Genomic DNA, 72,089 nt, shown 5'->3' with positions numbered 1-72,089 from the left:
AGAGGAATGTTTGAAATGTTAATCATTTCTCTTCTGAGATTATCTATCTTGAGAGTTTCTAAACAATGTTCCCATGACACTTGGTAAGATTTTATTTCAATACTTAAACTGTCTCTATTACAGTTTCTAGAACTATAGTATTTTTTTCCAATGGTATTTTGAAATTTTGATTTTATTACAGGAAAACTTAATATTTTATATTAATATTGTAGTCTAGTTAAGTTTTATATTTTCTCTAATCCCAGTAAGTGCTTCAATTAAGCTCTACAGTTCAATGAATAGAGGTATAACGAGCAGGTGTGAACTTCAAAGATCCAGACAAAAGCAAACCTTAGATATTGCCTGCATTCCTTTCTCCCACATATTACCTGGGGCAGTTGGGGTGAGAGGAGTTGCCTAAACATTGCTGTTGTGTTACCTCATTCTTTCCTCATTATTTTCTATTATTTCATAATCATCTTTATTGTTTAATACATTACATGTTATTTTCCACCTGGTTTGTCCTCATATAAAAAGTCAACGCATAAACAACAGACACTTTTCATTGATGAGCATGTATAGCTCTTCAGCAACATGCAAGGACTAGTATATTCTGCAATGGATGAAAGAATAACTGGGTACATGTCTATGTATGTATGTGAATGTGAGATTATATCAACATCTTTCTGTAAACTGAAACTTTCCAGATCGTGTATGCTTAACGAATAAGAATTGCTTAAAGACTGCCTTACATGTAAGAAAGGCTAAGAACTCAAAGATATTTCTGAGGTTTAGGAAGGCTACATAGTGCCCCTTCCACGAGTCCAACTGTCCACAATCTTCTTTTTTCCACTGACTGATGCTTGCAATTCTGCTGTCAGAATTTAATTTCTATTTACAGCTTTTTGGCCTGTTAAGAATAATTATTACTGGGAGATTAATATCTTAAGTGGTTAGTCATTCATGTAAATTTAAAAAATGGAGGACATTTTTTAGTGGGAACTTGTGGAATGATTATGAGAGTCCCAGGAGTCATAGAGGAAAAAGAAAAGATGTTAAACATTTCAATATATGCTTGCATGAACATAAGGAAACAATTGAAAGATACACACTAGACTGTTAATATTGGTTATCATAAAGTTGGGGTTTGACTGAATAACAGGGATGGATAAATGATTTTAAAGATTTATATATTTTTGCACTTTTTTTGTGTTATAATAAATATGTATTATTTGGTAATAATAAAAATGAAGATAAAAAATAGAGTGAGGAGAAAAGAGGGCCACTAAGTAGGAAGGGATCATTTATAGGATACATCGATCCTTACAGTTTTTATAATTTTACTCAGAACTACTCTGTGAATGTCACAGGGTGGCTGTGAAATAAATTTAATGTGGCCCATTAATGAAGGTTTTGTGAATGTAGTATGTAGGTTGGAAGGTTCAGCTGTGATGATTCCCCAAACAGATGGTATTAAAAATTATGCTGGAGTACTGCTAGTTTAATTAACCTACTATTGTGGTTGCATATTATCATCTGGCACTAGATGAGTAACACTGTAGGAGGGCCTAACTTCACTCCTGTGTAAACAACAACAACACAACAAAGAATAGAGATTTGACCTTTAAACACTGTTATAACATTAAACTTGCAAAAAAAAAAAAATGATCGCCATAATAAAATGACACACTTGTGAAGTGTGAAAAAAAATTTTACATAAGCACCAACATAAATTAGTATCATCCTTGGGGTGCCTGGGTTGTTGAGTCAGTTAAGTGACCACTTGGGTCACTTTCCACTCAGGTCATGATCTCGTGGTTCGTGAGATCAAGCCCTGCATTGGGCTCTGCAGTGTCAGTGCTTGGGATTCTCTCTTTCCCTTTCCCTTTGCTGCTCCCTCCCCCTAAAAATAAACGAACATTAAAACAAAATTAGTGCTACCTTTTCTGAAAAGCAGAGTGGAATACCATACAAATGCTAAAGCCCCAAATTCCCACTTCTGGAAGATAGTCTTAAAAAGACAATAGCAGAAAGAAAATTTGTGTGTACTGAGATTCTAGTTTTAGCATTATCTTTATCATTGAAGTATTGTTACCTTAATTAGCACTGGATAATTTATTTAATTTTATTACATTATAATCATGTAATAATAAAAACATAAAAAATTTCTGTGTATCATAACATCCCTTATATGGAAAAGGTCAAGGATTGAAAGGAATGTTAAAATGAAAATAATTGTGTTATAATGGTGGAATGGTGAGTAATTGAACATTTTTGAGCATTTATAGCCTTTTCTCCCTTAAAATGAAAACAACAATCTTTTTTACGGCTGAGTAATATTCCATTATATATGTAATATATGAAGTATATTTATAATATATAAATTATATATGTGAAATATATATATGAAATATATATATATAGATATAGATACAGATATATATATATCACATCACATCTCACTAAATCTTCTTTATCCATTACTCAGTGGATGGACACTTGGGCTGAAATGTTGCCATTTGCAATGACATGGATGGAGCTAGAGAGTATTATTCTAAGCGAAATAAGTCAGTCAGAGAAATACAAATACCATATGATTTCACTCAGTGTAGAATTTAACAAACAAAACAAACAAGCAAAGGAAAAATAAGAAAGAAAGAGGCAAACCAAGAAACAGGTTTTTAATAATAGAGAACAAACTGATGGTTACCATAGGGGAAGTGGGGTGGGGGGAGTAGGTGAAATAGGTGATGGGGTAAGGCATGCACTTGCTGTGACGAGCACATGGTGTTGCATGGAAGTGTTGGATCCCTATGTCGAACACCTGAAGGTAATATTACACTGTATGCTAACTAACTGGAATTTAAATAAACACTTAAAAAATAATCTTCATATAGAAAAGAAATGTCTCAAAGTAATTATGGAGCTAGGAGTCCTATACATTTGGCTATGAGGAAGTGAACTACTTGTAACCTTTTGTTTTTATATAAGAGCTGCCAAAATAATTAACAATCAGCTTACCTTTAGAACTTCTGATTTCATGAGTCTGGAGTAGTGCCCAATGCTGGCATTTTTTAAGAGTTTATTTATTGTTAAAATTATTAATTTTAAAGTGTACAATTCACTTGCATTATTTTAAAATGTACATGTGTTGAATATTAATGAAGTGGTACAACTATCATCTAATTCCAGAGCATTTTCATCACCCCCAAAAGAAACCCATCACACATTAGCAGTCATTCCCCATTCCTCCCTTCTTATGGCTCCTAAAAGATGCTAATCTAAGTTTCTGTCTTTATGGATTTGCCTGTTCTGGACATTTCATATAAGTAGAATCATGTAATACATAGTACTTTTGTCTGGTTTCTTTAATTTATCACAATGTGTTCAAGGTTCATCCATGTTGTAGCAAATATGAGAATTGCATTCCTTCTTAAGGCCAAATAATATTCCATTGTATGAATACATCCTATTTCACTTATCTATTCATAGATTGACAGGAATTTGTGTTGTTTTCGCACTTTTGGCTATTATGAATAATGCTGCTTATTAACATTTATGTTCAAATTTCTGTATTGGCATATGTTTTCAATTCTGTTGAGTGTGTACTTTGGAGTAAAATTGCTAGGTCATATGGCAACTCTATGTTTAACTTTTTGAGAAACTGGAAAACTGTTTTCCAAAACATCAACAGCTTTATATATTTCCATCAGCAATGTCTGAGGATTCCAAATTTCTCGACATCCTTGCAAATGCTTGTTCTTATCTGTCTTTTCATCCTAGTAGATGTGAAGTAGCATGTCATTGTTGTTTTGATATAATCTCCCTGGTGACTATAATGTTAAACATCTTTTAAATGCCAGTTAGTCATTGGTATATCTTCTTTGGGGAAATGTCAATTCAATGTCAATTTTTAAATTTGTTATTTGTCTTTTTATTGTTGAGTTGCAGTGTTTCTTTATATACAGTAGATGCAATTCCTTTATCAGATACATGATTAAAAAGACCCAACCACCAGGCCGTTATTTCTGTTTCTTTGTTCACTTCATTACAGTTGTTATGATGATAAAAATACATACTATAAATGCAAACATAAAAGAAAAATATCGAGTTGCATGTACCATAATTTCCCTTATATAGATAAACCTAAAATTAGAGGTTATGATGAAAATAATTATGTTGTGATGGTGGGATGAGTAATTAAATATTTTTGTGCATAATAACTTTTTGGCTATGATCAAAAATAATCTGAGAGATGTATACATGTGAAAAGATTAAATATAAAAAAAGTACAAAAGTTTTAAATTTTTATGTAGTTTTATTTATCTAATTTATCTTTTCTTATTAGTGTTTTTGTTGTCATATCTGAGAAACCATTACCTAATCCGTGAGGTTTGCTCTTACGTTTTCATCTAATAGTTTTATAGTTTTAGCTTTTGTTTTTGATTCCATGATCCATTTTGAGTTATTTTTGTATAAGGTTTAAGGAAGGGATATAACTTCATTCTTCTGCAAACGGATATCCGGTTTTCAGAGCACCATTTGTTGAAAAGACTGGTCTTTCCCCTTTGAATTATCTTGTCACCTTTGTCACAATTAGCTGGCCAAAATTTAAGGATTTATTTCTGAATTCTCAATCTATTCCATTGGTCTATGTATTCATTCTTATGTCAGTATCGCATTGTTATTAGTATGCCTTAGTAGTATGTTTTGAGACCAGAAACAAATTTGTTCCTCTTAAGATTGTTTTGGATATACTGTACCCCTTGAATTGCTGTATAAACTTTTTGGATCTGTTTGTCAATTTCTGAAAAAGAAAAAAAAAAAACAGCTGGGGTATTTATTGGAATTGTACTGAATCAGGAGATCAATTTTGGGAATATTTCCAACTGTATTATTTTTGTGGGACTGCTGAACAAAGTACTGCAACCTGACTGGCCTAAACAACAGAAATTTCTTTTCTCACAGTGCTGGAGGCTGGAAGTCTGAGATCAAGGTGTTGGCAGAATTGGTCCCTTTTGAAGGCTATGATCCTTGAACAATGCAGGTCAAAATCTGCATATAAAATTTTACTCCCCCCAAACTTAACTACTGACAGCCCACTGTTGACTGGAAGCCTTACCAATAACACAAGCAGTTATTAACATATATTTTGTATATTATATGTATTACATAATTTATTTTTGCCATAAAGTAAACTAGAGAAAAGGAAATGCTATTAAGATAATTATGAGGAGAAAGTACGTGTATAGTACTGAACAATGTGTTCGATGAGAAAATGAAACCTGAATTGTATTTAACTTTATTTTATTTTTTTAACATTAAAAAAATTATTATTTATATTTGAAAGACAGAGAGACAGAGCATGAGTGGGGGAGGGGCAGAGAGAGAGGGAGACATAGAATCTGAAGCAGGTTCCAGGCTCTGAGCTGTCAGCACAGAGCTCCATGCGGGGCTCAGACTCATGAACTGCGAGATCGCGACCTGAGCCCAAGTTGGACGCTTAACGGACTGAGCCACCCAGGAACCCCAAATTGTATTGAAATTATAATTTAGGAGTTATAAAGTGTCAACTCTTTCATAATCTCCACTTTGCATAAAGATATTCTCTAATTGTTCTGAATCATGTTAAAATACTAGAAGTCCCTCTGATTAAGGAATATCGTCTTTGCTTAGTAAAGCATACTGGTTCAAGTATGTTATGATTCTCACTCTTTTATACTCTTCTTATTTGCTTAGGTACTGAGCCCTTAAATGAGACAGGAATGTTTGAGCTAGAATTGTGAAAGCAACATACATCCTGGAAACGGGAAGAAGGGAAAAGAGATAGATATGCTAGGGTTTGGGGGGGCTCAGGGGTAGAGAGTGGAATAGAGGGAGGTTTTGGCATAGATTTATGTGTTCCAAGTATCATATATATACTGGGAATACATTCCCATTGCGATTGTGAAAAATGGCTCTGCCTGTCTCATTGCAGCTCTGCTCTGGGGGCTAAATGTTTCCCCCAAATGTTTCTTCCCAACGTTCTGTGAAAATATTTCCCATGGATAAACGAATAAATAAATGCCATGGATAAATATCTCAATGGAAATATGATATATTACATCAAAATAAAACAATGGTTATGTCTTCCTGATGCCACCATTTCAAGGTGGCAAAACAAGGAAACTTATCAGTGGAAAATAGAAGGTGAAAGAATTGCCAATAATATTAGTAGTGAATTTGCAGCAGAAAAATGGAAGGCATTAAGTCCATATTATATACATATTATATATATTCCATACAATATATTATACATACTAAGTCCATATTATATATGTGTAGTGGGCTTTGCCAGTCAAATCTCTTTCATTTAAAGTATCTTCAAGGGGTGCCTGGGTAGCTCAGTTGGTTAAGCATCTGACTTTGGCTCAGGTCATGATTTTATGGTCCGTGAGTTTGAGCCCCGCATTGGGCTCTGCGCTGGCTGCTTCGAGCCTGGGGTCTGTTTAGGATTCTGTGTCTCCCTTGCTCTCTGCCTCTCTCCTGCTCTCTCTCTCTCTTTAAAATAAATAAACATTAAAAAAAAAGAATTAGTTTACACGTACAAATTAGATATTACTTTATATTCAGTTTGGTATTATCCGGGGTTAGCAAAAATCCAACAATCATCAAAATTGTACTTAATGAGGTAGGTTATAGGAATGAATAAATATTACATTTCCTTCTGCCCCAAATCATTTTATCTTGAATTTCAGTCTGCGATAACCACAATTTATCTGATATTTCATACACATTTATGTGTATTTTTTACTGTGTCAGTTGTTTTGTTTTCCAGCTGATTCATTTATGTTTCACTGTTTTGATTCTTCAGCCAGATTTTAAACTGAGAATAGGACATTTCTTCTATTTTGTGTTTTCCATAACATTGTGCACGGAAAAAACCTCAGTAGTCACTACTGACTTTGTTCAACAAGTGAATGAATAAAATAAATATTTTACTTGCGTTGAAAGTTTACTTAAATTGTTACTCTCTCTCTTTTTATTTTTTAATGGTTATTTATTTTTGAGAGACAGAGAGAGATGAGCATGAGCAGGGGAGGGGCAGAGAGAGAGGGAGACATAGAATCTGAAGCAGGCTCCAGTCTCTGAGCTGTCAGCACAGAGCCTGACTTGGGACTTGAACCATGACCCATGAGATCATGACCTGAGCCAGAGGCGGACCCTTAACCAATTGAGCCACCCAGGCAGCACCCCCACCAATGTCATTTATTTTTTCTATTAAGTTAAAAAAATTTTTTTTTAATGTTTATTCATCTTTGAGAGACAGAGCATGAGTGGGGAAGGGGCAGAGAGAGGGAGACACAGAATCCAAAGCAGGCTCCAGGCTCCGAGCTTTCAGCACAAAGCCCCAGGCAGGGCTCGAACTCACGAACAGCGAGATCATGACCTCATGACCTGAGCCAAAGTCAGAAGCTCAACTGACTGAGCCACCCAGGTGCCACCCCCACCTCTTTTTTTAATATCAAGAGTTTGATGCTTAGTTAAGGAAGAATTGTTTTCCCCCAGTCATTCTGTTTCATTCTGTTTGGGAATTGGTGAAATTAGCTCTGAAACACCAAAAGCAGTTTTTTCTGCATTCTATGGGTATTTTAGATATCAAGAACTTTTTAACACTACATTAAGAGAACTGTGGCAGTGTTTTCATAACCCTATGGTGAATCAGAATTTTTACGAAACTACAGAAAAATTGATGAGAATTGCCATTAATAGGGGCACCTGGGCGGCTCAGCTGGTTAAGTGTCGCATTTTGATTTCCACACTGGCTGTGTGGAGCCTGCCTGGGATATTTTTTCCCTTCTCTCTCTGCCCCTACCCCACTTGTGTGCACGTTCTCTCTCTTTCAAACTAAATAAATAAACCTAAAAAAATTAAAAAAAAGAATTACTATTATAGAATTGTGGGACTGAGCTGCTCAGAGATTTAGTGTATAGTGTGTGTATATACATGAATGATAATCTCTCAATATTTTGAATATAATGAAGAGAGTATCATATTTCCTTTCTGAATCAATTGATACAGAATTTTCATTCTTTATTTAGTATGTGGAAGAATATGTAAAAGTATCTCTAGGAAAACTATCATATATTGGATATGTGATAGAGAAGCAGGGCCAATATAACGAAAGGGATAGTTCTATTTACATAGTGAGGTCACTTTTTCTTTCTTTTTTTCTTTTTTACTGCTTGTAATTCAAATGCTTTCATTTAGAAAGATAGTTTTTAAGTTAGAGGAAATATGATACTTAAAGTAAAATGCATGATCCCTCAAGTTAATTAATGAAGCTATTGTGTTTTTAAAAGCTCATTTGAAAAACAAGGAGAATAACTTCATTTTTAAAATTTCTTTAAAGTTTGTTTATTATGAGAGAGCGTATGTGCATGTGCACACCAAGGAGTGAGCAGGGGAGGGATAGAGAGAGAGGGAGAGAGAAAATCCCAAGCAGGTTCCACAGTGAGCATGGAGCCCCAATCTGGGACTTGATCTCACTAATTGTGAGATCATAACCTGAGATGAAGTCAAGAGTCGGTTGCTTAACTGAGTGATCCACCCAGGTGCCTCGTGTCTGATTTATTTCACTTAATATATGCCCTCTAGGTCCCTCAATGTTATCACAAATGGCAAGATTTTATTCATTTTTATGGCTGAGTAATATAGACTCGCACATATACCACATCTTCTTTATCCATTCATGTATCAGTAGACACTTGGGTTACTGCTGTATCTTGGCTGTTGTAGATAATGCTGCAATAAAACAGGAACACATGTATCTCTTCAAATTGGTGTTTTCATTTTCTTTGGATAAATACTCAGAAGTGAAATTGCTGGATCATATGGTAGTTCTAGTTTTAATTTTGTTGAGGGAACTTTCATACTGTTTTCTATAGGGGCTGCACCAATCTACATTCCCACCAGTAATGCACAAGATTTCCAAATATAGGACAATTAGAAATTTGTCCCGTCTTTCCTGTTTCTGTGCCATCTATACTATACCAAATATATAAGAAACTTTCACTTTGTCCTTCTCTCTTTTCTTGTTTTCCCACTGACTTCACCGAGATTAAGATTAATTTAGGGCATCTTGGGGAAAATGGGGAATAAAAAGCTATCAGAAGAAACATCGTTCTATTTTACATCCTGAATTGCTTCCGATGTGTCATGCTTTATTTTATTTCTTTACTCATTATTTCTATTACTATCTAGTTGTTATTAATTCATTATTGATTTTGAAGGTTGCTTCTCTGCAAGAGGTATATATTCTCTTTATTTTCTTTAGAAGTCTGTGCTTGGAGGAAAATGTGACCTAGGACTGTTTTCTAAAAGTCTGTATCGATATTTTAATCAGGGAAAAGTTAGTACTGACTTGGACTGAAATAAGGCTAATACAAAGTATTTTACCGTAAATCGTTTCTGGTTAGTGTTGGAAGAGTATGCAAACTTATTTCCACCTCCATAGCTACTAAACATTAGGAGAGACAAAAGACTTGTATGCGTAATAGCTCATTGATGAAGAGGTCCATATTAGAATTTTATAATATTTATTATTATGCTGTGACATCCATATAAAAATAATTAAATAATAATGATCTCACATGAATAGTTTAATAAAAATAAAAGCAGATATAGGCATTAAGATGTGGGTTAATCTTATCTAACTACTGACATGTGCTGAAAGAAAATCATTAGAAATGTGTAATTGAGAAGTCATTGAATTTACTTCAACTAGATTGGTTTCAAATTGGTAAGTAATTTACTTTTGAGGTCAGGTGTGAATTTTAAAGTAAAAAAGGTGAATTACATTACTATTATTAAAAAACAAAATCAACTGACCTTATAGCAGGGAGATTAACCTGAATTATCTGGGTGGGCCTAATGTAATCACATGAATAGTTGAAAGCAGAAGGGAAAGGTAAAAAAGTCAGTCAGATATGTGTCAGAAAGGGAAATTAGAGAGCTCTGAAGCATGAGAGGAATTCAATCAACTGCTGGAGAGGGACTGCATGGAAAGCATTAGAAGGAATGTAAGTAGCCTCCGGGAACAGACATGGACTCCCAGCTGACAGCCAGTGAAGAAACAGTCATGAGCAAAGGGATACTACCAGCAGCCTGAGTTAGCTTGGAAGCAGATTCTTCCCAGAGTCTTCCAAGGAGCCCAGTTGGCCCACACTTTGATTTCAGTCTTATGAAACCTGGAGCAGAGAAAGCAGCCAAGCCAAAACCAGATTTCTGACTTCAAGAAAGGTGAGATAAGAAATTTGCATTGTTTCAAGCTGCTAAAAAAACCAGAAAACAAAAAACAAAAACACATGTGAGAACTCTATTGTCTGTTGCTTGGTGTCAGGAAATATACACTGGCACTTACACAGTGAATCCTTTTCATCTGAGAGCTTTTGTTACGAGTAATTCCAAATAAAGAGTAATAGATAAAGGCAGAATTGAACAATTAGATCTAAATATAAACAAATAGAAGGGCCCATATTTTACACTTAAAGTCCAAAATAGTGTGACATTAACTGCTATCGATTGGATCATAACTTCCAACCAAGATGTGCCGGAAAGAATGAAAATCTTTCTAATTATGATGCATTAGTATATGGAGTACAGTTGTGTTTACAGAAAACTTTTTCCTGCGAATCATGGGTGTCTCTGCATTTATCGTTTAATCTTTATATGATCATGAATGAACATTAATAAGCCACATAGATTCTTTCTTAGTCACAATCATATATGTGGCTTCAGAGCCACACAAGGGTGTTATTCGACTCTAACTTTGTCTAAGTAGAGAAAATGTGATGGTAGCTGTAGACCAGAAGTCAATCTGATTCTCTTTTTATCTACACTATATTCCCTCACTAATCTTTATCATATTATTTCCAGTTTTCCATTAAAAAAAACTTTCCAATGAGTGACCTCGTGAAGACATTTATTAGCATCCCTGATTACCATTATTTGCTAAGGACCCCCAGATACATACTTATAATCTACTCCCTACATTGATAGATTCTTTTTTCCAGCCATTATGCTGGCATCTGCTCCCAAACAAAATCTACAATAAGCATTTAAAAGTTTTTCACCCTAAGTTTTTGTTTTGCCTTAGTATCTCATCTTAGTTAAAACAAACAAGACAAAACAAAAAACTAGGTATTTTTCCTTTTTACTTATTCATTATCCAATCCTTTACCTCAAATTTATTTTTTCTATTTATCCACTTATTACATCTCCATAACTACTACTTAGCTAGAACCACTCTCATCTCCCACCCAGATAACTTTATCTTATTTTTTTTTGTTTATTTTTAATAATCTCTACACCCTATGTGGGGCCCAACTCATGACCCCAAGACCAACAGTCACATGCTCTCCTGACTGAACTAGCCGGAAGACCTGTACCTGGATAATTTTAATACTGTTCTCACCAGTCATCCTAATTCTGTACCTACCACCCCTTTCTCCCCCGCCTCCCCCCACCAAGAACTGAGAGTGACATTTTAAAACCAAAGTTAGATTGTGTCACTTTGCTCTTAAAACTCTCCAAATTATTTCTCATTGGAATTAAAGTTCAAACTCCTTATTGTGGCCTTTGAGGCTTTACTTGAACGGGTTCCTGAGTAACTCTGACTTTCTTTCCCACCTCTTTTGCCCTTTGTTGAGCTTGGCTACACTGAACTTCTTCCTACACTTCAACTATAACAGACTTGTTTGGATTTGACTCTAAATACCAGCTCCTCAGAAACCATCCTTGACTATTATCTAAAGTAATTTCATTCTATACCCATTATTTGAACTAATTTTCATTAAAGTACTATATTATCTGATTATGTATATGTTTATGCATTTTTTATGCCTCTGCCTTCTTGAATACAAACCCCATATTAGTAGTGACATTGCTGTCTCCTGCCATGTTCCTATATCTTATAACAGCACTGAGAACATAGTAGTCTTTCGGTAATATTTTGTAAATAAATAAATGGACATTTTTAGAATGCATTCTTAGAAGTAGAATTCCTGGACCAAATGTAATGAAGGTTTGTCTCCTGAAGCAAACAACTAAATATCTTTCACAAATATTATTTTAACTTTTAATTCAATGGATGAGAATATCTGTTTTCAAACATTCATCAAATAAAATAAGATTATATCAAAAAGAAATACAGCCAATTTGTTGGATAAAAAAAATAATACCGTATACACTTTGAATTCTTTATTGTGGAGGTTGAATTATTTATTATTTATTTTTGAGGTCTTATTTCTGTTGCTAATCTATATTTCTTCTTTTGATCTACTATTACCAATAATTTCTAACTTTGGTTGAACATGAAAATAGCCTTCTAAGTAAAAAAAAAAAAAACAAAGGAACTAATATCTAGGTCCCGCTTTTGAAAATTCTGATTTAATTTGTCCAGAGTGGGCCCTGGCATTTTTTAGAAAAACTGCTTCATGGGTTAATAATGTTTTACCAGGTTTGAGAACCACTTGAAATTCATTAATAAGTATTTTGTGTTCTTAAACATGCACCTTCAGATTTAAGCCCCCTTCTGTGAAATTGGGAGAATAAACACGGGCAAAATAAACTATCAGAAGATCTATATTACTTCTTTATGCCCTCTATATGTGTGATAATTACTAAACTGTTTTCTCTCAGCTTCCAAACCACCCTTTCATACTCTGCTTTGTAAAGCTGGTGCTAAAACCCTGGAAACTAGGTGTTCTCCTTTGCCAGCTGGTTCCTGTTAAGTTCTGCCAATAGGGGTGACACAGGGAGACTAGAGGGTTGGAGGTGGAAGAAGAGACTTAGGATATTACTATGCAACATCTCTTCACCTAAAGGCAGCAGTTTGCTACAGTTGAAGAAGCCAATTCTGAGTTACAGATTTTCCAGCAATAGCAGAACCAGTCTCATTAAAGACATCCTTCTCAGAGTTCTGAATCCCAACTCCTTAGGGTCCCTCCTCTGAGGCTCCAATAATATTGGAACCCTGATCCTTTTGCAGAGATCTGATTCACAGTCCCGCTGGGCCCCTTCGCCAAGATTCTAAACTTTAGTAATATCAACCTTGTCCTTTTCTTCTCCGGGCCCTGGGTTAGCACTAGCTTCCTGCAGTTACTACTTCCTGAAACCTCCATGTTTCTTTTTTCCTTTTCAGTTTCTGATACCTGGTGAGCACTTATTTATGTGAAATTCTCTCTGTTCACATAGCTTATGCGACTGATACATCCGGACTGGATTGTGACTAACAAAGAAGGACTGAATCACTGGCTAATTAAAATGTCTAAGGCATATTTCAGGCTATATTTCAGTTTCTAAAAGAGCCCTTAGAGTTAGAGGAAGAAGGAGTTAAGTGGCCTTCTGATGTGGATCCCAAAGGCACAAATTTCAGCTCTTTGGTTAAAAATGAAACAAAACAAATCCTCTTTTTTTAATAGTGATCTCATTCTAGCCACACATTCGCATATTCTTGAATTGCCTGGTGAGCTTCTTGGTTGCAGACCAGGGAGGGTAATGAGTGACATGATAATAAGGGTTCAGGGCAGAAGAAAACATGATGAAAAGATTATAGTATTAGAAAAGGAATCGGTACTGAGGGATATTTCTGAATGTATTTCTGAACATGTTTCTTCTTCTAAAACAGTAAAATAGTTATTCTCGTCCTACTTACATGATACGTTTTTTGGCAAAAATAGGAAATCATCTAACTAAAAATATTTTGAGGGATAAGGATTGCTACATTGGTAAATATTTAAGTGTGTATAATTAAGAAGATTAAATCGTATAAAAAAGGGTCTAGGCACATCATTAAATTTTTGTTGACTGTGTTCATTCCTTCTCATCTCAAGTGTAGGAATTAAAAATTCAGCCTTATTTAACATCTCTCTGTATTCAGGTGCATATAGACATATATATTTTGAACCATTAGTCTAGCATAAATTCCCACTTGGATTGCTAGTCCCTGGAGGTTAGGTACTTTGCCTCATCTTACACAGTTATCCTTGAATAATACTGGTAGCCTCGATATTGTAAGGAAAAAAAGTGTTGTGTCATGGGCATAATTACTGACACCAAGATTTGAGTGGAGGCTGACAAATTTGTATAGCACTTTCAAGAAAATGACTAAAGTAATATGCAAATATTTAGGTCCGAAATTAAATACAAAAATAATAAACTTGAAGCACTTTGTAATTGACACGTAATAAACATTTTAAAGAGATTAAAAATGATCATTTCTAATATTTGAAGCAATATTAACATGACAGTGTGCTAGTTTTAACTCTCTCAGCAAGGTTGGACAGGTGGGACAATATAGAGACATCTAAGGAACAGAAACGAAAGTGCCAATCTTCCAATCAAGAGACTATTAGCTTGGTTCTCTGATTTTGAGTAAAAGCCTCCCCTTGTTGTCTTACCAAATAAATCAAGGACCATATATTGTCAATGATTCTGTGACCTCTTTGTGTGTTTGAGGGACTAGACGTTTAGAAACTGCTTTTGGACCTAATTGTCCCTCCTTTTTGCTTCTGAGAATTGGCTCTTATTACCTGCAGTGAATATCAGCTGTGGCTGCACCAGCTGGCACCAAAGAAAGTTCATGTGGAAGGAAACTTTCCATTTGGGGCACAAATTCTACCTCTCTGTCAGGTTTTGTGCCAAGAAAAAAAAAAAAAAAGATGAAAGTCATCTATCTGTAACACACCAGATATAGAAAACAGTTCTTCCTAAGCATAGCAGAAAACATTATTTATTGAATCTGTGATAATCCTGGGCTTTCCCATAAACCAACCTTTATAGCCTGAGGGGTACACTTGAGTGAGCATCAACTCTTCCTAAACAGGAAGCGCTGACAGCAAAAACGTCACCTGACATTCTATGTCCCTTCTTCATGTCAGGCGAATCTGAGACCCCTGCTGCTGGCCTCCTCTCTCCTCTTGTCCGCATTCCCTTCTGCCTCCATTCTGCGGGGGCTCTGATAGCAGCAAGCCTCAGTTACTGCAGTTGTCTTGGCACGGACACTCAGATGTGCTGTTCTCTGGCTGCTCACTCTGACTATTGGCAGACAGGATGAACAGGCTGCAGAATCAAGCCCATTAGTGTCAACCTAATCCCCTGTAATGGGATCCACACTGGCCAAGATTAGGCACCATTCCCCATCCCCACCCTCATGGACTATGTCAGCCCAGCACAGTATTGAGCAGTTAATAGAAGGGATGATAGCATTGTGTTTGCCGCCACCTTTTGAGGAAAACCAGAACAATGCCACTGGGAATTGGGTGTTGTAAGTGCAAAAACCGAGCAAAATCTTAATTTTTATAGTGAAAGGACATGATTGAGATGTGTTCACATGTATATTCCTAGATGTACCTTTTTTTAGGACCATGTTGCTGGTGCCACTGCTACGGTAGTACAAATATTCAAGAAAAAATATTAGCTTTTTGAACAGGATTGCGCAGGTGTGTAAGAGATACAGAAAGCGAGAAAGAAAGGAAGAGAAACAGAAAGAATGAGAATGATGATCATTTTGTGTCACACTTTCATTAAGGGAGGGACGGGTAGAAATTTAATTAAGGTTTGCTGGGGGGTAGAGGCTTTGAGACTGGTAAGAGACGGCACTAGGTTTCTAATTATTAAAACTGTAGAATGTTGTATTAGGTGAGGAATAAAGTTTTTAGATTGAGTTATAAAAAAAGAGGATGATGTTGATGAACTTTTGCAGCCCCTTGTCATAAAGTTAAAAGTGTCTTTTATAGCCTGATGGACTTCTTTGGCCACTTTTTCTACCTCTCCAGTTCAGGTCATTTTGAACATGAGAATACACTGGGACACATAGAAGAAACCTGTGTTTTGGCAATAATACAGGGAAGCCAAAGTCTAAATACCAGCGAAAAACAGTAAGTCAGTTTGAATGTCGTTCACCATGACAATGGCCTTGCACTCCCAAGACATAGTGGACATGGAACAACAGAGAGAAGCATCAGAAGACTGATGAGATTGTCTCTGCAATCTTGGGCAATGTCAACATGGCTACTGACAGTCATAAGCCCTTGAAATTTCCAAGCTCTGTTGATGGAAATATACTCTTACCGATATACTCTAGTAAACCATGGACGCCTCTGGGTTCAGCTGCTCCTTGAAGCAGCACCTGTGCAAGTACCTGTGGGGCTAAAAATAGCAACAGCTAAAACTACATGGAAATGAAAAGCAAACCCCATTGTGTTCACAGTTTGTGTTTCCATCTAACTCCTTGTAAGGACACCCACTTAACATACTTTCCCAGATTTTATAGGTAGCTGCAGCATTGGTTCTTATTTCTTTCCAGGGTAGTTTTTTTTTTTTTCCCCCATCAAGAATTTCGTTTTAGAGAGCTGAGTCATATTTGCCTACATTTCCGGATTATGTGGGCCTCCTCTGAAAGCTTTACATAATAAAGCTTTTCAATTGGGAAATACAGTGAATGGTGGACAGACTAAGTTTTCTGTAATTAAGAGTAATTAAGATTCTCAGTGGGAGACGAACTCAGAAGGAAGAGCCACAGAATATACCTGAAACAGTCTCCATTGATCTTCCAATCCCTATTCAGAGTTATTACAACCAGGCAGAATACGAGGAAAAGTTTCAATCTTAGTGAGGAATATGTTCTGTGTGGACCCTCTGGGAGGATCCAAAGATCCTGTTTGTTAGCTTTTGTCCCTGGAGTTTAGAATCATTTACATCAACTCTAGCTCCACCCAGTTCAGGTCATATTGAACACATTGGAAACAACAGATATGAAGGATGTTTTCATTCCTAACAGAGCTGCCCCTTTTAAGCCCAAATCTGAACACACTAAATAAGACTTTACTAGAGACTTCTATTTCCAACTTCAGCAGCCATTTCTTTTTATAAAAATGTCACACTGTCCATCTGGAATTTAGGTTTGTGATAAGAACTATGCCAGAGAATCACAGGCTCATGAGCCAAAGTAGATCACACCTTCCTCTGCCTTCAACAAAAACTCCACCCCAATCATGAATTGTGGTGAAATGAGTTAATAGTCATATATATCTCAGCAAGAAAGGCAAAAACTTCCAAACTCAACACAGGGTTCTTTGGACTGCTCTGGCTTTCCCCAACTTTCTCTCTAATACCATCAGGTTTGCACTCAGAACTGCAGAACAGCACAGATGTCCCTTGAGTCATCCCCTAAATGACATTCAGGAGGCAGAATTAGTTTTAGACACTGCAGAAGTCTGGCAAGTATTGCCATGCTGAGAGAAAGCAATAACAACAACAAAATGTATAACTCTACTCTTCTTTTCAGCAGTTTTAATACTTTCTATGACGTCATAATTGCAGAGTTGAGAAACAATGTACTTGAATAATCTGATCTGAAAGAACATTCTCAATTACTTCAGAGTCATCTTCTCCTTCTCTTGTGTAGACCTGTAATTAAGGAGAATTTACATCACAGACATTTCCGACTTCTTATTGCATATATAATTCAAGCACAATGATGATTCATTACTTTTTTGTGTTTGGCATAATTATTTTAAAGATTTTTCCATGGTATTGGCTGGATTAATAGCTCATGTTGTAAATTGCTCAGTAGTATTACAATGTCTATATATGCCACCATATATCGTTTATCCACTTGTTGGGCATTTGGGTAGTTGCCAGTTTGTGACTGTTATGAATAAAGCAGCTACAAACATTTTTGTGCAACTCTTTTTTTGTGTGCAGGTGTCTTAATTCCTCTGAAGTAAATACTCAAGTGAAATTATTAAGGTGCAGTGTCGGTGACAAATTTTTTTAGTTTTCCAAAGTAGTATCATTTTATACTTCAAGAGAGATTTGTGTGTTTAATTTTGATCAAGCCTAATTTATAACTTTTATAGCTATGATTTGCAGTGTCCTTTCAAGGAAATATTGGTCTACTTCATAACCATTAAGATATTCTCATGAATGTATCAAGGAGTTTATATTTTAGCTTTCAGGGTTAGGTCTGTGATCAATTTCAAAATAATTTTTGTGTATAGTGTGAGGTCGCTCCTGCTATGTATCTTATTTTATATGTTTATCCGGTTGTTTCAGTACCATTTGTTGATTTCCATTTCCCCAATGAATTGCATTGCATTTCTGAACTTTCTGCAAATTCCATTTCTGAACTTTATTTGGCCTATTGAATTATTTTTCTCTCCTTATACCAGTATTTCACAGTGTGATTATAATACCTTTTTAGAAATTCTTGAAATCAGGCAGTGAAAGTCTTTCAAATGTTTTTTGTTGTTGTTGTTTTGTTTTGTTTTTAAATAAGGGTTTTTCCAGGAGCACCTGGGTAGCTCAGTTGGTTAAGTCTCTGACTCTTGATTTTGGTTTAGGTCATGATCTCACAGTTCATGGGTTTGAGCCCTGAGTTGGTCTCTGCTCTGACAGCATGAGTCTTGCTTGGGACTCTCTCTCTCATCCTCTCTCTCTGGCCCTCCTCCACTTATGTGTACCACACATGCACACATGCTCACTCTTTCTCTCTCATTCTCTCAAAAAAATACATAAATTAAAAAAAAAGGGTTTTTCAGTTATAAGATAAATAAGTTCTGGGGATGTAATATACAGCATGGTGATTTTAGTTATTATCAATTCTGTATTGTATATTAGAGTCGCTAAGAGAGTAGATCCTAAAAGTTTTCAACACACAATACAAATTGTAACTACATGAGATGATGGATGTGTTAATTAACCTTATTGCGGTGATCATTTTGCAACATATTCATTTATTAAATCATCAAGTTGTACACCTGAAACTCATTCAAAGTTTTGTGTCAATTATATCTCAATAAAGCTGGGGAAATTTTATAAGAAATAATTTTGTTTATGCAAGATCTTTGCATTTCTATATACACTTTGAACTAGCTTCTAAGTGGCTACCAAAATTTTTATTATGCTTTTGATTGGGACTATGTTGAAACATATGGGTCAATTTGGGGAAATTGATATCACAACACTATTGTGTCTTAAAATCCATGAACATGGTATATTTACCCATTTATTGAGGCCTCTTCTAATTTCTTTAACCATTGTTTTGTAGTTTTTAGTGTAGAGGCTGTGCTTGACATTCATTAAATCTATTTCTAAGTGTTTTTATGTGAGCTTGTAAATTTCCTTTGTTCTCAAGGATCACAGTTTTGGGCTGTCTGTTCTCCAATTATGAAAACAGTTACCTTGTCTATTTTGTCTACTGTCTTATTTGTTTATTCTGGCAGGGTAAGTTTGACACCAGTTACTTTCTCATGACCAGAAATAAAAATGCTGAAACAATCATTTTGAAAGAGAAAACATTTTATGTCTTCCTCTTTTCAAAACCTTGCTCTGGATCCCATTTCAATTACAGTGAAAGGCCTTACAAGTCTCTAGGATCCTGCCTAATTCACATACTATCGTTCCCAAGCCAACTCATTACCTCTCTTTCTGTTGTGGCTATGATACCAGTTACATTAGGTTCACTGTTGTTTCTCAAACTTTCCAGGCAAAAATCCAATGGGATTGGATGTCTTTTCTGCTTGTAATAATCTCACACAGATATTTGGTTGATTTTCGCCCTCCTCCTTCAAATCTGTATATATATCTCATCCTCCCAAAGGGGTTTACCCTGTTCAACTACTTAATAGTGGAAACTGGTCTTTCCTTTGCCTGGATATACCAATCCCTCTTATCTCATTCCATGTCTTTTCTTTTTGCCAACAACATTTGTTACCTTCTAATGTTCTTGTAGCTAACTTTTTAAAAAATGTTTGTTCTTTATTGTCTTAGTATAGCATACCTGCAAGTGCCTTACATATACCTAGCAGATATTTTACTATATTTCTGCTCAAACCTAAGTGCCAGTTTCTGCATCTTTGAGCTTGACAGTTTCCCTCTGGATCTGTAGAAAACTGTTCTGTGTGTGGGAGACTGAATATGTGGAGACAGTAACAATCTAAAAGAAGCTCTCAAACAACTTCCATGAGTTAGTCCGCAATTATGCCAGCTCTCTCAAGCCTTTTGTGCCTAATTCTCAAGACTGTTTAATTTTTATTGCCCAGAGTTTCTCCCAATACTGACACTCTCTACTATGATAATTGACATAACAATTTGTCATTGATTGGTTGCCTTCATATCCCTAATTCAATTGCTTACTATTATACCTTCCAAAACACCTACTTCTAAATAAATTATTTGCACTCAAACTCAGGATCTGCTTTTGAAAAAAACAGAACAAAACAAACTAGGACATCAACTAGAGTGTAAGTTTCATGAAAGCAAGGATTTTTTCTTTTACTACTATTACTATTATTTTAATTGATGTATCTCAAATCCCTATGATAGTGTCAAGTACAGAGTAGGTATACAAATATTTGTGGAATGAGTTCATGAACTTAGTTAATACTTTCCAGAAATATTCCCTACTAATGATACTCACAAAAAGTATGAGTTTTCATAACTTATGTTTAGAATTTTGAGTGCCAATTTTAGAAATGTAAAAGTAAACCTCATTGCTATTGCATTTTAAGAGTTATTTAATAATTTAAAATGATTTCTTTAATAATTAGTGATTTTTTATTTCTAAAGTTTTCTTATGGTTATTTATATTTTATGAATTGGCTTGTTCTTTGTAGTTTTGGGGCAGAGATGCAAAATATTTTAATATTTACTTTTTTTACAAGTATTTTTCCTTATTTTAAAAATCTTCCAATATATTTTATGTCTAGAAATTTTATGTTTATGTAGTTGAATCAATTGATCTTTTTTGAGATTCTTCCTATACCGTCACTCAAAATATTATGTTTTCTTCTAGCATTTTGTGTCTTTTAAAATTATATTCACTCTTTATTTTACCCAGAATCTGTTTGTATTTCAGATGATTGCTTTCTCTTTAGAATAGATAGCTAATTACCACAGCACTGTTTCTTGAATGTATTGAATTGTATTTGGAAGAATGAGTATGGTTTAACTAGGAGGATAAGGAAGGGAAGGAATTTTCAGCAAATGTAATCGCATGGTAGAAGACAAAAGTACAATTAAAAAAATAGTGGAATCTATGGCCTATAAATAATTTAGCACATGACTGGAAAAATAGTTTGGAACTCTACACTTAGTTCTGGATCCCAGTTCTATTATACTACTATATCTTTTAAATGAGCAGATGGTACCTGTGGCAGAGATAGTAATGCTTACCAAGTAATCCACATGCTCCCCTACATATCCCAGCCTCCCTTGAAGTTATGTTTAAGCCATGCGATTCGTTCTGTACAAAAAGCTGTGAGTGGAAGTTACGGCAGTCCTGTCTGGGTTGATGCAGTAAACAGTATGAGGTTACTCTAGTCTCCTTTTCTCCTTCTGTGGAGCTGTCAGAGGAGCTATGTTGAAAATGCCGGCTGAGATGGCAGAAACTTCATCAGCCTAGGTCTGTATGAGCAGAGTCCATAGACAATCCATGTGGGACATTTAATGAGTGTGAAAAATAAGCCTTTATTGTATTTGATTTCTAAAATACAGGAGATAACTTTCTGCAGCATCACTTACTTTGTCTTGACTAAAATTGTATCTAAAACCACAACATTAAATGAAACTCATTATCCCTCACTCCAAAACTATTGCCCCATCAAATTTTCTAATTTCTGTTAATGGCAGTCCTTAGTTTCATAGGAAGGAAACTGGTTCCTTAGTTTCATAGGAATGGTCTGAGGATTAAATAAATGAATACATTTGGGGAACTTAAAATTTAGCAGCTTCACAGTAAGTGTTTGATATCATCATTTTAATTTTTGTTAGTTACTTGGGTGCAGAATCCTGGATTTGCTTTAGCTTAAGCCTTATTCTAATTTCATTCATTACCAGTATATTTATTCTAACTCCTAAAGTTAGCATTAAATCAAGCTGACTTCTATATCCTCTCCTGCCACCTTAGTTCAAGCTTGACTTAGTCCCTTGTAATAGTCTTATAACTGGAGTGCCTTCCATTATAAGATTAGTTTTGCTATTATAGAGGAAATACAGTCAATCAGATTTCTCTCAAACTTAAATTGTTGAGTGCTTTCCTATTGCATATTAGGGATAAGTTTTCACTTCAGGTTCTCTATGATGGAAGCCCAACTTACAATTAGGCTTAGTTGTACATTAAACCCTACTATGTTTTCTCTAACCCTACTATATTACTATCCTCAAACCACATCCTATATTTTTCTGCTTATATGCTTTATTGGGGTGCAAATGTTAGTTATTATGCAAATACTCTAAATCTCAATTAAGATCCAAACTCAAATATCACCCTTCCTAAAAGTCTTCCATGGTTTTCCTAAGTAGAAGAAACGTCTGCTGACTTCTTAAGGCATATTGCATCCTCCTGAAATTGCTCTATATCTTTATCACATCTATAAGATATTATATATTTAATATAGAAACTCATCTTTAATTTTAATTACCCCTTAAAATAGCATCCTATATCTCAGGGGTGAATGATGTGTTTCTTGAATATAGAAGTGGGTAAAAGCTAATAAATGAGAAGTTAGAAAATTTTCATGCTGAGTTCTGCAAAGCCTACATTTCTTTTGCAGAATTTAGTTTTTATTTATGTATTTATTTAGGGTCTATTTTTAATTCAAATCATTTGATTGAATCCAGTGCATTTATTAATTATTAAATAAAACATTTAAGTTATCTTCTTTTACTTTTCTACAAGGTAATGTTTATGTCATTTTTTTCTTAACAGAAAATCAATGACAGGTTTAAATTTCCCTTGTATAAAAGCCTAGATTAAAATATACCTACAGAGGCAACATGAAATAGCAAAATTAGAAAAAAAAATGGTTTAGGGGGACACTAAAGCTAAATGGTGCTACACTTTGAAAGAAAGAAGATATGAAAGGTCCTGTAAAGCAGCTGCAATTATAAATGTTAATAAGAAACCATGAAAGAACAAGAACTATAAATGAGTCTTTTAAAAAGTAGAGAAACATGATAAATTGTGGTACTATGGATAGTCACAATTAGCAAAATGGAAAATAATTAAATAAATGGAATGAGAGGAGATATAGTGATAAATGAGGTTAGACTTGTTCAAGAACTCTGTCATTAGCAGTATCTTTCTGTTGGTGAAGAAAAAAATGAGAGAAAGAATTTTTCTGTGAAAATAAAAGATAGGTGTCTATGCCCTATTATACTTATTGAAATGGTGGTCTGGCAGTGAGCTATCCACAGGGATGATAATCTACAAATAGGCAAATGTCCCTGAATCCTCAGGGATGCAACCTCTGTCGCATGACTGCCACTCAAGCAAGTACTTGGAAGATTTAGGTCACTAAAGACTAACCTTTTCCTGCCTGTGTTTTCCTTTGCCTAGTGTGGCTATGAATTACACAGCAGGGAAGGGGTTTGTCTGTGCTCATTAAAGACACAGGATTGAACACATATGGTTTCTAATACCTAAGTTTAACTGTGGTAACCCTTTAGAATATTCCTAAGGAAACAGTGACCTACCATACCAGTAATTCTTAAAAATACAACTGCAGAGGTATAAATTATAGATCCAATTCTAGATTAAAAAAAGAAACAAAAGAAAAAAATTGACTGTTGGCCTAGGAAACATGGCCTAATCTCAAATTCCAGGATTGGTGTTGTGTCCACATATATCTCTGAAATAATGGAACTGTCAGGCCTGTGTCTAGAGCTCTCCAAAATTGAACCCATTAGCGTAATCTGTGCAGAAATGGGTATACTGACTGGTCTTATTTAGTTCTTCCCATTCAAATTAAGTTAGAGCCGCAGACTTAACTTAGAAGTCACAGTTATATGCTGACATTAACAGGCCAACAGTTACTGGCCTTCAGACACTGCTTTTACCCTAATACCTATCGCTTTCAGTCACTGCCTACATGTTAGAGTTATTTTGGTGTGGGAAAGATGTACTAGTCAGGAAATATATATAAATTCTAAAGATACAAGCTTGATAACTGCTATGCTGTCCATAGGTAGGAAAATTACTGATTTCTGGTTATTACTAAATTACATAAAGCTTCTCAGCCTAAGCCAAGCTGCCGTTTTATTAATTTCTTGAAGAGATGATCTAAGCTCTACTTAAATATCTGATGCCGGGGTGCCTGGGTGTCTTGGTCGGTTAAGCGTCCGACTTCGGCTCAGGTCATGATCTCACGCCCGTGAGTTCAAGCCCCGCGTCGGGCTCTGTGCTGACCGCTCAGAGCCCGGAGCCTGTTTCAGATTCTGTGTCTCCCTCTCTCTCTGCCCCTCCCCTGTTCATGCTCTGTCTCTCTCTGTCTCAAAAATAAATAAACGTTAAAAAAAATTATTTTAAATATCTGATGCCATTTCATCCCTATTGTGAGTCGCTACAACTACATATATTTAACTTTGCTCCTTCAACATGTGTTGAAAGTCTCCTAATGGGAAACACTGTTTTAAGCATTATGTATAAAAAATTGAGTTATACAGAAGAAGCTCTGTGTAAAGATTATATTTGGTGGGCAAGGCAGACAACAAACAGATAAATACAAAATAATTAGTATAGTATCTTGAGTGTAAAACAGGATGATGTGCTAGAGATGAAGTGGGCAAGAAAGGCCTTTCCGAGAAGACAACATTAAAGTTAATTCCTGAATTTTGAAGGGTGAGCCATTCAAATATCCTAGAATAAAGGTTTAAGATTTGAATGAAACTGCTATATTTGAGGGACAGAAAGATAGTCAGTATAGTGTACTGAGTTGGGGGCAGAGTGGTGGTGTGTGTGGTCAGAAGTTGGTAGGGGTAGATACTGAGGTCTATTGTATGTACCTATGTTGTATTCTAAGTAAAAAGGGAAGCTTTTGGTTGTTCTTAAGCAGAGGAACAAAGCACTGTGATTTATATTTTAAAAAATCCTTCTGTTTGCTCTGTTGAGAATGGATTGGAAAGGGGCAAGGGTGGAAGCAGAGACATCCATTAGAAGTTCGTTGCAATAATCTAGATGAAAGACGATGACTTGGGTGACAACAGAAAAGATGATGAACGGTTAAGTTCATCAGAACTGCTTGAGAGTAGGGTCAGTGGGTGGTGAACACAGTTTTTCTCTAGATATGTTAGTTTTGAGATGCCTATTAGAACCCCAGGTAGAAATATCAGGTAGATAGTTCCGTGTATGAATCTGCAGTTTGAGTAAGACCTCAAGTCTGAATGCATGCATTTAGAGGGCAAAGGTTCATAATTGTATTTAAAGCCATGAGCTGAATGAAATTGTCGATGAATATGTGGACAAAATCATGGATTCTAGATCCAGTGAAAAGTCTAGTGGAAGTGGAGAAGCCAGAATAGGAGATTCGGAAATGGCGGGCAGTAAAGAAGGAAGAGAACTAGGAAAGAGGTATCTTGAATATATGGAGGGAAAACAAAACAAAACAAAACAAACAAAGCTACAAGAAAGAAAGGATAACCAGCAGTGTCTAATATTGCTGATTGGCCAAATAATATAAACACAGGGAAGCGACTCTGGGATCAATGGAAAGAGAAATGGGGTAGTGATTATAGGAGGACATGGGGTCCAGAGACGGTTTATTTTATTCAAGGTTGTTTGCATGCTACTGGCCATGCTACCACAGAGAAAAATTGCTGCTGAGGAAAAGAGAATTCTTGCAGAGTTTAAATTGTAGAGAGTGCATCTAATCCCAGGAATTTGGGATTTCTTTTGGCTGAATTGATAATTTTGAGCTTGTGCACTGCAAAATTAAGAACGAAACTCAAAATTGCCCAGCACAGTAGTAAGCCTGTAACGACTAACCTGAAAAAGCCAGTCAACGTGATTCATTATATTTCTACAAAAATAAGGACTGTGAATGTGGTTGGCATAGATTAATTTATCATCCTACAGTGTTAATGTTGTGGAATGAAATTAATACTCAAAACTGTGCTAATTTTATATTATTTAATTAGAGTAATATAGTCAGGATAGAATTTTTGGGTTTGAATATAAACTTACAGAACATCTAGCTCTATTATCTCATATTATAATAGGTGGAAACTTGGCTGTAAATTGCCCAAAGCCACACAAAGTAGCTTTGGATGGTGGAGAGGTTGTGAAAACGTGATCTTGATATATCCTCTTTTTAACCTTACTTAATAAATATGTAGGTTTAATGGAGTGTGGTGATTCACATCTGAAGAGTCTTCTAAATGTCCAAATATTTCTTTGGAAAATATCTTTGTTTTACTATAAAGAATAAGGGTGTGTGTGTGTGTGGGTGTGTGTGTGTGGGGGGGGGTGTGTATGCGTGTTACATGCAGCTTAGGTTTTCACCCTCTTCAATGTTCTTATAATGTATTTTCAGAATATGTCTTCAGAAATGTAAATTATGAAGTAGTAGCAATATTTAATGACTGCCCTTTAAAGTAGTAGTATCTTTACTCATCAATCCCGTTTTTTTACAACAGCCATTTACTGAACACTGCTTTCATGCTACACGTTCTGTTTACATTACCTGGAAACTTGACAGTTGTCAGTGGGGTAAGTTTTATTTTGCAATATTATAGATTTAGGCAATAGAAATCTAGAGGTTTGAAATAACTTTCCTAAGGTCACTCATATATTCATTGTTGGTGGCCAAATCTAGATTTGAACTTGCATATGTCTGATTTGAAAATCTCAATTTTTTCATATTGTAACACACTACCTATGTCAATGACTGAATTTCTAACTGCAAAACATTATGCAGTAGTATATAAGTGCCCTTAGATGTGGGTCACTTTAAAATAATTTTTATTCTGGGAGAAAATGATATGAAGGAGGAAATAAATTTTAAAATTCTAGCATCTTAGAGGTGCCCGAACTTTAATTTGTTGGTAAGAGGTATAATATGACAAAATGTCATAGCTGGGCTTGTGTCCTTGCATAGCAACTTAACATGTGTGTAATTTTAGGCAAATTGCTTTAACTCTGAATCTGAGCTCTTCATCAGAAAAAAGTTTGTTATAATAACTACTTCAGAGTTTGTGAAGTTTAAATTACACATATTTTGACAGTACATAAGGGCATAATGTGCTATTCCTCAAAACTTGAGGGTAAGGATATATTTGAGAATAAAATTGTGGACAATCCACATGTAAGTAAGATTTATCAAAGGAAATGAAAATGCCTATATAACAATAATTCAATGGTTAGCCACACTGGAAGATTTCAATTCTAAACAAGTTGTACTCTCCAGTTTTAAGCCCTTGTTTATTTTTTATTTTTTTTTTTACTTATTTTTAATTTAAATTTTTAAAATTTACATCCAAATTAGTTAGCATATAGTGCAACAATGATTTAAGACGTAGATTCCTTAGTGCCCCTTATCCATTTAGCCCGTCCCCCCTCCCACAACCCCTCCAATAACCCTCTGTTTGTTATCCATATTTATGAGTCTCTTATGTTTTGTTCCCCTCCCTGTTTTTATATTAGTTTTGTTTCCCTTCCCTTATGTTCATTTGTTTTGTCTCTTAAAGTCCTCATATGAGTGAAGTCATATGATATTTGTCTTTCTCTGACTAATTTCACTTAGCATAATACCCTCCAGTTCCATCCACGTAGTTGCAAATAGCAAGAATTCATTCTTTTTGATTGCCGAGTAATATTCCATTGTATATATATGCCACATCTTCTTTATCCATTCATCCATTGATGGACATTTGGGCTCTTTCCATACTTTGGCTATTGTTGATAGTGCTGCTATAAACATGGGGGTGCATGTGTCCCTTCGAAACAGCACACCTGTATCCCTTGGATAAAGGCCTAGTAGTGCAATTGCTGGGTCATTAGGTAGTTCTATTTTTAGTTTTTTGAAGAACCTCCATACTGTTTTCCAGAGTGGCTGCACCAGACTGCATTGCCACCTCAATGCAAAAGAGATCCTCTTTCTCCGCATCCTCGCTGATATCTGTTGTTGCCTGAGTTGTTAATGTTAGCCATTCTGACAGGTGTAAGGTGATATCTCATAGTGGTTTTGATTTGTATTTCCCTGATGACGAGTGATGTTGAGCGTTTTTTCATGTGTTGGTTGGCCATCTGGATGTCTTCTTTGAGAAGTGTCTATTCATGTCTTTTGCCCTTTTCTTCACTGGATTATTTGTTCTTTGGGTGTTGAGTTTGAGAAGTTCTTTATAGATTTTGGATACTAACCCTTGATCTGATATGTTGTTTGCAAATATCTTCTATTCTGTCAGTTGCCTTTTAGTTTTGCTGATTGTTTCTTTCACTGTGCAGAAGCTTTTTATTTTGATGAGGTCCCAGTAGTTCATTTTTGCTTTTGTTTCCCTTGCCTCCAGACACGTGTTGAGTAAGAAATTGCTGCGGGCAAGATCAAAGAGATTTTTGCCTGCTTTCTCCTCAAGGATTTTGATGGCTTCCTGTCTTACACTGAGGTCTTTCATCCATTTTGAGTTTATTTTTGTGTATGGTGTGAAAAAGTGGTCCAGGTTCATTCTTCTGCATGTCGCTGTCCAGTTTTCCCAGCACCACTTGCTGAAGAGACTGTCTTTATTCTATTGGATATTCTTTCCTGCTTTGTCAAAGATTAGTTGCCCATACATTTGTGGGTCCATTTCTGGGTTCTCTATTCTGTTCCATTGCTCTGAGTGTCTGTTCTTGTTCCAGTACCATACTGTCTTGATGATTACAGCTTTGTAGTATAGCTTAAAGCTTTCTATAGTTTTCAGTGTATAGATTTTTCACCTCTTTGGTTAGATTTATTCCTAGGTATTTTATGGTTTTTGGTGCAATTGTAAATGGGATCGATTCCTTAATTTCTCTTTCTGTTGCTTCATTGTTGGTGTATAGGAATGCAACCGATTTCTGTGCGTTGATTTTATATCCTGCAACTTTGCTGAATTCATGAATCAGTTCTAGCAGTTTTTCTGGTGGCATCTTTAGGGTTTTCCATGTACAGTATCATGTCATCTGTGAAGAGTGAAAGTTTGACCTCCTCCTGACTGATTTGGGTGCCTTTTATTTCTTTGTGTTTTCTGATTGCAGAGGCTAAGACTTCCAATACTATGTTGAATAACAGTGGCAAGGGACATCCCTGTTTTTAAGCCTTTGTTTAACAGAAAAAAAGTGACATGAGAAAAATCATCCACAGAATTATTTGAACCATTAAAATAAGAAAAATTTAGTTCCATTTTTTTTTCTGGATGGCCCATAAAAATGGACTTGAATATTATGGGCATTGAAGATGTGTAGATTGTTAAGAAGTAGGTATAGATTGCCAGGCTTCATTGTAATTGAGTAAAATAGCTAAGTATTTGAAGTTTATTTTATTTTATTTTATTTTATTTTATTTTATTGCATTAAGAAATGCATGTGGTGTAAGATCATACTAGAAAAATAAGTAACATATCGTGCAGTTATTTCTTTTTCCTAAAAGGTATATAGAAGTGTAATTGACATACTAAAAACTGCACATATTTAGAAAGTACTATTTGGTAAGTTTTGGTATAAGTATACACCCATGAAACCACCCCCATGATGAATATAGTGACCATAATCATCACCCCCAAAGTTTCTCCATGCTGTGTTATAATCCCTCTCTTCCGTCTTTGTCTCCTACCCACAATCACCAAGCACTCTTCTGCTTTCTGTAACTATAAATTAGTCTGAATTTACCATATTTTTTCATAAATGGAGTCATGCAGAATTTACTCATTTTGCCTGGCTTTTTTTTAAACTTACCATAATTATTTTCAGATTATCCACGTTGCATATATAGGCACTTCATTTTTTTAAATAATAGAGGAATACTCCATTGTACACATTTACTACTATCTTTTTATCCATTTATCTGTTGGTGGATACTTGTGTTGTTTTCAGTTTTTGACTATCAGAAACAGACCTGTTATGAAGATTTTTGTACAAGTCTTTATACGCTCTTATGCTTTCTCCTTTCTTATGAAATGCCTAAGAGTGAAAATACTGAGTTAAAAGTTGGGCATATATTTGACATTTTAACATATTTCCAAAGTGTTTTCCAAATGGGGTAGGAACATTTTACATTCTACCCAACAACACACATGAAATTTAATTGTCCACATCCTTACCAACATTTGGTATGATCCATATTTTAAATTTAAGCTGTTTAAATAAATGTACAGTGGTATCTTTTTGTGATTTTAATTTATGTTTCTTTAATGTTTAATAGTGTTGAGCATCCTTTCATAAGCTTATTTGACATCCTTATGTTACCTTTGCTGAATTATCTGTTCAAATATTATTCTCATTTCTCAATTGAATTGTCTATAGTCTCATTTTGAGAACTATTGAATTTTGAGAACTATTTATCTAGAATTGTCTATAGTCTCATTTTGAGAACTATTTGAATTTTGAGAACTATTTATCCATTCTGGATAAATCCCTTATCAAATATATGATTAGAAAATATTTTTTGCTAGTGTTATCTTTTCATTATCTTAACAGAATCTTTTAAAGAGAAGTTTCTAATTCTATGATGTCTATCCATCATTTTTTAAATAAGTGGTGCTTTTGATAGTGTATATAAACTTAGATAAATGCTTAACAGAAGTTCAAAAGATTACTATAGTTTTCTAGAAATTCAATTGTATTTTTAATATGAAAATTTCAAACATATGCAATCTAAGGGAACTGCTTACATTCGTCACCTCTTTTCAACAGTTATCAATTCAAGGCCAGTCTTGTTTTATGTGGATTTCTTCCCTCTTCCACATGCTTCCAAGATATTAAAATTTTTAAAGCATATTATTGATGTATATAGAGAAATCTGCAAATCATTGAGTGTTTAACTCAATAAATGTTCACAGATGAAAACATTTTACTGTATTTTCATTGTATGTATGTGTATATATTCAGAATCTCAATCAAAAATTTAAATATTACTAGCTCACAAGAAGACCACTCATGTTCTCAAAGGAAACTCTATCCTTTCACTATCATGCAAGAATTTTCTCTGTCGCTAAATTTATATAATATAATCATACAGTATGTCCTCTTCTATGTCTCAATTATTTTGTTCACTATACGTTTATTAGTTTATCTGTGGTGTTCCATGTAGTAAATTATTTGTTCATCTGATTGCCGTATAATATTCCATTGTATGAATATAACAATTTACTTATTATTAATTCTGTTATTAATGGATATTTGGATTGTTTTCGGTTTTTGGCTGATCTGAATATATATTTTTTAAGTTTATTTATTTATTTATTTATTTAGAGAGAGAGCAAGTGAGCATGAGTGGGGGAGGGGCAGACAGCTAGCTATATATATAGAGAGATTGAGAGAATCCCAACCAGGCTCCACACTCAGAATGGAGACTGACATGGGGCTCATTCTCACAACCAGGAGATCATAACCTGAGCTGATATTAAGAGTCAGATGTTTAACTGACTGAGCCACCTGGGTGTCCTGCTCCTCTGAATATTCTTATACATTTTGTTGTTATTGTTGATTATATACATAAATTTTTTGTTGGGTACATAGCTAAAGAAGAAATTGCTGGCTGATTTGAGTACACATATGATTAGTTTTAGTAGATACTGATGGTTTTTATAAGTACATGCACCAGTAAGATATGAAACAATATTGCATCCATGCATACCATACGATATTCTGAAAAATAATTTTTAATCATCTAATTGCTTTGTTATAGTATGCTTGCACCTATAGTTAATGAAAACAATATTGTTTTAGCATATTATTACACTTATATGCCATTTGCACTTTTTTTTCATAACTAATTTCTGTGAACTTGTTCAATTCTTTGGTTCAATCGCTGCATTTCTAGAAGTGCAAAGCTGAAAACTGGATCTTAAATGAGGAAACTGACCAAAGTTTTTCTACTCTCTGATGTTTCAACACAGTGTTGATTTGGTCTCCCTAGATAATATTTTTGGTCCATTTCATTATAACTGCAATAGTTTTAAAACAACACAAAACAAAGTAGTATCCTAAAGCCTGGTACATAGATGAACAATAAATGTGATTCTCCTCTTTCTATTACAGTAATCTTTTTACAATTTCCTTTAGCATTTTCATTATTGCTAACATCTAGTGTTTTATAAAAAGTGCTTCCATGGCCACAGCTTTAGTACCATCTAGACAAAAAGTAGCAATCCATTGCCATGTAACCCTTCAAGTTTCAATGACAAATCAATACCACATCTCTATGAAACAAGTATATTTTAACAGTGTTTTCACAAAGGACCTGACCTACCCCATCTTTATGTAAGTTTGGGACCAATCCAAATAGCAGTATAGATCTGAGTAAAATGTTCCCATGTGAAGAAATACTGTTGAAGGCTTTGAAATAAGCTCATAATAATAAAAATAAAATAATCACTTCAAAAATTCAAATAACTCACTGTTGTTATTGCAAATAAACCAGTTACTGATTCATGGTTTTCAGTATAGTGAGCAAAATTATTTGGATTACACATAGACTATCTTATACTTAGTTATTATTTAAAAACCATTGCATTTTTGTGTGTTCATATCTGTCTGGATTCCATATTTATTGGAGGTAACTGACAGAAAGCCAGAGAATTCAGGGAACAGAGTAGTAGTATAGCACAGTCTGGTGTTCTGTATGATTTTACTTATTGCAACTTGTGAATAAATATTTTCACATTGGATAGTGAACGGATAAATTGATTACAGGTTATAAACCAATTAAGTTGCCCGAAGTGATTGAGGCATACAAGATTAGAGCAGAAGCAAACATGAAGACTCATTTGTACATAAATAATGTAACCAAAGAGGTATAAAAAGTAAAGCTGCTCATTCTTTTTCTCAAGTCACTCACTAATTGATGCGTAGTCTTCTACACAAGCCTGTTAGCAAACAAAGGACAAATGATAGAACTTGATCCTTTGATATTTATTGATCCCAAGTAAGTACTAATTATTGCTGGAGATACTCTTAGAGGACAAAAGGAAATTAAAAAAAAAAGTCCTCAGAGAGTTTATAGTTTAGTTGATCATATGTAATATGTGTGTACTATAGGTGGAAATTTAAGAAAATGTGCAAAACAATGTAGAGTTTCTAAAGGGTTGAGTATAACATTTATTTTGTTGAGTTTTTAATGGGATAGGTCAACCATTTTATTCTATTTAGTATTTAACCTATTTTAAGAAATCTTCTAATTTAGTCTGTGCCATAAGAATTCTTCCCATCTGTGTATGTTATCAGGGCTGTTCAGTAGTCTATTTAGTTTTTACCTGTAGAATCATTACCCTTCGTATACAGCAAAATTATCTGTGCAAATACAGACTCCTTAACTTTCTGGCTGGATATTAGATATAAAAGGTTTAGGATAGTGGCTCAGGCATTGGTATTTTAAAAAAGCTCCATAGAGAATTCTGATTCCAAGAATTAGTTTGCCATTCAATTCACTTTCTTTCCCTGTGTCTGCCATATGTCTGTGGCACTAAATTCTAGCAGCTCCACACCAGAATGATTGTTCTCTTCTTCCTTGGCAGACAGATTGCATTTCTCAGCCTCCTTTACAGTTAGGTATGGCCATTTGGTTGAGTTCTAGCCAATATGGTGTGAGCGGTAGTGATTTGTGATTTCAACAAAGAAGATATTTCTATTAAGGCTTATATGCTCTTCCTTTTTTGTCAGTTGGATGCTTTTTTCATGACCAGCTTTTATAGCCATGAGTTGAAGATTCCAGACACACCATCAATCCATGTCCCTAAATCAATGTGTGGAGAAGAACATTTCTACTGACATAGAAATTGTTTCTGAACAAGAAACAAACCCGTATTGTGTTTGAGACATTATTTAAATGTAAAACTTTTTGTTATAATTAACCAGCTGTAACTAATATAGTACCAAACTACTAGTTACTAAACTAGAAGACATTGTTTCTGTCCTTTAAGAGGACCAAAGTCTAAGGGTAAAATACATAGATAAATAAATAATGATGATATAATGTGAAAACCTATTTAATAAGATGAAAAATACAGATAGGCAAGCAATTTGTCTAAGGGAAGGAGGGAGGAGGGGTGGATGATCAAAAGAGTCAGGGAGGTATATAGAGAAGAGGTATTTTGAATAAGCCCTAAAGAATGAATAAGACTTTACCAGGTAGATAAAACAGTTTAGACTGAAGGTTCAGGCACATAGAATTACAAGGGTGTTTAAGTGACTAGGACTGGAGACATAGCAATAGAGGCTGATGGCTAGTAATGGATCGGATTGTGATCTTTACACCATGCTATGAACTTGGAATTTATTCTAAAAGCAATCAATAGACACCAGTTTTGAAAGAAGTAATAGAATCAATAGAATCAGCTCTGTTTTGAGAAATAGTACACTCAAGGAAGAGAGAATGGGGACAGAGAATATGACCAGGAAGTTTTTTTTTTAAGTTTATTTATTTATTAGAGAGAACGGAGAGAAAGAGGGAGAGAGAGAGAATCCCAAGCAGACTCCGCACTGTCAGTGCAGAGCCCGATGTGGGGCTCGAACCCATGAGCCATGAAATCATGACCTGAGCCAAAACTAAGAGTCTAATGCTTAGCTGACTGAACCACCCAGGTGCCCCTGATTAGGAGGTTTTGAAAAAATGTTCTGACATCAAGTGATATAATTATGGTACTAACAATAGGATGGCTAGAAGATAGATGCAAGAGATTTTTAAAAGGATAAAAGGAAGTATTTAGCAAGGAATTGAATATCTGGGCCATGAGGATGTTGGTAGAATTGCTTCAAAGTTTCAACTTGGGCAAATGGGCATATAGTGGTGATCTTCACTGAGGGAGGAAACTTAACAATAAAAACAATAAAAGTGAAAATGGCTTTCTTTTATCAGGCTCTTAATATGTATTCTACTAAGTAATTTCTATTAATTTATTGAAACCATACGACTACTTTATGAAGTTAGTACTATTTTTTCTGCTCTTTGCAGAGATAGTAACTGAGATTCAGAGAAGCTAAAAACTTGCTCAAGATGATAATAAGGAAGTAGATGGAAAAGCAGGATGTGTGAGTATAGCTCTAGAACCAAGATCTTAATCATCACACTGTTATGCCTCCCCCCAAAAAGATGGAAAATTAATTTCTGGTATGCTGAATTGTAATTGACTGTGAGTCATTTGGCTGAGAATTTGTGGACAGTTTAAATATAGCTATGTGTTTTGTGACAGGACAGGCTCAAGCATAGCTATGACAGTTGAAGATGCGTAAGTAAATTCTATTTCACAGTGAGAATATTATAATGAAGAAATAGGAGGGATTGAGAAGGTTATATTAATGAATACCAATATTTATGGACATGGCAAGGAAAAAATCAGTAGAAGTGATAAGTATCAGCACCCTATGAATCAAAACATTTCAAAGGAGTTGGGGCATCTGGGTGGCTCAGTCAGTTAAGTGTCTGACTCTTGATTTTAGCTCGGGTCATGATCTCATGGTTCGTGAGTTCAAGCCCTGCATTGGGCTCTGTGCTGTGTCAGTGAGAAGCCTACGTGGAGTTCTCTCTCCCTCTCTCTCTGCCTCTCCTTCACTCTGTGCTCTCTCTCTCTCTCTGTATTTCTCTTTCTCAAAAATAAATCAATATACTTTTTAAACAATTAAAATGAGAATCAAAAAGGAAAGAATTTGATGTCATGGACAGCTAGGAAATGAGAGTTCCTTAAGGAAGAGATGATAAAGATGCCAGGGGTAGCAGAGTCTTCAAGTCATATGAAAGTGGAAAGAAATCAGTGGTGACTATTGCCAGGTTAATTTGAATATATGCCAGTTGAAGTGGAAAGAGTTGAAAATTCTTTGGGGGGAGAGGTAAGAAAATAAGTGGAGGCAACAAAAATCTCCCAAGACTTGAGGAGATGGACGTCTCCAGGTAATACATTTTCAGGATGAACACAACTTGAAACTGTTTTCAAGATGTACTTTCATAATTTTCCATAAAACTGTCAATCTCCCAAAGTCTTGATTATCTTCAGAATTTTGACTCTAGTTTATAGCATTAATTGTTTATAAAAATCTATTTTGTCATACAACTCTCAGTAAGAGTCCTTCCAGTTATTTTATTTAAATCTTGCCTTCTGCAGTTTTACTCTTATTCTTTTATATGAGAGAACAACTATGGCTATTGCCCCTAATCATTTACCATGTCTGGGAACATTGCTGATTTCTAATAACATAAATCAACTTCCAGAGCTACATAAATGCTAACTGGACAGAATTGAAACCTAGTGATCCATTATAAGGCTTTAACTTAAAGCCAGAGAAACCATGGGATTAAAACAACTTGGAACAATGGAAAAAGCCAATAAATACAAATTTAGGCTTAATGCCTTAAAGTAAAAATTTTAAAGGTAAAGATCTATTACTTTGTATAGAGATGATCAGAAATAAGTAATATGTTGGCAACCAGATTAATAAAGACTCCCTCCTAAACTGTTAAAATTTATTTCTCTGGTTTAATGTCTGATTAGACAGGGTAAGTCCTAATATATGAACATTAAATCTCTGGGACTTTTACACAAAAGAAAACCTGCACAAGAGCTATCCTTGGAAGCTGACTTTCGATTTTTGTTTATATTTGGGTGTGTGGGAGAGGACAAGAAAGCAAATGTTACCTATGAAGTTGCCAGTCTCATTTTCTTCATTGTCAGTTGACGTTTTTCTATATTTATTGATGCTCATCAATTAGGCCACTGAAATGAAAATGGGAAATATTTTGTCCTCAAGAAAATTATACAGTAGTGGTAAAGACAAATAGTTAAAAAATAATAGATTTAATATAGACTGTGACACATGGTGTAGTGGAAGAAAGGAAAGTGATAAAGTAGTTCTGAAATAAGTAGGTCTGTTCTCATAGATTATACTGTATTCTCAATAGACAAATCAAAAAATAAATAGCTCTTAGTAGCTAATTACATTTGAATCCACAACGAGTTAGAGTAGAGGGTAGTACTGACATGGCACAAAAAGAGATGCTGGCCCATTTTATTCCCCAGCAAGAGCATACAAGGGCTTGTGATGTGGCATTTGTGTGCCCTTACTAGTGGTATCAGAACATCTGGAGCTTCAGGAACAGTAAGGAGAGAGTAAACAGCAATTCCTGGGAAATGAGTAAGTTATTAATAGACCTCGCCAAAAATTTAGGTAAGAAATGGTGAAAGCTAGGGCTAGTGGTAGAAGTTTAGGTAAAGAAAGGGAAGAACTGAAATTAAAAAAAAAAATATATATATATATATACACACACATATATGTATATATATGACAATAAATATATACAATAATGTAATTAATAATATATAAAATTATATATAATAGCAATATTATATATAATTATATGTAATAGCAATAATATATAATTATATATAATAGCAACATAACATATAATAATTAAATATATCTATCTATATCATCTGTATCTATATCTATATCTTCTATATCTATATCTATATCTATATCTATATCTATATCTATATCTGTGGCACTGGTTATAGATAAAATGAAGGAAGAGGGAGATGTCCAGAACTCCAAATTTTTGTCTTGGGTAATAACTGGAAATAAACATAGAGATAAGTTTGGAGGAAATATGTAGAATTGGAGGTGCCTTTGAAATATCTGAATGTTGAGTGTCTTAGTCCTTTTGGGCTGGCATAACAAAAATAACATAGACTGGGTGGCTTAAACAGCAATTGATTTCCCACAGTTCTGGAGGCTGCAGAATCTAAGATTAAGGCTCTGATATATTGAAGGTCTGGTGAGGACTGGCTTCCTGCTTCTCACTATAGCCTCGCATGGTGGAAGGGGCTAGTAAGCTCCCTGGAATCTTTTTTATAAGAGCACTAATCCCATTCATGAGGGCTCCATCTTCATGATGTTATAATTTTCCAAAAGCCCCTCCTCTCTTTTTTTAAGTTTATTTATTTATTTTAAGAAAGAAAGAGAGACAGAGAGAGAGAGAGAGAGAGAGAGGGAGCACAAGTGGGGGAGAAACAGAGAAAGAGGGAGAAAGAGAATCCCAACTAGGCTCCATATTGTCAGTGCAGAGTCCAATGAAGGGCTTGAACTCATGAACTGTGAGATCATGACCTGAGCTGAAATAGAGAATCGGAGGCTTAACTGACTGAGCCACCCAGGTGCCCCTAAAAGCCCTCCTCTTAATACCATCACATTGTGGCTTAGTTTTCAACATGTGAATTTGTGGGAGACACAGACATTCAGTCTATAGCACTAAGGTTAGAGGTCAGCACTAAAAATTGACTTACACAATTGCTGATGGATCTCATACTATCTATCAGTAGTAAACAACCTAGATTTTATGACTATAAATAGATTAAGAAATAGAGCTGTATAATCCAAGCAAGCTGTCCGTTGAGACAAAACAGGAAAAATTTTAAGATGTGGTATTAATTCTCAGTGATATTTAGCTCATGCCCTTGATATCAGGAAAATAACTTCAAGATCTGTGATAGAAGATGTTTCAAAATATAAACCAAAACATGGTTTGTGAATTAGAAAACTTGATATCAATAGGGAATCAGAGAATCCTAAAAAGTGAAGAAAAAATAAACAAAAAATTGTGTTCTACTGGAAAAAATATAAAAGAGAAATAAATTTTAAAAGAGAAGAATGCATGAAATTTAAAAGAGTGAATTTGTTATTTATTTAATTATAAGAAAGGAAGAGTGAATCAGAAGGAAGATAGCCAATAAACAAAGAAACAAGAAGAAACATTGCATGATAGCCAAAACCAAAAAACAATAAAACACCCAAACTTGTTCCTTAGTTACTGAGCAGGATTACAAAAAAAGTAGCTATATTAGATATTTACTAATGACATGTCTTTATTTTGCAACGGTAAAATAGGAGTTGCAGGTAAACTAAACCAGAATCCTACAAAATCCCATACATTGAACCAACAAAAAAAAACAAATATAAAAAGACTGGGGTCTGGACTGGTTTCAGGTGTCTAATATGGTAGTAAAAGTTTGGATGACATACAGCAATAATTATAGATTTTTGAGTCTTTGATTTCTATACCCAGAAAAATTATCTTCCCTTTGGGAAGTAGAATTAAAAAAAAACATGCAGTTGATCTTCATTTGTGGGTTCTGTATTTGTAAATTTGTCTAGTCAGTAAAATGTATTTCTAACCCTGAAATCAATACTCATAGTGCTTTCATAGTCTTTCAGGGATATGCACATGTGCAGAACAGCAAAAAATTTGAGTTGCCTAATGCAAAATTTCCTGGTTGAAGTTAGACAAAGTGACACTCTGCCTTGTTTCAGCTCTCCTTCTGTAAAAGAGCATACTTTTCACAGTCTAGTGCTCTGTTTTTCACTTTTTTGTGCTTTTGTTAGTGATTTAGCTGTTTGAAATAATTTCTAAGGGTAGTGTTAAAGTGCCATCTCTTGTTCCAAAGTAGAAGAAAGCTATGATGTATGTTAGATAAGTTCCATTCAGGTATGAGTTATAATGCTATTGCTGTAAATTCAATGTTAAAAATTCAAAATAGATTAAATAAGCTGTCTTTAAACTGAAATTATGTATTGATGGGGTGGTGGAAATATTGAGACTGGGGACTCACAATAACCTAACTCTGTATTTCTGTTAGGAGTCATGAATCAACATTCACTAATTCTGTATTTGCAGCAAATTTATAGAACATAACTGCCGCAGATAACAAGAATTGTTGTACTTGTGGACATAAAGGATTAGCCATTTCTGAGAAGAAATCTAAAGGATGAACAAACTTCAGTTACAATGCTGATGAATCCCACAAACAATGTGTTAGGCAAAAGAAGCCAGACACAAAAGAGCATATACATTATTAATTCATTCATATAATGTTCAAAACCAGGTCATACTACACTGTCCTGGTAGAAGTCTGGATAGTGGTTGCTTTTGTGGGGATATGTGATCAGAGAGGGCACAAGAAGTGTTTTCTGGATGTGGTAATCTTCTGACATTGATGTAGATGCTTGTTACATGGATTTGTTCAGTTTCTGAAAATTCATTGAGATGTACAATCATGATTAGTGTCCTCTTAACTATATATGTTATACAGAAAAAAATGGGATATTATGCATAAACAAAAATAAGTGATTTATATTTATATTAATATAAAGGAATGTCAAACACAATATTAAGCCAATAAAGGAGATTGATGATAATGTATGATATCATTTATATACTTTTAAAAAATAGTCAAAAGCCTATAAAAGAATCAATACTGTTTACAGATAAATAGGCTTATGTTAAAATTATGACAGAATGCATACAAATGATAAACATGAAATACAGGAGAGTAGATAATTTGGGGAGGAGAAGAAAAACTTAAGCAAAATTATTTAGAGGCTTCTAATTATTTTATATAATACTTTATTTTTAAAGTGTATGGTTGATACATAGATGGGCTATTTATCTACCCACATCTTGAAATAATTTCATATTTCTGATCAAATATTTCATTATATTAAAAAGGTACACATTAAGATAAATCTTACAGAAAATTCCTGATTGCTTTACCAATATAGGCAGCTCAAATATACAAGAACATTCTTTGTTTATTTTTTATTTTATTTACTATTTAAAAAAATTTTAAGTTTTAAAATTTATTTTGAGAGAAAGAGAAAGAGAGCATGAACAGGGGAGGGGCAGAAAGAGGGAGAGAAAGAATCCCAAGCAGGCTCTGTGCTGCCATTGTGGATCCTCAGGGCAGGACTGGAACTCAGGAACCATGAGATCATGACCTGAGCCAAAATCAAGAGTCGAATGCTTAACTGACTGAATCGCCCAGGCGCCCCACAATAACGTTATTTAAAAGCAAGTTAAAACTTCCATAATCACACTAAGGGATAACATTAAAATTAGGGGTTAGATATAGTTCCAAATAAGGAGCTTCTAAAATTCAGCTATGTCAAAAGAGTGAATGAATGTCCAGGATGGCATTGGGGGGGGGGGATGGGTAACCTCAAGAGATTTTTAACCATATGAAGCTTACAATGCCATTGAGTGGGCATTTAGCCATCATGTGGCTGTTAATAGAATCCTGAAACAATATAGTATAAATGGACTTGCCAGAATATCATTTACATGTAAAGACTTTCTTGAGTTATTTCAATCTCGGTGTCTGCATTTATAAAACTGATATTGAAAAGCACTTACCACTCAAACTGGTAATGAGGATTAACAACAAAAAAGACTGAAGCTTAAAAATTTCTTGGGGCACCTGGGTGGCTCAGTCAGGTGAGTGTCCAACTTCAGCTCAGGTCATGAACTCATGGTTCATGAGTTCGAGCCTTGCATTGGATAATACTGCACTGGTAGAACAGAGCTTGCCTGGGATTCTCTCTCTCTCCTTCTTTTTCTGCCCCTCCCCTACTCTCTCTCTCAAAATAAATAAATAAACTTAAAAAAACGCCACATAATTTCTAAAGAATGATTTAAAATATTTGTGAACTGTAAGACTTTTTGAAATTTGTTCAACATTATATAATTATATGATTTGATATAATACTAAGAGAGATTAAGTTTGTTTGCTTTTGTGTTTGTTTTATGTTGTTGCTGTAAGCAACAATGCCAGATAAAACAAGGGATAGCTCCCAACTCATGGTAGGAGCAGTTAATTCATGTTTCTCTTACTGAGTTTAGATAGAATCCATTCCTATAGGACAATGGAAAAATGGGGTTGGAAGAATTCTCTTCCTCTCCCCTGTCTCCTTTAAAACAAACAAACAAACAAATGACCACTTCCATAGAAAGGATGCTAGACTAAATGGATCATTAATATCATTTGGAATGGCAAATTCTCTCCTTTTATGCTCAGAAAAACTGTCATTCTTTGAGCTATGACCTTTAGCCTGGTATTCTTGGGGACATGCAGTAATCTGTCGACAGATCTGGAGTAATGACAACTCTTATTCCTGACGTTATCTTGCCAATTCTCTCTTCTTTTGGTGGTTTAGCTAGTTATTTATCATGCAACTCTTCCACTTCCAATGGCTCAATAGTATGTGTAATTTTTATAACATTAAATATAAAAATAATATTTCACAAGAAATCAGTAAATAATGTAAATATTGTTTTAAAAACTTTTCTTGGCCTCACAAGCTTTATGTTCCCCATTTGCTTCCGGCTATTAAAATGTTACACAAAACACCAGGCTAAAAAAGACAGATTTCCAAGGAGCTGAGCTGTAAATTCTTGACATATTATTTGATGAAGGTAAATAGTGTCATTTTCTACTTTATTAACTTCATGTGATAAACACTCTGATCTTAAAAAATTTATTATATTTGGAAGAGAGAAGAGATAGCTTGTTTAGAGTCATCCTACCCATAATTTATTGGGCCCTTCTGTGACTGCTATGGATCTCAAACTCTGATCTGTTAATGTTATCTAGTATTTGGCTAATGGGATATATTTTCTTTTTTTCTTTATCTAAAAATGTGACAAAAGAAGACTAAGAAATGTTTTCCCAAAGGGCAATGGGATTTATGAATCATCAAATACATAAATCAGTTGTCTTCCTCTCTTTCTTTCTCTCTTTCTCTTTCTTTCTGACAGCAATCCATTCCTATTTAAATCTGTTTATAGATTATCATTATCCTAGTTCTCTTATAGTTTTTCTTCTTATTGTAACTTCTGTCATTTCCAAGCAACACATGTGAATTTGACCTTGACATTGTTAATCTTGGCTGTGCTTTGCCACAACTTTATCTTCATTTCCTCCCTCAAAGCCTCAGTAAATAGACTGTGATTAATCAGGTAACTGAATAATTTTTAGCTCATATATTTTTGAGCCTAAGCAGTCAAATTACTTCTTATATCTCTGGGAATTATTAAACAGGATGTCCATTAACATTAGTGAATATGTGTGGCATTTTTCCTTAATAAGGACGCTGAGTATATATATACTATAACGAAGGATAATTTCTCTAGATTAGTGGCCCTCATCATTTATTGTTTTTTGCAGAGATACACTTGACGGCTGATACTCTCATGACCAACATGTTTGCATGGAGTCACACTGGAGGACTTTCAGTCCCCCCTGCAAGTTCACTCTTTCCTGGTCACTCATGAATTCCCACTAAATGGCAGTGAATTACTATTAGAGTTATAACTACAAACAACTTTATTTAAATACTTTTTTGGAAGTAATTTATTTGGGGAAAGCAATGCTTAAATATCATCAGTAACCAATCAGTTTACATGCCCCTCTCGGCCTGCCAGTACATTACCCACAGTGGAGCGTTGTGGCTCTGATGATATCTATGGATATAGACCTGAACTCAACACTGAAAACTCAGAGATTGGTCACATGGCTATCTTTGCACACCTCTTTTATAGAATATGCTGTTATGGAAGTAGTAATCGTTCAAGTTAGGAAACTAGAGAAGAGAGAAGTCCAGCTCCTAGACTTCTTGGTGACACCGGTAAAATAACAAAAGAATATTGACACTTGTAATGCTCTTGCTTTTGTTTATACTAAGACTTTCAACTCTCAAAATGAAAGAATGAGGATCTTACCAACCTAGAGGAGTCTAAAGATGCTATGGACTTGATTAGTAAAAACAAATAAAAGCAATGACAAAAAAAATTGGTTCCCCATTAAAATGAAACCATGATTACTGAAGGAATTATTTGCCTGATAGATCATTTCAGGTCACATATGCTTTTAAGTATTTGATGAGTTAGTAGGTACCATGTTTGATTATAGTTCTTTGACATTTTCTACTATGCTATTTAATAATAAATTGGAAAGAAAGGCCATTTAAAGCAAATGTTTACATTCTTTTAAATACACAAAGCAACTATGAGCCACAGAGACAACAAATCTAAAAAGAGAAGAGATTCTTAAGAAAAGGGCTTAATTCATAAACCCTTAAAATCAGTATGCAAAATTATGGGTATATGCATATGTGTGGTGAGAAAAAAGTTCATAACCTTTACTGGTTTCTTAAGTGGGGTTCATGATCTATTAAAAAGCTAAGGACTAGGGGCGCCTGGGTGGCTCAGTCGGTTAAGTGTCCGACTTCAGCTCAGGTCACAATCTCACGGTCCATGAGTTCGAGCCCCGCGTTGGGCTCTGGGCTGATGGCTCAGAGCCTGGAGCCTGCTTCCGATTCTGTGTCTCCCTCTCTCTCTGCCCCTCCCCTGTTCATGCTCTGTCTCTCTCTGTCTCAAAAATAAATAAAACGTTAAAAAAAATTATAAAAAAAAAAAGCTAAGGACTAAACACTACTTTAATAGTAATGTTTTATAAGAGACAGAATAACAATTTTCTGGTGGACTGGGGAATGAAAAGGATACAGGTTGCCAAGTTAGATTGCTTTCCAGCCATTCTGACTGAATTTGCCACAATAGTATTTCGTTTTTAGTTAAAGGAAGTTGCCACAGCACGTATAATCACAAAAATGTTCACAATATCAAATACAAACAATTCTAGGGCTAATCATCTTGTGGGTCCTTTTCTGTTGCGTCTCTACATCGAATTGGGCCGAAGTTTGGCAAATTATGGCCCATGGTCTAAATCTGACCCACAGTCTGTTTTTATATGGTCTGCCAGCTAAGAAAGCTTTTACATTTTTTGGAGAATTTGCAACAGAAAGCCTATGCATCCTGTAAAGTCTGTATATCCTGTAAAGATATATACTTTATGCTCCTCTATAGAAAAGTTCAATACCCCCAATCAGTGAATTAGACAATTCAGTAAGTCTTTTGGACAGTAGCTAATATTTATTAAGGGCTACAAATTGCCTGGTTATGTCCTGGAGCTGGTGATACATCAGTGAGAAAAAAAAATGACCCAGATTATTTGCTTTTACGAATCTCATTTAGAGGTTATTTAGAGGACACAAAAATAAGATACCAGATGAATAAATTGAATCAATTTTATAGTATGTTCGAAAGGAATAAATATTGTGGAGAAAAATGGAGCAGGATATGGGAATTTGGAAATTTTGAGGGACGAGTGAGATTAGCTCTTGAAAAGGTGGTTAGAGTTGACCTCACTCAGAAGGTAATATTGGTGCAGACTTGAAGGAGATAAGGAGATAAAAGTGTAGCAAACAGTCAGTGCAAAGACCCTGAGGTTGTATCTGATGTTCAATGAAGGTGGAGGAGAACAATTAAAAACTGACTTTTTACATTGACAAGCCATGTGTCAGTCTCTCTCAGGCAGTTTCTCTTAAGCATATATAGTTTAAATTTTGCCACAAGTAAATCTCTCTTTATGTTATGAAAATTCACCCAAGCATAATGAATGAGTCGTCAGGGTTTCTGAATTAAAATGTTATCTGACAGAGCATCGAGCGGGCTCTGTCAGCAGCTCCTGCTGGGATGTACCCGCCACGACTCGGTGGAGTGTTGCAGAGTCGAGGGGAGCGACATCGGAGGAGCGGGATCTTGCTCAGGTATCCGGTTCAGATCAAGGCAAAAAGTAGGCGCCACCGCCTCCTCCTGGGTCGTTGCTTCTCGTCCAAGCTTGGCGGTGTCCCAGGCTCCGGAAAGGAAGCCTGCGGAGGATCCAAACTGATGAGGTCTGGGGTGCCCCTAGGGGCGACAGAGGTGGCGGCTAGAGGAAACCCTGCGAACCGCCGCATTGCCTTGGATTGAAGCACGTGTGGGTCAGCGCTGTCATTGGTCGTGGCGCGTCGAAAATCAGAGACCTCCAGGGGTGCCTTGGTGGCTCCGGTGAAGCTCTTACTTCAGCTGAGGTCGTGATCTCACAGTTCATGAGTTCGTGAGTTCCTGCCCCGCACTGGGCTCTGTGCTGACAGCTCAGAGCCTGGAGCCCGCTTCAGATTCTGTGCCTCCCCCACTCTCTGCCCCCATCCTGCTTGCGCTCTGTCTCTCCCTCTCTCTTTTTTTAAAGTTTATTTATTTTTGAGAGAGAGAGAGAGAGAGAGCAAGTAGCGGAGGGGCAGAGAGGGAGAGGGAGAGAAAGAATCCTAAGCAGGCTCCAGGCTCTGAGCTGTCAGCACAGAGCTTGACATGGGACTTGAACCCACAAACCCTGAGATCATGACCTGAGCCGAAATCGGATGCTCAACTGACTGAGCCACCCACGCGCCGCTCTCTGTCTCTCTTTCTCTCAAAAGTAAATGAACATTAAAAATTTAAAAAAAAAAAAAAGCCTCTTAAAAAAAAAAAAAAAGACCTCCAAAGTACAACAAACAGGAAAATACAGATAATCAAAGATTATCTCCATGCACAGGTCAAAATTTTTGGCAGCAAGGCAATGAAGAAGAAGCCAAAATAGTGACAGATAATTTTCTTAAAAAAACAAAACAAAACAAAACACTAAAATTACAATGCAAAGCCCAGAATTGATATTGTTGCATTCCAACCTTCTGTGTGAAGACATGTAAGGACAGATAGTAATGTTACAGAGAATCAGCTATTCACTGATTGGGATCAAATTGGAGAAAATGCTTTGAAATGCAGGGAGGGAATGGGAAGATTTACCTCCAGTTAAGAAAAACTTTACATGGAGTCAGAAACAACAAGTTCAGCGTCCAAGTGCAAGTAGACACTTGGAGGAAAGAAAATTTTGATATAATGTGTGATGACTTGAAAGATGGTCAGAAGTGTCATATACCCAGTCCTACTTGTAAATTTGAGGATGTTTTTCAATGCAGGCATGGCCAATAGTTCTACAAGGAAAAGATCTTATAGGAGTAGCCCAAACTGGAACAGGGAAGACGTTGTCCTACTTAGTGCCTGGATTATCCATCTTGATTTACAGCCCATAATTAGAGAAAAAAAAGAACGGACCCAGAATGTTAGTTCTTACACCCACTAGGTAATTAGGTCTTCACGTAGAAGCAGAATGTTCTATGTATTCATATAAAGGCCTTAAAAGTGTTTGTATATATGGTGGTGGAGATAGAAATGGAAAAATACAATAACTGAAAAAAGGAGTAGATATTATCGTAACTCCTGGAAGACTGAATGATTTACAAATGAGTAACTGTTTCAATCTCAGAAGCATAACCTACTTGGTATTAGATGAAGTCGACAAGAAGCTAGACATGGGATTTGACCCCAGATAATAACGATTTTATTAGATGTGCACCCAGACAGGCAGACTATTATGACAAGTGCAACGTGGACATATGCTGTCCGTGGACTTGCACAATTTTATTTGAAAGAGCCAATGATTGTATATGTTGGTACTTTGGATCTTGTTGCTGTAAGTACCATGAAACAAAACATAATTGTCACCACAGAAGAAGAGAAATGAGCTCATATCCAAGCGTTTTTAGAAAACTTGTCTCCCAAGGACAAAGTCATAATGTTTGTGAGCAGAAAAGTTTGCTCATCAAGTGACCCAATTCTGCGACATGGATTGGTGGGAGTCCCTTCACGGCGACAGAAAACAGATGGCCAAGAGAGAACATTAGAAAAGTTTAAAACAGGTAGAGTAAGAATATTGATTGCTTCAGATTTGACATCTTGAGGTCTCAATGTCCATGATATCACACGTCTATAATTATGATTTCCCTGGAACATCAAAGAATGTGTACATAGAGTAGGGTGCACTGAAAGAGCAGGGAGGACTTAACATCCATTACCCTCATCACTAGAAATGACTGGAGGGTTGCTGGTGAGTTAATATTCTGGGTATCTTCTTTGAGAAATATCTGTTCATGTTGTTTGTCTATTTTTTACTTGGATTAGTTTTTGGAGGGATGTTGAGTTTTATAAGTTCTTTATATATTTTTGATACTAACCCTTTACTAGATATGTCACTTGAGCATATCTTCTCCCATTCTGTAGGTTGCCTTTTACCTTTGTTGATTGTTTCCTTTGCTCTGCAGAAGCGTTTTGCTTTGATGTAGTTCCAGAATTTGCTTTTCGTTTTTGTTTCCCTACTTGGGAGACATATCTAGAAAGAGGTTGCTATGGCTGATGTCAAAGAAGATACTCTGTGTTCTCTTCTAGGATTTTTATGGGTTCCTTTCTCACATTTAGGTCTTTAATCCATTTGGGTTTATTTTGCGTATGGTGTAAGAAAGTGGTCTAATTTCATTCTTTTGCATGTAGCCATCCATTGTTCTCAATACCATTTGTTTAAGATACTGCATTTTTCCCATTGGATATTCTTTCCTACTTTGAATTGGAGGTTTCTTTCTGGATATTCTATTCTATTATATTGATCCATATGCCTATTTTTATGCCAGTACTCTATTTTGATTACTACAGGTTTGTAATATAACTCAAAGTCCAGAACTGTGATGCCTCCAGTTTTTCTTTTCTTTTTTTGTTTTTTAAGATCACTTTGTCTATTCAGAGTCTTTTGCAGTTCCATGCATATTTTAGGGTTTTTTGTTCTAGCTCCGTGAAAAATGTTGTTGGTATTTTGATAGGGATTACATTAAATATGTACATTGCTTTGGGTAGTATAGACATTTTAACAATATTTGTTCTTTCAATCCGTGAGCATGGAATATCTTTGCATTTCTTTGTGTTGTCTTGAATTTCTTTCATCAGTGTTTTATAGTTTTCAAAGTACAGATCTTTCACATCTTTGGTTAGGTTTATTCCTAGATATTTTGTTAATTTTTTTATTTTGAGTACAATTGTAAATGTGGGTTGTTTCCTTAATTTCTGTTTCTGCTGCTTCATTATTAGTGTATAGAAATGCAACAGATTTCTGTGCATTGATTTTGTATTCTGCAACTTTACTGAGTTTGTTTATCAGTTCCAGCAGTTTTTTGGTGGAGTCTTTGTTGTTTATATTCAGTATTATGTCATCTGCAAATTGTGAAAGTTTTACTTTTTCCTTACTGATTTGAATTCCTTTTATTTCTTTTTGTTGTCTGATGGCTGTGGCTGGTACTTCTAGTACTATGTTGGTCATCCTGGTCATCCTGGTCTTGTTCCTGAACTTAGGGGAAAGCTCTCAGATTTTCTTCATTAAGGATGATGTTAACCGTTGGTTTTTCATAGATGGGCTTTATTATGTTGAAGTAAGTTCCTTCTAACCCTGTTTTGTTGAGGGTTTTTATTATGAATGGATATTGTACTTCATAAAATGCTTTTTCTGCATCTATTGAAATGATTATGTGGTCCTTATCCTTCCTCTTACTGATGTGATGTATTGCATTGATTGATTTGTGGATGTGGAACCACCCTTGAAACCCAGGAATAAATCCCACTTGATCGTGATGATAATTTTTTTAATGTATTGTAAAATTTGATTTGCTAGTATTTTATTGAGAATTTTCAAATCTATGTTCATCAGGGATATTGGCCTGTAGTTTCTTTTTTAGTGGTGTCTTTATCTGGTTTTGGTATTGGGGTAACATTGGCCTCATAGAATGGATTTGGAAGTTTTCCTTTCTTTTCTATTTTTTGCAATAGTTTGAGAAGAAAAGTTATTAACTCTTCTTTAAGTGTTTGGTAGAATTTGCCTGTGAAGCCATCTGGGCCAGGACTTTTGTTTGTTGTGAGTTTTTTGATTACTGATTCAGTCTCCTTGGCTGGTAATCAGTCTGTTCAAATTATCTATTTCTTCCTGTTTCTGTTTTGGTAGTTTATATGTTTCTAATAATTTATCTGTTTCTTGTAGGTTGTCCAATCTGTTGACATAGTTCATATTATTGTCTTATAATTGTACTTCTATGATGTTGGTTGTCATTTCTCCTCTCTTTTATTTTGTTTGAGTCATTTTTCTTTTCATCTTGATAAGTCTGGGTAAAGATATATCAATTTTGTTGATTTTTTCAAAGAACCAGCTCCTGGTTTCATTGACCTGTTCTATTATTTTTTAGTTTCTATATCATTTATTTCTACTCTAATCTTTATTATTTCCTTCCTTCTACTGGTGTTAGGTTTTGTTTGTTGTTCTTTCTCTAGGTCCTTTAGGTATAAGTTTAGATTGTTTATTTGAGATTGTTCTTGATTCTTGAGTAGGTCTGTATTCCTATAAACTTCCTTCTTAGGACCACTTTTGTTGCATCTCAGAGGTTTTAGACTATTTTGTTTTCATTTTCATTTGTTTCCATGTACTTTTTCATTTCTTCCTTTATTCCTGGTTGACCCATTCATCGTTTAGTAGCATGTTATTTAAGCTCCATGTATTTGTAGTTTTTTTCAGAATTGTCCTTGTGGTTGACTTCTAGTTTCATAATGTTGTGGTCAGAAAATATGCATGGTATGATTTTGATTTACTTGAATTCGTCAAAGTTTGTTTTGTGGACTAGTATGTGATCTATTCTGGAGAATGTTCCATATCCACTTGAAAAGAATGTGTATTTTGCTGTTTCAGGATGGAATGTTCTGAATGTATCTGTTAAACCCATCTGTTCCAGTGTGTCATTCAAAGCCATTGCTTCCTTGTTAATGTTCTGTTTAGTTCATCTGTCCATTGATGTAAGTAGAGTGTTAAAGTCCCCTATTATTATTTATTATCTGTTAGTACCTTTATGTTTGTTATTAACTGGTTTATGTATTTGGGTGCTTCTATGTTGGGTGCATAAATATTTACACTTGCTGTATTTTCTTGTTGGATTGTCCCCTTTATTATTATATAGTACCCTTCTTTTGTCTCTTGTTACAGTCTTTGTTTTAAAGTCTATTTTGTCCAATGTCAGGTATTGCTACTCTGGTTTTCTTTTGCTGTTCATTTGCATGATGCATGTTTCTTCATCCTCTCACTTTCAATCTGCAGGTGTCTTTAGGTCTAAAATGGATCTCTTGTAGGCACACACAAAAATATTTTTATCGACTTTTCTTAATGATCATGCCTGCATGATATGTTGAGAATTTGTATGGATGTCTGCACTATTCAGTACAGTACTAGCTACATGTGACTATTTAAATTTAAATTATAATTAACAAAAGTAAGCATTCTGTTCTTTAGTTGTACTAACCACATTTCAAATGCATAATAGCTACATGTGACAGTAGTTACTATATGGAACAGCATAGATTATAGAGCATTTCCATTATCACAGAAATTTCATTGGAGAGTGCTGCCCTAACAGAAATACTGAATACACTTAATAGAACTTTTCTGAAGAATTGAGATTATAAGAATGAAGTTGCCTCCAAAGACAAGTATTTCACCTAAGGGAATAATATATGAGGAAAATTGGTCATTCAACCAGATAATACTTTGCATATTGTAAGCATTCTATAAATTTTTGAATGATGTCTACATGAGGGAGCAATGTTGCATTATCACCAAGTAATTCTAATCAACTTTCCTGAAATATAGTCTAGTGTTATCTTCTTTTTCCAGAAAAACGCACAATTTAAGTAAATTATTACTTTTAGAACTGATATGTTGACTCCATCCTCTTTTGAATCTTTAGCCTCTGTCTTTTTAATTAGATTATTTCTAGATATTTACTATGTTATTTACATATTAAATGCCCAGAAATTATCCTTATTTCAAAAATCTGGCCAGAAATGATACAAAAACAAAGTATTTTATGTCTACCTGAAGATGGTCATCCCCCCTTGAAAAGTAATGTTCTGTGCTCTAAGACAGCACTGTGATTCCTTTAATTAAGAGAAGATAATTTTTTAGCACCATAATTGAGGCCAGCACTGGAGCAGGAAGTCATTTTGGCTCCGGATTAAAGAAATATTAACCGCTTGGCCCCTGAAGACTCAAAGGCCGACTAGAAAAATGATAAACTTCAAAGTACCATCCCATAGATTGTGATGGTCTTTGAAGAAACCTAGACATGAAAATACTGGCTTCACCCTAGACATGCCAAAGTTCCTCAGCTACTGCAAAATTTAAGGTCAATAAGAAAAAGATTATGAAATAGGTTTTCCGTATATGGAACAAATAAATGTGAAAGCCCTGAGATTTGTATATTAGATTGGTTGCAACTGGTAACATGTTGTAATAGAGATCACAAAATAGAATTGATAAACTTAAGCTGGGGAGAATCCTATTTTTTTTTAAAAAAGGAAACTAACAGTGATGGACAGAAGAGGTCACATGTTGCTATTTTCCTAGTTTACTTCTAGATTCATGTGAAAAATGATTCATGATTCTAGATTCATGTGAAAAATATAAAAACATATAGCAAATTTAGGTATGAAAGGCCAAAGAATGAAATAATGTTTCTAAAGGGACTTTAATACACCCAGACTATAGCATTTATAAACTAGGACATGCTACCCCCTGGTTCACTTCCAGACCATTGCTCAGTGTACTGAGAAACATGACCACATACTGACTGGCACATGTTCAGAACTTGACGATTTGACACGGGAAAAATATTTTCATATTTAAGTGTACATTTGGCAAATAGAAGTATTAACAATAAGACTGTGGGTAACTTGCCGTATGTTTTATACAACGGGTACTTATTGATCTTATAAACAGAGAAGAGCACAGAGCTGAATATTTTACAATTGAAAACCCTCGCTTACTTTCTAATATAATTTTTTTTCCTTAGTTCGATAGACATAACAAAGGACACAGAGCCTAAATAGTTCTGTTAGTCTATGCCATGAATGGTAAATGGATGCTACCCATATCATTGGACCTACATTTCAAAGCGTATGTGAAATGTTTGTACTGTTAATATGTCCAGAGTTTCCCAGGTGAAACATAAACTTTGAAACATAAACTGCCAGGTTTCCAATGTAAGGTGTTTTTTTTTTTTTTTTTTAAAGCAGAACAATAGGACTAAACAAAATATTTTAGCTTCTCTAAATATTTTCTCCCCTTACCTTGCATCTCACCCTTTGGTTGGTCAGTAAAATGCTGCTAAAGTAAAAGAAATTTCTGATACTTTCACTAAAATGTGCTACAGTTATGTCCTGGATCTAAAATTGTAGGACAAGAGGACAAATAGATACCCAGAAACAATTATTAAAAGACACAAAGAAAAACAACAACTAATACCTAGGTAGCCTTGCATCCTGTAGATTTTGGATGAAGTTGTTACAAAATGCTTTTGTTGCTATCCAGAAGATGGTGGGAGAAAATACAGCCTTAATTCAGGTCGCATAATCATTTTCCGTTAAATGATTAGAAGTCCTGCTTTCTTCCACAGCACAACAATTACACAGCAGAGCATAATTATTTTACAGTCAATTGAGTACACCAAATGGGCATATTTATGAAACCTGATTTATACTTCATGCTTGCAACACTACATGAAGCGTGGCTTTACCTCCCACCAAACCTGCAGTCAGTAAAACCGTCAGAAGGACTCTTTGCTTCAGCTCCAAAGCAAAATAACTGAAGTTCGAGCAATCCTTTTGAAATGTTGGTACCGCACTTAGCTTTTTCCTATCAAGTGTACTGCAAAGAGGAAAGGCAAAGAAAGCAATGTGGTATCTGTGGACAGGTTCCATAAAAGTTTTATGGCTTTAGTTCATGCCCTGATTCTTGCTGTGGTGAGCAAGTACATTTTTCATTAGCCTATCCCACAAAGCAATGAGACAGTCTACATTTAAGTGATGACCTTCTCCATATAAGCTCAAACTTGTTTTCCTTGTACTTCAATAACTAATAATTATTTATGAAGGTTTGCATAATTACCTAAGATACTGCAGGAGTTTGGTCACATTGTGACCTTCATAAGAATTTCTTGGAACATGGTATTTCCAAATTTTTGAAGAGATAATCTAATTCCTTGTCTTTTTTTCTCACACATTTATATAGTTGGCAATGAGGCATCAATTCACAGTGATGACTTACTGGTACCATCAGTGAGTTTAAGGAGGCCTCTGTAAATATTTAAATTAGGCATTTCTGTTTTAGATGCAAAAAAAGTCCAGGCTGCTGCTCTAATGCAATTACAGAAAAACTAAATAATAGGTGATTTTGTTGAATTTGCTGATTAATCATGTGTAATGTCTATGTTTTTCTTATTAATTGCTTTATCTTAATTGCATAAGAATATCTTCTGATTTCACTCAGGACTGAAAGAGGGGAAATACTTATTTGGAATTAATGAGCAAACTGTGGAGTCCCGGGTTTATCGGTAATTCTTTATCTTCAGGGTCTGAGCATGGCCTAATATGGGGACTATAAAACAAGATTCCTCTATGTGTTATTGACTTCCAAATGAAAAAAAAATTATTCACTCCTTTCATAAGACCTGTGCACAGCAGCTCATGTTGATGGCCTCCAAGCACAGTAAACTAACACATTAGGGTAAACAGATGTTTTCTCTATTAACAGTATCAACCATCTGGCTGCAGGCCAAATCAAGTCTGGGAAGTAATTTCAACTGGCCTGTCTGTTAATGCGAAAACTGACTGAACAGTCTCTCCTGCTCATCTTCCCATCCTGCAAAGGATGTTTCTTCCAGTGTATGATTCATGGAAGAGCAGGAAGGAGAGAGATCATTTCAAAGAGTTAATTAATTCTTAGTTGCAATTTTATTCAATTATCTGTTTAAAATATAAAATGTACAGCATTAAAGATGCTAAGATCTAAACTAAGTATGATGTAGAAAATTAGGGAAAATGTAGAGATAAATTTTCTTAAACACTGGAATCAGCTGTGGTATCTAATTTAATCTTTATTTAAAGAACCCAGTCCCTGGGAGACCATGAAACTAGGTTGCCAACTGCCTACTAAAAAAATAAAGGAACAAAAGTAACTTTTGCTAAAAAGAGGTAAAATCATGACCATCTCACATGTTACTTATTTTTGGTCATTAAATATTGTTTATTCAGATATAATTGCCTTAGTTCATTTTGTCTTTCATATAGTAATGATTCTTGAATTATATCAATGCAATATTAATACAGACATTATCTCTTAACCTAACCTAAACAAATCAGAATAAAACAAAGGAAAATTATAATTCATAATATCATTTGCACAGATGTAAAATCTCAAGTAAGATTTAGTAAAAATTAATTTCTTTCATTTATTCCCAGATACTTGTGATAAATACCCACCTTTGCAGAATTTCCTTTTGTTCTTATTTCTTAGTTCTTTCTTTGCCTCTAAATCATTTTCTTTTCCTAACCATATTAGCTATATATATAGTGGAAAATTGAATCCCAAGAAGACACATCTTTATAAATGGATGAATAATTCTCCTGGGCTAGAAATTATTTAACTGATACTGAGCTACAAAATGGTATCTTCACGAGGCTAAAACTAATACAACTATTTCTTGTCCTATCTGTAGACAGACTAGAGGATTAACTAGGAATTGTGTGGGTTTTTTAAAATGTTTATTATTTATTTCGAGAGAGAGAGAGAGAGAGACAGAGAGTGAGCAGGGGAGGGGCAGAGAGAGAGGGAGACAGAGAATCCCAAGCAGATTCCACACTGTCAGTACACAGCTTGACATGGGGCTCGAACACACAAACTGTGAGTTGATGACCTGAGCCGAAACAAGAGTCAGAGGACTAAATGAGCCACTCAGGCGCCCCAGGAATTGTGTTTTAAGGAATCTAGTAGCAAGCTTATTTCTAGTGGTTTTCTAATGTTCCCACAAGATTTCCTGAGTTAATCAACTAACATAGAGGTGCGGTATGAGGAAGGAGCTGCCAAAGCATGTTGCATAGTGTGGACAGAACGTGAGATGAGTAGACGTAGATGTAAATCCTGAATTAGGCACTTACAATTTGTCTATTCACTGAACAAACGCACACCCAAACTCCTTTTAAAAATTCATTAAAGTGCTGGGGCACATGGGTGGCTCAGTGAGTTAAGCGTCCGACTCTTGATTTCAGCTCAGGTCATGATCTCACAGTTTGTGAGATCGAACCCTGTGTTGGACTCTGCACTGACAGCACAGAGCCTGCTTGGGATTCTCTCTCTCCTCTCTGCTCCTCTCTCTCGCTCTCTCTTAAAAATAAATAAGCATTAAATTAAAAAAACTATTAAAGTGCTTATTATGCTCCAGGTACTGTGTTTTAATATTTGGTATACTATAATGAAAAAGATTGACTAGACTCTCGACTTTCTTGAGTGTCTAGTCTAGTGGAGAAAATGTGTACCAACTGGCAACCTATCAAATAAAATAACTGAACATTGAGATCCATGCTGTGAAAAAGAAGAATAGAGCAATGTAACAGAAAGTAATAGGACTTGGGTTTTGTAGCTCAGTTGGTATTGATGGATCAGAAAGTACTTCTCTGAAGAAGGGGCATTTAAACTGAGACTCTAAATTGTAATGGAGGCAGCCATTTGGAAAATGACAGAAAGAATGATTGAGGCAATGAGGGTGTAATCTATAAGCCCATGAGAAGAAAGAGCTGAGCTCATTAGAAAGTTGAATGAAGGAAAATATGTCACCTCTTAGGTAAGATTTTAAACCTTTCAGAAAGCTTAGATGAGAGTCTGTAAAAATAGGTCAGGTGTGATCTGCCTCATATATTTGTTTGGGAATAATAATACCTAATGTATATTGATAAGTTCTATTTACCAGCACTATTTGAAGCGCTTGCTCTGAATTTCTAATTTAGATCCTATAACAAGACCTCTTCTCTGTCACTGTCTGTATTTATTTAGGTAAGGAAACAGATTTTTGGTAACTTAGGTAGTTAGTAAGTCAATCCAGCAATCTGACTCAAGAGATCATCCTCTTAGCAATAACATGAAATAATGTAGAAAAAGTTTCCAAGACATCATGCTTGTTCTTGTAAGTGTAGAAATTGTTGTTAGGAGCACCTAGGTAGCTCAGTCGGTTAAGCATCCCACTTCGGCTCAGGTCATGATCTCCTGGTTTGTGAGTTTAAGCCCGGCATTGGGCTCTGTGCTGACAGCTCAAAGGCTGGAGCCTGCTTTGGATTCTGTGTCCCTCTCTCTATCTGCCCCTCCCCTGCTCACGCGCTCTCTCTCTCTCTCTCTCTCAAAAATGGAATAAACATTAAAAATTTAAAAAAAAGAAATCGTTGTTATTATTATCAGTACTCTGACTGATATGTAAGTATTTCAGTCTGACCCAGCATTGATCTTTCCTACATGTATGTATAAAGTGATTAAATTTGTCTTTAAAACCAAAGTAATTTTGAGAGTGAAAGTGTTTGATTACATGGATACGACAGGCATTAACTAATACTGTCTTGGGATAGTATGGGATAAATGGCTGTTGTACCTAACATGTGAATTTGCCATCATTGGCCTGAGGTCACATTTGTAGTGAATACAGCAGCAGGCTACTGTTTCGTGAATTTCTTAAGCTGGGAGAGAATTTAGAGGCCATCAATTACAACATCTTGTTTTATAAATAATTTGCTTTTAAGGCCCAGAGAGATGAAATTACTTGCCCAAGATAAGAGCTGGTTAGTTCCAGAACTAGACTAGAAACTCAGTGATTTTTTTTAGTATTCCTGGCTGCTTAAAGACAAATGTGTATTTCTTTAGCTGGAACTGAATGGAATGGATAGAAATTTACTTATCCCATCACCCCACTGGCAGAGTGTTTTTTTTTTTTTTTTAACTAGCAACTTGTATCATGAAGCCAGCCAGGATTCACAGACAATCCTAGGAACATTTTAGAGTAGGACCATCAGCAGTGTTATGGAATGTGGAATCAGAAGGCCCTAAATTAGGTTTTAGCTTTGACCTTGTCATTGTTTAATTTAAGGGCCTTAAGCCAGTTACTTACTCTTTCTAAGCCTTGATTTCCTCACTTTGAGAGAGAGGACTTGAAAAAAATCCCTTTGAAGTCCTTTTTTTTTTCTTTTCTTTAAGTTATATAAGAACAATAGTCTGAGTTTGGGGAAGATAGTTGGTAAAGAGAAAAGTGAAGGTACCACAGACAGATTTCAATTTTGCCAAGGGCTAGTCTTGAGTCTGTTGCATGTTAAATCACATAGTTCTTGAACTGGATTAGTGAGTAGGTAGATAGAGATATTGATTAGGACACCAGTGATTATCCAGTAAATTATGCATGACTGAGTTTAAGTAGACCAACAGGATACTTTTGGACCATTTCCCACAAGACGAACTAACATTGACAGCTCATTTTCTGGAATCATGTGAGACTACTCAGGGGTTACAAATGGATAATAATGGGGATTTAAAAATTTAGATCCTAAAATAAAGGACAACTAAGGGCCTGGAAAAGAGTTCTACTATTGGAATTTTTTTTAAGTTATTAATGTCCCGAGACATTTATTTGTCTCTACATTTTTATATAACATGGAAATAATTGCTAAGTGTTCATGTTGTTCAAGTCAGTGGTAACAATAAAAGAAATATAGGTAAATTTTTAGGTATTCAGTTCTAGAGTCAAATAAGTGGGTTTAAATAGTTGATTGCCTGATTTACAGGATGGTGGTGAGAATTTAGTGAGAAGGTGTACGTACTCAGTCACCCTAGTGTGCCTCAGCTGCATTGGCTTTCTTCCCCTTCTCTGATTGCATTACACCCTCTTCTCTTCTGTACCAAAACACAGAGATTGTGGAAAATATTGTATATTGGCTTCCTCAACCTATGTTGTCTCTCTAATAGCATACCTTCCTTTAAACTAGAGTCTACAAAAATAAATAAATACCATATTTATTAGATTTCAATGTGTCAGGATTCCAATGAGACTGTCTTCCACCAAATAGATACACATATATGAGAGAAGGAAGGCAAGAATAAACATCTGGGACAAAGGCTAGTTGTTTCTTTTTATGAGAATTGTCTTGGAGGCCTTTTATTAAGGCCTGTTAAGAAGATTCTGCTATGTGAATGTATGAACATTTGGTTTTCATGACTGTCAAACAGCAGATGGTAGCATCAGTGACATCTCTGGTGATAGTGTTAGGCTTATCTTCTAGTTGGGTCATTTTTGACTGTTTAGCATCAAGTTCAGTTCCCCGGACTTTTCCAAAGTTCTTTGAGTTAGTAAGAGGCTATAATAAGGGCTCTTTTGCATAAGTCAGCTAGAGTGGACTTTGTTGTCTGCAACTAAGAATCCTGAAGTAATACAGCAATTTTGAACAATGAAAGACAGAAGCCTCATTAACGTTTCTTAATATAAGATCATATTTATTCATATGTGTATTCATTTGAAATAATTATTGAGCATAAGACACTGGGTTAGATGCTGCATATAAACTGGTGAATTAAAATAGGTATCAACCCTAGATATGGAAGCTAAAATCCATTGCAAGAGATATAATTAACAAGTAAATAAACAAATGAATATATGCTTGAATAATAATTAGTGCTCTGAAGAAAATCAGTAAGATATAATAATATAATAAAGGAAGCCATTTAAGTCAGAAGAGGTTCTCTGAAAGATGAAAAGAAGCTAGCTAGTAAGAATGTGGAAGGTGCATTTTCTGTGGTTCTGAATGGTGCACTAAGAGCTTCTGGTGAATTTTATAGTCACCAGTAAAATAATAGTTAAATAAGAGTGGTTAAATAAGTAAAACCTATAATTTGGCAGAAATCTGTAGCTATTTAGTCAACTAAATTTATAGAATGTAATACTGAAAACATAGAAACATAGAAAAGCCAGCAAGAATGACTTATTTCCGGTAACTGGCCACCTACATAATTATTATATCCAAATACCATAAAGAACCTCTTTTTTTCCTGATAGAAAAGGGAATGGTGATTATCTCTCAGACAACTAGATTTTTCAGTAAAACATTACTCAAGTGAATGTTATTCTTTCATTGGAAATTGTGTGACCTATTTATGGTGGTGGAGTCCCTATGACCTCATACGATAGAAAAATAAGGTGAGGAACCAATACAATTATAAATAGCACAAGGAGCAAGCTAAAGATTGTAGAATACCCAAGTTAAACACTATCTCCTTCCACTGTCAAGAAGACTGTGATTATTGAGTTTTCTGTTACTCTTCTACAACAATCCTAATTTTACATAACTTTTATTTTATTATAGTTATTATTATAGTAAGTTATTATATATAGTATGTTATTATACAGTTATTATAGTAAGTCCTCTTACAAGAAGTTACTGCTCTTAAAGTCCAAAATGAAGTGCTGAAGGGTTAGCAGTTAGTTCCTACAGTTTAAATAAAGAGACTGGGATTAACACTTTGAAGAACAAACTGGATCTTCCTTTTGAAGGTGAGAATTTATCCTGATCAAGAGGTGTGAAATGATTTTAGTGTTCATAATTCAGATGTAGAGGCTTCAGAGACCAGGCACATTTTTTTCCCCTTTGTATGGCCATTTGCATGTGAAACAAACTCCCTTTCTAGCCTCTCCTTGGCTACACCTTTGTCCAGATAAACCTGGCAGAGCGTCTTGTGAATGGGCACATTGCCATCATGGCAGATGGACTGGGCAAGCAAGTTCAATAGCCAGAATGTATGTCACATTTGACTAAGAAGGGCACATTGACACCAGTGTATGTAGAAACAGCATTTGGTGTACATTCTCACTCCCTATGGCCAAGGGAATATGACCCAGCACTGTAGCTGAGCAATACATTAACTTTGTAAATCTAAAACATTTAAGCCTAATCACTACAGATCTATTGCCCAGAAATTATGGCTATAATTTAGACTTCTTGGGAGAAAAAATGTAAAGCTTTGTCCTAAATATTGGATATAGATATTTCTTCACAAAAAGCATCATCATCAACCACAAATACTATATTGATCATTTGTTCTATCCATGCCATTTGTAAGGTCATACATCTTACAAATAATCTTTCAGAGAAGAAATTTGTGGTTTTCCTTTTCACATAAGCACAGGTACATTATCTGAGCAATAGTGATTTTATATTTTATATCTTTCTTTATATAACTTATTAATATATCTCAAACTATTCTCATCCATTTCTTCAATCTCACCTTTTCTCTCCAAATGCCCTGATGTAATTTATATTTCACTTCATCGGGAATGAATATTTTGAGAAACATGTTTTAAATCATTATCAACCTCACCCCCATGCTCTTAATCCTTCCACTTTTGTGATCTCTGCCAACAATGTTATAATTATTCTGATTTAAAACATTAAGACCAACTTTAACATTAACTTGTCTTTTATTTCCATATCTAACTATTCTTCAAAATTTTCCAATGACAAATCAATCCTCTCCTTTCCAGTCATAGTTCTATTACTTTAATTCTTAACCTCATTATATCTCACCTAAACCAGGAAAGCTCTTTATTAAGTATTTAGCATAATGGCTTCAAGGTCAGACAAACCAGGTCATAAATCCAGCCAACCATTTATGAATATATGTAAGTATGTATGTATACATTTATACACATTCAACTGTTTTCTTTTTTAGCCCAACTCAGTTAAAAGTATTTTACAGAAAAACACAAATGCCATTCCTAAATACTTCAGTGTATCGCCCCTAAGGATAAGAACATTCATCTACATAACAATAGTATGGAAATATTATGAAGGCAGGCCTGGAAGGATGTCCTGATGGGTTGTTTGTGAGGATATAAAAGAAAGTCAAAGATATTTCCAGAGATTTTGGCAGGAGCAAATGGAAGTATGGAGATATCATTTACATAGGCCAGGAAAACTGCATTTAGAAGCTATTTTGGGATTATAGAGATAAATTTCCCCCCATTCTTTGCTAGAGATTGGCTGGGTCAGGCCATAATTGAAAATTCTGGAGTGTGTAAATTTCCTCGAAGTTGAGGAAATCTTGCATGAGGCAAAATAAGATATCAAACCCAGGTTCTAGAATATTTTTAGTGAAATAATTTAACAAGAATCGCAAATGGAAAATGGAGCCATTCCATTTAGCATGCTTTGGCTGTCGGCAGAATATCTCACTCAAATTGCTCTACAGTTTAGAACATGTAAAGGTTCCAATGTGAAGAAGTACAGACTAGGGCAGTCTCCAGAACTGGCTGAGTTAATGGTTAGGGCTGTGACCAAAAATCCAAGTTCTTTCTACATCTCTGTGCTATCATCCTACTTGTGGACTTCATTTTTATATTGGTTCCCATCATATTCTTAAAACAGCTGCTGGAAGTATCTATGGCAATGTTTATTTATTTGTGTCCAGTGGAAGGTCAAGAGAGAAGGTGCTTGCCCAAGCATGGATTATAATTCCCTCTTTTAGTCATGTTTGGTCTGCTTGAGTTACCATTTCAGTAATTACCGAGATCGCGCTCTGGAATTAGGAATGAGAGAGATAACAATAAGTAAGTAAGAAAGTAAGTTAAGTAAGCAAATAAAAATAAAAACTACAATATGTTATTGGGAAAAAGGTAGGTAATCAACAAAAGTCATTACTCAGAAAGTTCTCTTACCTCTCCAAATACAACCCATCCCCTGAGACATATACTCTTCGTATGTTTTTTACCATAGATTAATTTTTCCTGCTGAAGGGCTTCATATAAATTGAGTCATATGGTATGTACTCATTTGGGTATGGCTTTTTTCTGCAAAATTATTAATGTGTCTCTGTGAATTGCTTATTTTTATTCTACAGTAGCACTCTCTTGTATGAATGTAGCACATAGTATTGGGTTGTTGACACTTTTTGGAATAGGGGATAAAGCTACTATAATTATTGTGAACAAGTCGTTGGGGAACTGCATGTATATTTTATTTCTGTGGGTAAAAAAATCTAGAAGTAGAATGTCTGTGTCATCGGATAGTCTACGTTCAACTTAATACAAAAAACTACCAGATCTTTATTCCAAGTGGCTATACATTACTGGTCCTGAATATAACAGAAGAAGAGACAAGGTCTGCAGCATTAGCATTTTTGGTTATGGATTTGTAAAACAAAATTTAAATTATTATGAACTAATGCTTCATTTCCAAATTACCATGTGTACAGAGAGGTGTGAGACATAGGTTTTATAAACAGGGTTGATGAATCCAAAACTGCTAGCATGTGATATTTGAAGCCCAGAAAAGAAAGTGTCTATGTGTCTTCCTGATGAAATGAGTACTCAACACTCTCTTCAAGATTCAGAAATTGAGTGTGCAGTGACATTCGGTCACTACAGTAATGGAGGGGCAAGGACGCAGGACTGGAGATAATTCCTCATTTTTAAATAACATGAAATTCCAAGAAAAATAATATCTGCCGAATGGCTTGTGTTTTCACTGAGTTAGGAAAGGCCTGGTTCCTTGCTAAATTACAGACATAATCAGTTTTACCTCCGTGCGATGGGCAGTCACACTATCCCCGGTAGGTCGGCCTTTGACTCAGCTGTGTGTTCCTTCACTAGAAACTGACTGACAACTTCATGTCTATTTATGTGTCATCATCTGTTATAAATTGGATGTTTGTGTCCTTCCAAAATTCATATGTTGAAATATTGACTTTCACTGTGATTGTACTAGGAACCACGGCCTTTTGGAGGTCATTAGGTCATGACAGTGGAACCCTCCCGAATGGATTTAGTATCTTATAAGAGACCCCAGAGAGCTCTCTTGCCGCTGCTTCCATGTGAGGACACAGCAGCAGAGGGCTATCTGTGAACCAGAAGTGACCAAACATGGAACCTGCTGGCACCTTGATCCTAGATTTTCCAGCCTCCAGAGCTGTGAGAAATAAACGTCTGCTGTTTAAGCCACCAGTCTGTAATATTTTTGTTATAACAGCCTGAACAGACTTAAACACCATCCATCTGGGGTGTGGGTGAAGTCTAAGATATTCAATTTTAATATATACAGAGAGTTGAAAAAGTCTGTTTGTTATGGCATAGTAGTTTTATGTATTAATTTGGCCTATGCTTTACCTCGCTATGAGCCCTGAAAAATGAACATTTACAGATAATAAGCTCTTTCCTTCATCCTTTCTTTTCCTTTCCTTCTTTTTTTCTTTTTCTTTTCCTTTTATTTCTTTTTTTCCTTTTCTTTTTTACTATCAATGATTTAAAGCTGGATTTTTGTCTATATCCCCTAGTTTCATGACCTCATAAATATAACACTGTGTACTTCTTATCTCCTAGATAGAAATTGTTTGCGCTGTATGACTCTATTTTATCTAACATGTGTAAAAGGTCCCCACCATCAGTTCAAAAATATATTCTTGTTACTCCATGTATGCATGTGATTTTGGGGATCCTGGTCACTAAATGAAAGCTGGTGCACAGCCAGAGTTTAAAAGTGTCAACTCTGTTTAAAATGTGTTTTGTTTCCTTCATGTACATGATGCTTTGTTACTGGCAGACAAAAATTAACAATTATAGGCCTAATGTAATAATTGTTTCCACTCTGTTTTGAATAAAACCAGTAGATTGAGGTCACTGTTTTTATTAGAGAAAATATGATAATGTGATTATTGTATTTCTAGCTTGAGATCTAGGTCTCTGTTTTGATGCAGTAACTACTGTGGGAATCATTTGCTCTGTGAGTTGCAGGTGTTTTTTAGGTGCTTTCTATATTTGCTCATGGGGATGGACATGAGTTTGGGGAGTGTGTATCATTCTTTGTAGCCCCTTTGTCAAAATAATTAAAATTTCCTAGGCAAAATAACTTTCTTTCTCTTCCTTTTATCCCCCTTTCTCCCCTCTTTCTTCCCTCCCTTCCTTTCTTCCTTTCTTATTTGACTCTCAGACAGATTATTTGAGCTTGAGCTGGGTCTCTGGGGCCACCTTTATGTCTCCAGTCACTTGCACAGGGCTTACAATGCTCCACTTACAGAACGCTTCATCCAGCTTCACCATTTTCTTTTCTTTCTTTTTATTTTTTAAGTTGACTTATTTTTGATAGGAAAGAGAGGGTGGGGGGGCAGAGAGAGAGAGGGAGACCAAGGATTCGAAGCCTGCTCTGTGCTGACAGCAGCAAGCCCAACGTGGGGCTCAAACTCACAAACCAGGAGATCATGACCTGAACCACCCAGATGCCTCATGTCTTCACCATTTTCTCATCGTCACTCTAAACTTCTGCAGCTGCTATCATGCCAGACCCAGACAGCTTGATTTCTCCCTTCATTTTCCTAAATCATTACACAAGGTTATTGCATATTACCAACACTTACCAAAGGGGTAGCAAAGGGTAATTAGAGCCCAAGGAAGAAGAAAATTTCAAATTCAAATAGAAACCACTAACCTGAAAATTTATCATCTCTTCTATGCCATAGGGGATTTCTTGCTTCATTAGACCTCAGCTTCTCACCATCTCCTTGGGCCTCTTTCTCTAACCTGATATCCTTTGCTATTTCCACTAGACTACCAAATTCAAATCCTCACATTGCTATTATTTCTCATGCAGAACAATTTCATCTCCTGTCTTGTTCTCATTCTCAACTTTCCTAGTGTCATGGACTCAGCAAGTTTCTACTATGTGTTTAATATAGTGAAAGCAATGAAAACCATTTTCTTTCCTTAAGAGCAATTTTTAATCCTGCTACATCTTTAGTTATGGACCTACCTCTTTTTCCCTGTGTTGAGATTTCTTATCCATATCCTCATTCCAATTATAACTTAATCAAAGTTCTGAACTCAATGATTGAAATCATTTTTGAATAAACTCAGTTTAAAAAGCAATGAACAGGAACCACGTTGCATTCAGATTAAATTTTCCTTCAGATGGCCCAAAGTAGTTTTCTCTTCATATTTAAATATTAAACTGGGCATACAAGAAGGGGTTGCCAAGTAGTATAAAGCAATTATTAACAAAATAGTAAATCATAGTAAATTGAAATATCAATCTAGTACTATTTTTCTTAGCTTTGTAAGGGACATGGTTAACTGAAAGTTTGGGTGATACAAACCAAAGATACCTCTTTAATACAGCTCCCCTATATTTTTGCCTTTCTATTGCTAAAGTCCATCCTGCAAAGATACATGGGTGTCTGCAGTAGTCTCCACCACTTTAACATGACTTGACTTTCCAGGAAGTTTCTTTCTCAGTCTGCTGAGCAGATGAGAGATGGCTTGAAGAGAGATGGCTGCTTATGATCCCACTTCCGCAAAGCACTTAGGAAAGACCTAGAAAGTGCTTAACTAATGTTAGCTGTCATTAGTAAAGAGAGGTAGCATAGGTAGTAGTGAAAAGACTCACTGGAGTCTTCCAAAAAGTGCTTCCAAAAAGCACTGGAATGAGACTGCCTGCATTTGAATCCGGACATACCACTCACGACTTGCTGTGATCTTAGGCGTTAGCTTAAATTTTCTGGGACTCAGTTTCCTCATCTGTGAAAAAAAAAGAAGTCAATAATAATAACAACTATATTAAGACATTGGTCAGAGGATTAAATTACTTAATAGAATGTAAAATGCTTAGGATGGTGCTGGTGCATTGTAGGTGCTTAGTAAGAGGTCCCTTCCTCTAGTTTTGTTTTCTCCAGATGTGACCCAGGCTCACTTTTCTATATGTCATGATTTTGATTTTTCAGAGGCTGGTGAAGACTTTGTAACTGTAGTGAGTACTGCATCAAGACAGTAGTTTTGGGAGAGAGCCTGCATTAACAGGATTTCTGCTACTATAGGCTAGGTATGGATCTGCCAAGAAAACTTTAGAAAGGGGTCCTCTTGGGGAATCTCAAATATGTGTGTGATGATACCAGTGGAGGTTTGGTGGTGTATATTCCATATCCAAATGGAGAAAAGTTAAAAAAAAAAAAAAAAAAAGAGTCCAGGCCTGAATGAAGTAAAATGTCTTTTATCTGGGGATCTCACAAGTTTCAACAACTCATTACAGGAGGAAAATGGAAATCTTGCCGTGTGAACGTTTTCTTTTCATTTTGCCTTTTTAAATGTTTATTTCTTTGAGGGGGAGGGGAGGCAAAGAGAGAGGGAGAGAGAAAATCCCAAGCAGGCTCCAGGCCCCATGAAGAGCCTGATGAGGGGCTCGATACCACTACTGTGAGATCATGACCTGAGGAGAAACCAAGTCAAATGCTTAACTGACTAAGGCACACAGACACCACCATTTCTTCTTCTTCTTCTTCTTCTTCTTCTTCTTCTTCTTCTTCTTCTCCTTCTTCTTTCTTTAGTGCTCAAATTTGAAAATGTTGCTAGTCTAAGTGCATATAGGGCTTTGCATTTATTCATCATGCTTCTGTTTTGGCAAATGGAGGTCATGAGGACTTTATTAGGATTTTCTGAAAGGGTCATGGGAGGCCTTTTTATTCCACTAGTGTGTCCCTAGCCCCTGGCACTGGTTAGTGGTGTTTATACGTGGAATGAGTTTGGTGAACCTTGATAAGGCTTCGACCATCTCGCTGGGAACCCTATTTTGGACTTATTTTAATTTTGTGAGTCTTTCATTCTTCAGTTTCTAGAATTGGGTTTGGAATTTGTTGGCTCTGTTTGGCAGTATGCAGCTTCTGATTTGTAATGGAGGGCTGGGATAATATTCATACATCTGCTAGGAGGTAGGAATTGAGCCAGGGCAACTGCTTGAAAGCATTTGACTTTTGACAACACAGACCGGCTGTTTTTGCTTCCACATATGCAACTCTGTGAACAAAGGCAGAGGGGGAAGTGATGAGTGTGGTATGTGGCCTCTTATTTACTATGAAGCAACTGTGCAATTTACTGGCATCTCCAAAAATCTAGCTGTGTGATGCTGTGGCTATATGCATGGAAGTGGGTGTAAAGCTGAATAAATGGGCAAAAATGAGCAAAAATCCCAGCATCTTTTGGATCTTGGCTGGATTAATGAAGTGGCCTCCACATGAGGCAGAACAAAAAAATAAATGGATTCAGAAGAAGAAGAAAGCCAATGTCATACAAGTCCACAAAACCAGAACTGAATGTATGATCTTCTAAAGGCTGCTCTAACATTTTAAAAGTAATCAGCATCATAGAAATACTACTGACAGGGTTTTCGTTGGAGCAAACGTTTCCTCTACACTATCTCGTACTCAAGTTGCATGCTTTAATTGAAATCAGACTTTAATGCTTAATGTACATAGATTTATGTTCTTAAATGAAAACCCCAAGATAATTTTTGATTGTGTCAAGCAGCGTAGTACATGAGTCACTTGTTAGTTCGCTGATGGTAACGAATAGATTTACTATGGCCTAAAACAAACAAGCAAGCAAGCAAACAAACAAACACAATGTAAATGTTGGAAATGCGTTTAATATTAAAAATAGAAATGGCTTTAGAACCCATTGCTTTGGTTGTGTTAAGAAAGTGAGAATTGAGATACTTGCCTCAATTAACCCCATTGCTCACTCAAAGTCATTTACTCAGTGACTCCTGAGTGCAAGGCACATTACTGGCTCTGATGTTACTGCTGCATAAGGCTTATCTCTTAGCTTGGAGAAGATGACAAACTAAAGAAAAACCAACACTGAACAAGTAATCATGATAAACCAGAATTATGCATTCTCTGACAGAGGCATCAAGCCTGTATGTACACACCGTCAGGAGGCTGGGCCTCAGCTGTACTTCCAATGCTTACAAATGCTTTAATTTTTGGTTTTTCACCTCTCTGAACCTCAGTTTCCTTCCTCAAATGGAGATAAAAGTAATACCTAACTCATTGGGTTGTTGTATATATCAAAGAAATGCCTACAATATGTGTAAAAGTACCCAGCATATACTAAGTCCTTAGTATATATTTTATTATTATTAGCTTTGATACCTATCTGAGAAATTGAAAACATAATGCAAACATCCTGATCTTTCATATATCTTGTACATGATAATCTCATCCGTGTATTTATTTCATTGGTTTAAGAAATATCATAATGATGTCTGTATGGATTCTAAATATTCATCCATTTCATGACAAATCTATGTGCTATTTATATCTCAGTGCTACACAGCTAGCTCATATCTAATGTAAATGGATTCAACTCCTCTTACATCTAACTTAAATACTCAACACTTCCACTTGAATTTCTTTAGTTATGATTGTTTTGGCCACATGTGACCAAAAAAACAAATAAATAATGGTGCATAGGCGAGATAGAGTTCATTTTTGCCTCAAGTAAGAGAAGTCTGGAGGTAGAATATCCAGGGCTGGTTATGATCAGGGAGCCAGGTCCTTTCTGACTTTCTCCTTAATTCTTAAAGTACAGGTCTCTTCCACCGGCTCCAAGATGACTGCCCAAGTATGTCTGCATCCCAACAATCAGAAAGGATAAGGAGATAGAAAAGAAGAGTCAAAGACACCTTCTTGACATCTGGTAAGGAAGTTTCTCATTTAGCTTCCTCAGAACAATTATTTTTATATCTTTCAGCCATAACATAGGCACATAGCCATAACTAGCCCCATGAGAGGCTGGAAGTGTGTTTTTTATGTGAAGCATCCATGTGTCCAGCAAAGAGTTGGAGTCTAATGTTAAGAGAGCAGCAGTAACAGGATAGTGGAGGAGAATGCATTAATCAGTCAGCCAGTTTGGATAGAACTGACGTAGAAGGAAAGACCATAAACTTCAAAGTTGACTGCCTCTTACTGGTTAGATAACTTTGGGTATGAAGCTTAATTAAGGCATATTTCTATGCCTTAATTTATTTATCAGGATCTTAAGTGTGTTTCAGGAACAAACGAGTTAGTGCACGTTGGCACTTAGAACAGTGCTGTGTATGTAAAACATGCTTATTTTAATGTATGGAAAGCCACTGGAGAAGACTGAGTAGGAGAATGCTGCCATCTGAGTGAAGTGTTAAAATGATCACTCAAGCTGATTGCAGGAAAAATATACAGATGGAAAACATGCGTAGATGTACAGAAAAGCATTAGATTACTACCATAGAAGCAGTGATAAGGGAACAAAATGGTGCCAGTGGAGTTGTAAGGCGTGGTTGTAGTTAGGATATATTTTGGTGGTGAACAAATAGGACTTATGTGGGCTGACAAATAAGAGGTAAAAGGACTATCTTTTTTATGACTATGCCATCAAAACCATCATGTCCCCTCAGTCACATTATATACACCACAATATCTTGCACATGATAAGGGCTACACAAATGTTCTGGTCAGTTCAATTGGAAAATTAGCTGCTCCCCCAATTATTTGGGGGGCCTCCCATTCATTCTCAGACACACACTTACTTATACCAGGATCGTAATGTTATAATCATATCAGTTTAGTGAAAGGTGTTCTAATTAATATATAACGAAGTCATTTAAGTGGATCAAATTTTAGATAATCATGTAATTCCTCCTAAGAACTTAAAAACTTCTGTACCATGCTTTAAATAAAAATACATTTAAAATAGATAATATTACTATCAATATAGAGTCATTATGGTAGAGTGAAAAGAATAGGACTTTATAAGCAGGCTGTCTGAGGTTCAAATACCAGTCTTCTAAGTTTTCTTATTTTTTGAGTTTTATTTCCCAAGTGTTTCCAGTTCAGGTCTCTGTATGGCACCTTTTCTAAGGCCTTCTAATTCAGAGATTTTTGTTACTGCTGTTATGCCACCCATTTAAATTATAATTAAGGTAGCTATCAAATTATTGGCTCAATACTATTTTCCTTTACTATTTGAGGAATATTATACTGTCTCCTTGTATCCACTGACATTGACATTCTTTGATCCTTGCACTTTTATACATGATCACTTTCTATGGGCTTTAGTGTTTTCACCTTTCACATTATCTATCCCCTTTGTCAATGTATAGATCACTTAGATTTGTGATCTTTCATCTTTCACTTGTCTTTTTTTATGCTTTTAATTTTCTGGGGCTCCTGTTATCTGATATTGGCATCTCTATCTCTCTGTGTATACCTTCCATGTCTCTTTATCCCTTCCTGCTACCTTTAGGAGAGTTCATGCATCTGATCTTCTGACTCACTAATTTGTTCTTCAGCAGATTGCATCTTACTACTTATGCACTATATTGTCTCATTTGCTTTACTCCATTTTTCTTCTTTTTGATTCATGATTGCAATTTATTTCTGATTTACATTTGCTCCCATCTTTACTTATGTACAAACGTATTATTTTAAATAACTTGTGTGCCCATTTCAGTAACTCTGTTCGGAGTGATATGTTTTCTAGTAAGTTACTTCATATTTAAGGTAGTCATGTAGCTCAAGTGTCCAGTTACTTTGTCCTGTGGCTTCATGCCCTTCTAGGGAGAATTATCAGCCACACTGTCTGCAATGTGTATTAGGAAGGACAAAAGTCAAGAGTTATCCGTGTTGGTCACAAGGAGTTTAGGGAAAACTGAACACCGGGTGCCAGAGTGGCTGACTCCAAAGCCACACTCTGCCAAAAATTGTCTTGAGTGAGGCATCATTATAAATCCTTACTGAGAAGCAGCTTTGTGGGAGTATTGTCTCCAAGCTGTAATCTAATCATACTGGATATTTGAAAAGGAAGTAGTGGAGGAATGAATTTTCATGGTTTTCTGGTCAATCCTTCAACTTCTCGTCTCAGTAGGGAGCAGGACTTGTGCTCACCTGATAATCCTCCCATGGACTTCTGTGCTAATGTCTGGAATGCTGCTGTTGGTTGGTCTGATTGAAAGGGCCCAGTATGACTTTCTAAAGTCTGTGCTGGAGAGAGGTAAAAACGGAATATAAAACTCTGCTTCCCACTTCCTGACATGGATGGTTGCCTTTGCCTCTGGGTTGGCCCGCTGACCCTCATTCTTCCTGCCTCTAGCACCTACCCGTGGAAGAAAATGGTCTGTCTCCCCAGGGCGTTGTCATTTCTATTGTTGCTGGAGTTTTGTTGTTTTGTTGTTGTTCCTTTTAATTCCTAGTTTAAGTCCAAGTTCTTCTCTGGCTCCGGTAGCTTTTCTGGATTGATTTCATAAAAGGAAACAAGCAGTCCATGCCAGTTCATTATCTAGTGTGATCCTTTACTCTTTAACAGACAGAAGGCCACAGGCCTTCAGAGATCTTCAGAGAAACTGAGCATATCTATTTAGGACAACGTGATCTCTCATTTTCATATTAAGGCTTTGATAATTATTTTTACAATTTTGCTTAAATGTCCTTCCTAAAACAACATTTTCTTTCATTTCCCCCCTAATTATTAGACAATGAGAAGTGTATAATATTTGCTTGTAAAACTGCCCATACTTATGCAACTTGAAAAATTAACTTTCTAAAATATAAGCTCTATTCTATTGTCACATGTTGTGAGATGATAAAACTGTAGGTCTACAATGTGATGCATTATAGTTATATTTTGTCTTTATTGTCATGGCTTTGCAAAAACACATACTTCACTAACAAAGTAGATAAGTAGTAGGCTTGACTACAAAAATATTGCAAATAATGTTAGAGGAAGTGACAGCTCTCTGATCTTCCAAATATTGTAGAAACAATTGCTGTGAAAAGAGATTATTATTTTTTCTCCCTATCTATTTATTATTTCTTCTTCCTGACTT

The 72,089-nt window shown here is 35.4% G+C and overlaps 1 pseudogene; it reads left to right on the top strand.

Annotated features, from left to right (window-relative positions):
- The first annotated feature begins 15,179 nt into the window (after window positions 1–15,179).
- LOC125922351 (probable ATP-dependent RNA helicase DDX43) lies at window positions 15,180–60,204 on the top strand (annotated as a pseudogene).
- Window positions 60,205–72,089: the final 11,885 nt, after the last annotated feature.

Source organism: Panthera uncia, chromosome B1 (assembly GCF_023721935.1).
Source record: "Panthera uncia isolate 11264 chromosome B1, Puncia_PCG_1.0, whole genome shotgun sequence".
NCBI lineage: Eukaryota > Metazoa > Chordata > Mammalia > Carnivora > Felidae > Panthera > Panthera uncia.
This window is presented reverse-complemented; position numbering and strand designations above follow the sequence as displayed.